Here is a 72,089-nt window from a genome sequence, read left to right on the forward strand (position 1 = left end):
GGGCAAGCACGTTCTATGAGTGGAGGGAAAAGCTTATTTTGAAATGGTCTGTTTTCTAGATCTTAGCAATAAGAGCACATATGGAAAGAGAAAAACCTGGCTTCAATTGTTTTATTTTCCTAAATAAATATTTATTTCAGAGCCTCTAAAATCCTGCTTTTTAGTCAGCTCTCTCCCTAAAGACCCTCACCGACCAATCAGGCCACAGGAGTATATAGGCTGGGTCACTGGAAAACTTGGACTTCACCTAAACAAGCAGCCACTACCCCCACCCACCTCCTTCCTTTCAGCTGGCCTCCCACTTCCTTTCTGGCAATGGACAGCAGTCATCGGAGGAGTCTTATTGAAAAAGAAAAAATAAATCAAAGAGGGTTTGGATGGGGTGTAAGATTTAGAGAGAACATTAAACACAGAGACAGAACAACTAGCTTTGCTACCCAGAATTTCACCTTCGGGTTCGTTTGGTTTTTTTGGTCTTTGACTCAGTTCTTGTGCGTAAGGTTGGGGCGGTGGTGGTGCTCTTTTTTTCTCTTCCTTAGGGTTGGGCGGGGGGGGGGGGGGGGGGGATGGAATGAAGCTGCAGAATACGGCTCTCTGGAGTTACATTTCTAAAGTATTTTTTTCTTTGCTTTTGTTGTTTTGTTTTAGTTTGTCTTTATTTGTCTAGTTTTTGGTGGTTGGTAGGTTTTTTGTACATTGTTCCTTGGTCCCCAGGAGATTCTGGTAAGTGTCTCTGGTCAAAAACAGTCCATTTCCCTACCCTTCCCGTCTCCCCCCACCCTCACCCCAAGAACCATCCTGCTCCTCAAAACCCCTTCTCCAGTCTCCTCTTTCCTTCCCCCCACTCCTCCTCCCCCAAGTGCTCCCCCTTCACCTCCACCCTACTCTCCCGCATACACACTGGGCACCCAGTCCTTTAGGCTGGGGAGGGTAAGGACGGGGAGAGCAGAGGGGAGGTGGAGAAGGAGCGCTCGAGGAGGGACTCCTCAAATGCAAGCAGGATAACGGCCGCTCTAAATCCGGGGGAGGCGGGGGGGGGCGGTGATGGTGGTAAGCAGGCTCGGGGAAGGCCCCCCCTCCCGGCGAAATGCCCCCAGCTCTGCCCCGCCCGGTCCCTCCCATCTCCCCCCTCAGTAAGTGGCGGAGAATTTCATCCGCTTCTGCTTCTGTCTCTGGTTGCAAAACCACACCCGCACCACGTTCTTTTTGAGGTCCAGTTTCTCGGCGATGGCGGCGATCTTCTCGGATGAGGGCCGGGGCTGCACGGCGAAGTAGGCCTCAAGGGAGCGCTTCTCGGGCGCGGCGATGGAAGTCCGCTTGCGCTTCTTCTCGCCGCCGTTGAAGAGCTCGGGCTTGTTCATTTTCTCGCGCTGCGCGCCCTCGGCCTCCTCCAGCCACGCCTGCAGGATGGGCTTGAGCGCGATCATGTTGTTGTGCGAGAGCGTGAGAGACTCGAACCTGCAGATGGTGCTCTGGCTGAGTGAGCCCACGCCGGGGATCTTGAGGTTGGCCAACGCCGAGCCCACGTCGGCCTGCGTCACGCCCAGCTTGATACGCCGCTGCTTGAAGCGCTCGGCGAACGCCTCGAGCTCGCGCGGGTCCGTGTCCGAGTCGCAGATGGACGCCAGGCCCGCCGCGCCCACCACGGCAGCCGCCGCCGACGCCGCCGCCACCTGCCCGGCCGCTGCAGCCGCCGCCGCCGCCGCCGCGCCGTGGTGGGCCGCCGCCGCCACCAGCCCCGGGTGCGGCAGCCCCGACGGCATGTTCATGGCGGCCGCCGCCGCCGGGTGCGACAGGTGGCCCAGGCCGTGCATGTGCGGGTGCGGGTGCGCCGAGCCGCCCAGCAGCCCGCCGCCCGGGCCCCCGCCGCCGCCCCCCGGGCCGCCGCCGCCGCCGCCCCCGGGGCCGCCACCGCCGCCTCCAGGGCCACCGCCGCCGCCGCCCCCCGGGCCGCCGCCCCCCGGGCCGTCGTGGGCGCCGCCGCCCGCCGCGCTGGCGCCGCCCGCGCCGGCCATGAGCGCGAGCGAGGGCGAGGAGATGTGATCCAGCAGGTCGCTGGGCTCGAGCGCCTGGTGGTGGTGGTGGTGGTGGTGGTGGTGCGCGAGCGGCACGGTGGACGTGGACGTACAGGGCACGCTGTTCATCGTGTGGTACGTGGCGTCCGGCTTGAACGGGTGGCTCTTGCCTTGGGACACGGCGATGTCCACAGCCGCCAGCGCCTCGGCCCGCGCCAGCAGCGTTTCGTCTAGGCTGGCGAAGAGGTTGCTCTGCAGCTGCAGGCGACACAAACCAAACCAAAAAAAACAAAACAAAACACACACACACACAAAACAAACCAAAAAAAAAAAAAAAAAAAGCAAAAACACGAAACAAAACCACACAAGCCAGAAAGCACAGCGAGCCAAAGGCAACACACAAAGCAACCAAAATAATAACAACGGGAGTGGGGATAGTGGAGACCGGGAAAGACAGAATAGGGACACATTGGGGACGAGATAGGGGGTCAGATGAGAAGGGACAGGAGTGTGAGGAGAGGGGGGCAGATGCAGAGGAGAGAGGGACATGGGGACACATTCCGGGGACGGGCGTGAAAGACGAAAAAGGAGGGGGAAAGAAGAAGAAATGAAGATGTAACTCGCAGCCGGGGACCCGTGTCACGCACCCGAACACGAACAGAGACCGCCTTTCCAAGGCAAGAAATCAACAGAGAAAGTGGAGGGAAGTCGAGAGACCTGGCCCCAGCGCTCCCCACTCTGATCGCCGGCGCCCGACACGGAGGCGGAGGCGAGGGGAACCCGACATTAAGCGCCACGGTACAAAGCCTGCCTCGCAGCGGGATTCTTCTAAAAATCCCCGCCCGCGCATCCCCGCACTGGGATCTGTGCACACATCAGCACCCGACATGCAGCGTCTCGGAGACGGGAAGGGGGCGGGCGCGCGGGCCGGGTCCGCGGGCTTGGGGCGCTTACCGGCGGCGTGGGCAGGCAGGCCCGCCGGATGGCCTCGGAGCTGGAGTGCAGCGACGGGTACTTGTGCTCAGGGAGCGTGGGGTGCATGGCAAAGTGAGGCTGCTTGCTGTTCATGGACATCATCTTGATGGCTTAGCATGTAAATCCACAAACACTCCGAAAGTCCGCGGGAAAGTGCGCACGCCGGCTCCCCCGGCCTCCCTTCGGAGGCTGCAGCCGCGGCGACTGGCGGCGCGGAGGCGGCGCAAGCGCCGGGGGGCCGCTGATGCTTCTGCCGCCGCCGCTCTCGCCCTGCGCTCCTTTTGACCGCGCAGATCGCTGCGCGCCGGCCTCGCGATCCCACTTCTCCGCGAGCTCTAGCCCCGTGCGCCGACGGGATGCACTCCTCTTACACCTGAGCCCCAATTCTCGCGGCCGGTCCGGGGAGCTCTCGCGAGAGCTCGCGGGCCAGCCGCGCTGACAGGCATCAGCTGTCTCCGTCTGTCTGACGCGCGCTCTCCCTCTCGGCGGCGCCGTGCGTCTGCGCGCGCGCGCGCGCTCGCCGGGCCGCGACCGGCGCGTGGGAGCCGCTCTTATAGTGACCACCAGCTAGGACAGCGCAGGTGATGCACCTGTAGCTACCCGGACATGCGCACTGCACGCCTCACCTTTCCCATCGCGGGTCTGGAGAAGATCAAAAGGGCCAGCTATTGTCTGAGGGTAGGCACCTTTCAAGGCGGAGAAAGACAAGATGCTCGCTGGCCCCTAGGTGGTTTCCCTCCCTCCTCCACGCCCGGACCCAGATTGCTAGCCCTGAATATATGCGCATCACTCGGGAACACCTCCTCTCGGGGACGTCTAACAAGCTGTTATATAATGTATACAACTGAGCATTTGTATGTTAAATTATGCCCGCGCGTTCCTCTGTATACAGTATAAACAACACAGAAATGCAGAAGGTGCTGTCTTTTGCTGCAAGAACCTGTTTCTTTTCATGGTTTATAAATAGGTTCCTGGAGAATAATCGCGGTGACAGACATTTGTTTGAAGCAGTCAGCTGGTATTGATTTCCATATAATTTAATTTCCTCCGCACACTTCGTTGTTGTTGTTGCGAATATAACTGTATCAGGCACCGACAGTGACAGCCACTTAGGAGCCACAAGGAGCGTGTGCTTTCTACCAGGCAACGGCTGTTGAAATGAAATTGTGCATTTCTCTTATTATTTGTCTGCTTTAACCGTGTACAAACCCACATTTCAAACGAGCTCCGGGTGATCTGAGGCTTCTTGTAATCAAAAGGAAAAATAGTTTACAGGGTGTAGTTGGGATCCTTACCTCGCTTCAGCGTACACACACACACACTCACACACACACTTCATGTTGGAAACTCCAGGAAAAGGAAATTGCTTCAGAGAAAAGGGGATAAGGTATTGAAGAGAACTTTATTTTCCCTTACATCGTGTTGGATTGTTTGCCTCTTTCTCTATGCATCTATCTATAAATAGATGTATATACAAACACATTTTTTTTTTCTTCAATAGGAGACAGAATCAAGCCAGTTTATAGAAAAGCATGACTAAAAAATTAATTCAAATAACTTTAAAAGAACCGGACTCAAGCTCTGTTCCAACCTTTAATTATTTTTATTTTATTATTGTGAAATCAAAATGTAAGAGGAATAAATCAATTAGCCAACCTGCTATATGGCCCTTATGTGGCAGACAGATCAAGGGGCTCCCGGGGAACCCAGTTCAGGTGCCCGAGTCCCCAGGGACTCAGCGCTTGCCCTGGGTGATAATAACAGCCCAGATGTTATCGCATCTGCGGCGAGAGAGCTGGATAGTGGCAAGGGGCTGCTTGTGGGAGGCAGAGATCAGATAGATAATCTTTCCAGTCTGTCTCACACCAAGGAGATCTGTATTTCCACCAAAGATTAGATTCATTTCTATAAGCCTAATTTGCGTTCGCGTGGATCTCTTTGGATAAACGCGAGCGTGTTTAGCGGACCCATTCACTACTCACAACCCAAGAACAGCCCACAGGCGTCACCAGGGCTTTTTTCCTCTCTTTCTTTTCTTTTCCCTCTACCTTTCCCTCTCCCCAACCCCCTTGCAGCTCGAGAGGGGAGTAAGAAGGATGCTCTCTTGCTAGTGTGAGAAAGAACCTTGTTTTCATCCATTACCCGGTCCCCTGGGACTGCTAAATGCAACTTTATCTCTACCGGGAATGGACGGCGAGCAGGACATCGCTGGAGGGAGCGAGTGAGTCTACGGTAGTCGTCGCACCGGGTGTCCAGGCTTAACTTAATCCTTCCTGACACCTACGGCGGCGGTTCCCTGAGCTATCCTTCGGGGGTGGGGGCGGGAAGGTGGGGTGGAGGAAGGGCCTCGCAGAAGAGGAGCGCCTAGATCCTGTCTCCCCACCCCCCAACCCCCACACCGCCCCCCCCCCGCCCCCCGCCCAGGGAAACAGTGGCTTTTAGGGACCCCGAAGAGTGCAGGGGAAACAGAAATTCAAATAGCACTGGTTTGGGGCTACGTGACATGGATCCTGCGTTGGTGGAGGGGAGGGGCAGTGGTGGCACCTGAGTCCCCCGAAGCCCATCTCAGTTTACCTTCCAACTCTTGAGAGGGTACCAACTAACCCACTAGTAAGTCCCTGGCCTGAGGGCAAGAGTTCACCATCTTGTTGAGACTCTGTTCCTAGTTCACTTGAGTGAACTGGCCCAGTTGGGGGTGGGGGGCAGATCTTTGCCCAGAGTATCTCACTTTTCTCCAGGGTTGGGTACAATTACCAACTCACTACCCACCCCTCCCAGTAACGGATTGGAAGCCCATTTAGAGCACATCTGTGTGTACCCTGGCACTTAGGAAAATACCCCATAGAACAATACATGTCTGTAAGAAGGAAGAGAAGGCAGATGGGAAGGGCCAGGAGCAAAAGGGAGTTCAGCAAGCCAGGGTCATTGGGGTGGGGGGCGGTGAGGAGGGGGGCCAAAGGGAAGATCACTGAAGGGGTCTCCTCTCTACCTAAAAAGGAATGCAGATTCGAACAGAAGGGCCTGTTGTCCTCAGGTAGAGCTGGATATCTTGATTCCAGACAGCTGTTTCTCTGAAATCATTTATTTCATCCCTCCCTCATTTACTTTCTACCCTACCTTCCTTCCTCAAATACTTGCTGAGTACCCATCTTGGCCAGGGCAAGACATTGGAGATTAAATGAAGTACAATATTCAGGTATCTGCCCTCTAGGCAGCCTATGAGAGTGGGGTAGCCACAGGTGAATGGAGTGTTTTTTGTGGTCCAGGGCAAGACCAAGGTGCAAAGACAGGGAGCTGGTGGGGGATGATGCTTGGGAGAATTAACCTGCCACCTCCCTGCCGGGCCTCAGTTCCAGGCTAGAGAGTGGGAGATGGTGGTGGATCTGCAGGCAGTTCCTTGGATCTTATCAAGCTTTTCCCTACTTTCCCCAGGGCAGTGAAAAGAAAGGGTGGCCACCTGGGGCTCAGTCCATCCACGTCACTGCTTTGTTTTCCAGGTTTGGCGAGTGCAGTAACTGGATGGCCGGTGCCTGAACTAGTGATATCCACATGGGGTCAGAGCCCTGACATAGAATTCTGGGCAGGGTTTTTTTTTTTTTTTTTCCTGTTTAATGACCAGCACAGATTCCCTCCTCCCCCATCTCATAGCTTTGCATTTTATCAAGAGGGAGGTAATGAATGCACAGCTATTGATTTCCAAGGAATTTCTGCCCCCAGGGACAGGGAGTCTATCATCTGGATCAGAGACACATTTCTTTCCCTCATTAATTAATTTTCTCCTCCTTCTTTGGCAGGCCCCACTTCACGTTTCCTTTGGCAGCGCCTCTTTCTCCAGCTCAGGGAGCAGACGTTGGTAGGTGGGAGTGAAGACCGGCGGGAGAGAAGCAGCGCAACGGGCCGGGGGGTGAATGCCCCCCGCCTTTGACCACCCCCTCCCCACACACTCCACAGCTGCCACCTGCGGGGCAGCCTTTCTCTCTCCAGAGGAGCGCGGGGACAATCTGCCCCTACCTCCCCCCACCTCCCCCCCGCCCCCCGCCCCGGGGTTGAACCCGATTTATTAATCCACGTCCAGGGACGGGGATGGGGGTGGGGGCGGTCCTGAGGGATGTCCACTGGAGTGGAGATTGTGTGTGTACAAGGGGAGGAGGTCGGACCCCACGTTCTTGCCCAAACCCGGGGAGCTGGGCCAACCTGCAAGCCCGGGCGCCCCCAGAGGGAGCTCTGCTCCTCGCAGATCAGGGGCGCCCCGTTTCCGCTGGGCTCCTGCCCAGAAACTCGGCCCATTCACCGCGCAGCCAGCGCCCTGCGCGGGGGGAAGTCGCCAGAACCCGGAGTTGGCCGGCTTCCGAGGCCTCCTGGCTTGTCTTCAGCGATGAGGCTGAACTGGTCAGCAGGGAAGTGGCAGGCCTAGAACTGGGGGGTCGGGATCGGTCCTTGGAGGAGGGAATGCACTTGGGCCTCAGACCCCCTCCCCCTCCGACACCGTCTGTTCGAAGGGTGGGACAGAGGAGGGACTCTTGCCGGACTTTTGCTTCCCCTCCGGGCGGCGGTGCGAGCGCCAAGCCTGGGCTGCTCTGACCCAGGGCCTCTCTACCCCTCGCGCATCCCGGCCCAGCCTTCTGGCCCGCCCGGCCCGCTCTGCCAGCCAGGCGATCCTGGGCGGTTGCCCAGTCCTGTGCCACCCCCGAGGCCCAGCCCAGCTCAAGGCGCAAGTCCATAGCCAGGCTCTCGTTGCGAGAGCATGTAGATTTCCCGAAGGCCTCTTCCTTCCTTTTCTACCTCCTCTCCCACCTGCACCCAGGCCGCTTGTCTCGCTCGGTCCCAAAAGGCCGTGGGTGAGTTATTGAGGCCCGTGATGATCAACTCCTGTAAAGCTCCGGGCTAGGACCCGCGGCGGAGGTTCTCGAGGAAGCCGATGGATAACCCACTGCTTTCATTCCTCTGGCCGTTTAATTCAAAGGCAACGTCCGTTGGGAACATTGCGACCACCCCACTCTCTTGATACACTTGCGACCTGGGTGATGAGGCAGTAAAGTTCACTGCTGGTCATTATTACTCTTAGCCGTTACATTTGTAGATATCCATGTATATATACCTCCACCCTAACCCCTCGGTGGACTTAAACCCACCTACCTTGTGAAAGCCCTAAGGATGATGCATGACCGCGTCTCCGTCCTGACAGGGGCCGGCCTTCCCCTCCCGCTAGTTGCCAGAACCAGTTTCGCTCTCCGAGTGACAAGGGTGGGACCACTAAGCTTGGTCACAGGGCCCCTAGGGTTTAGGTCCCAAGGGAAGCAGACCTCCCCCGCCCCGGCCCCTTCCGAAAAGGGAGATCGCGCTGGTCAGAGAAGGGGCTTCGAGGTCTCCTGGTTAAGAACAGCAACGAACCCATCAACTCTACAGTAGACACCCGCTTCCCTGACCCCACGCGACGAGATGGAAGTTGTGTCGCCTTCCTGTCCCCGGAGAGCCGCCGGCGCAGCGCTCCTACCCGAACGCGCGCTCGCGCGAGCTAAAGAAAACCGGAGGACCCCAGCCCCCGGCGAGTGCAGTTCCGGGGACGGAGAGACGAGCGCCCATCGCACTCCGCAGGCTCGGCTCTGATTGCAGGAGCGGGATTCCCAGGAGGGTCCCAACGCCGCGGAGCAAAGCGCTAAGCCGAGTGCGCACGCCGAGGTGCAGAGCTGGGTCCTGCCGCCCGGCTCCAACGCTCGCCCGCGCCGTCGTCAGCCGCCCCTCCTCCCCGCTGCCTGCACAAATCAAAGCCCCTTGCGAGGGACTGGGAAATAGTTGCCTTGTCATGTAACACATTGCCCTGATTTATTATAAAATTTTAACGAAATCATGCATATTTTAACAGTCTTTAATCACTGCATGAAAATTTAATTCATGGACTGTAGCGCGTTTAAATAAATGAAGTGTTAATTCATTAGGATTAATTAATTTGTTAAAGGATTGTGTGCAAGGTTAAGGTGGAAAGAAAACTCTTTGTTGGTTTCGCGTCTTAATCGCCAGGTTTCGCGAGTAGTAATAAAATGAAAGGAATCCTCAGCGCGTGTCCCTTCTTTGGGTGGATCCTGAACGGGAGCCTCTGAGAGCGCCCTCGAGAGCGCGGGAAACTCGAGCTGGAGGGGCGCGGGCAGGTCTGTAGTCCCGAGAACCTGGGGGAGGTGGGGGAGCGTCACTGGCTTCGAGAATCCGGGAAGGAGGGGTTCGCCGGAACCAGAGGAAAGAAAGCGGGATCGCAGCCCAGACAGACGGGCCAGACCTCACCTCCCCACCCCCAGCACAAAGATGACCCGGTGAGTGAAGCGAGGTCGCGCCTTGCGGCCCTCGGAGCGCCAAGCCTCGGCTTAATGGACAGATGATGGCCCAGCCCTGCCACCTCCTGAGCCTTCCAGTGCCCAGGGAGTCACAGTCTCGCCGGCAGGCCGCCGGTTCTGGCGGCGAGGGCGAGCCTGGAGTCCCAGGGGACGCGCAGAGGAGGCGGACCAAAGCCAAACTTGACAGCGCAGGCTGAAGCAATCGGGAAGCCTTTGTCCATCAGGAGCCCTATTAGGGTTTCTTCAGCACCTCTTTTGAGACGTCTGAGAAATAGGCGCCCACTTGCAGGATAGCGGATACACACGCAGAAGTAGATGTTCTCTTCTGCATCAAACTCTCATCCATCCTTAAAAGACCCAATACAAACAGCACTTCGGAAGCCACCAGGTTTCCTCTCTGCTCCAGGCTATCCCCGGCGCAGACACTTTTGTACTCACCAATGTTATATAAGAATTAGAGTAAGCCAGACCTAGGTTCTCTTTGGTATATTCCTATGTGAAATCCTTTCCTTGGGGTATTGGATCTTTACATCCTCAAATTATGTGTCACACTAGGCGCACACTTCTACACATTTGGGTAATCCAACTAACATTAGAGAGGATCTACTTCCTGTTACGGAGAAGGCAATGGCAACCCACTCCAGTACTCTTGCCTGGAAAATCCCATGGATGGAGGGGCCTGGTAGGCTGCAGTCCATGGGGTCGCTAGGAGTCGGATATGCCTGAGCGACTTCACTTTCACTTTTCACTTTCGTGCATTGGAGAAGGAAATGGCAACCCACTCCAGTGTTCTTGCCTGGAGAATCCCAGGGACGGGGAGCCTGGTGAGCTGCCGTCTGTGGGGTCGCACAGAGTCGGATACAACTGAAGTGACTTAGCAGCAGCAGCAGCAACTCCCTGTTAAGACAAAGCAGACCTAGGAATGTACTTAGTTTCAAGAAGTGGAGCTTCAAAGGCATTCTAGACTGCCTCTGTCACAGCAGACTGATCAACCAAGCCTAAGCTTCAGATGGGTTCTTAAAAGAAAACTGCAACTTAATAGATGCTTCCTCTCTGAGTGGGGTTCCGAGAATTAGGCAATAAATGTTCACTATGCACTCTGAGATCATTGCTTAAAAGGTTTTCTCTCTGCCAAGTATTATTAAAAGGATCGGGTTACATCATGATAGGCAAAGACTGTGGTAGGACTCCCTGGAATAGGAACAGAGACCTTCTTATGAGGCCTCAGGAAACCCTTCTAATCTAAAAGGCCAAACTCCATGAAATAAAACTGTTCTGTACTTACGTCATTCACAGGTACAAAAATGAGGGGGGAAAATTCTAGTGCATGAATTACACTTTGAATAATTGAATACCATTCAAGTATATAGAAACAAGTTCCTGAAACAGCTTAAGAATCAAGACCAAATTTCTTCCCTTGTTCAGCGGTACCATTAGAGGTTTCAAACCAGTGTAAATATGAGTTTATAAGAACACACAGCAGATTTGATATTAAGGGGCTATATATCTTAATGTCTGCCATTTTAGGTCTCAGTTGATCCATTAAAACAGGAAAAAGACATATAATTTTGGATGGGATGGAGATTTTAAAAATTAAAAGATAAACACTAAAGGTCATGTCAAAAAAATACCTAGCATCTTGCCACATTTGCTTAGCCATAGCATTTTAAAGAGATGAGCAGTCAAAAGGTACTGTTTTTATAAGGACATGAAGTGATGTGTCTTTTCCCTTTACCACTTGCACATCTTTTTCAAACCTAGCCTTAGTGCTATTTTGAAATTCATCTAAATGTCAGAGTTAATGTGAATCTTTATAAACTTAAAAGTGGCACACACACAATCCCCATCACTGAGCTTCCATTTAGGAGCAGCCTTAGATCCAGGGCACAGGCAGGAATTAAATGCTACTTGAAAAGAAACATGCTAATACTTCCAAAATACTACTTTAAAAAGAATCCTTGGAAATTTCAAATCCACTCATCCTTTGGCCTGCAAATGTGAGCTCCCGTGCATCTGATGCTTGAGGGATGAAGACTATAAGCTCTGGAGTCTGAGGCCCAGCTCCAGGACAGGGTTCTAAGCCCATTCTAGCTGTGTGATCACTAATTCTCAATTCACTTATTGGTAAACTGGAGAAAATTCTTGGCTCACAGAGTTTGAAAAGATTACAGAAGACAGAGGCTAGCAGAGTACTTGGTATCAGTAAAAGGTAGGTTTTGTTTGTTTTGAGTGTGTATATACAATAGATATATTTTAAAATGGGACTGGGCCTCCCTGGCGGCTCAGTGGTACAGAATCCGTCTGTCAACGCAGGAGGCTCGGGTTCAATCTGTGGGTCAGGAAGTTCCCTTGGAGAAGAAATGGCAACCCACTCCCGTATTCTTGCCTGAAAAATCCCATGGACAGAGGAGCCTGGTGGGCTACAGTCCATGGGGTTGTAAAAGAGTTGGACGTGACTGAGTGACTAAACAACAAAATGAGACTACCATATCTGTCATGACCTTTGAAATTATGGTAAAGAGGTTAGGAGTACAAAAGTGTCATTAAAATCAAATCCTTCCGATTATTTCCTTTAATTGAGTAATGTCAGGTTATTTTAATATGATACATGAGATAGTGTTTTGGAGAGGATGAAGCAGTGTTTCTGAAGCAGCTGGGAAACACTCCAGCCCAAGAGAGACACCCTCACCCCCATTAGGCATTAGTCAATTAGGCTACACACTCTGCATTTCCATGACACAGTGTCAGTTTGTATTAAAAACTAACACACTCATGGTGAAAAATAAAAAAATTACAGACAGAATTAGAGTGAGGTTTACCCCCAAGTTTACTCTATTCAGAAAGATTTTAGATTTCTACATTTAATATAATTTCAAATGCATATCCACATTGTCTAAGATATTTAAATGGCAGTATCTATGAAAGTTTATCCATTAACGTGAAGATTATCAGAAAGACAAAGTCATGCACAAATACTTATTAGAAAAAATATGATAGAACAAAAATTATACTTTACAGTAAGCCTTTTGTGTGTGGGGGGAGGGGCGGTTCTTATTACTTCTAAAAGCAGAGGTCATGATTTTCCAACTCATAAAAATGATTTTTTTATACTTCTATGGTTTCATTGAATCCTGAGTCAATTATAACAAAGGTCAGCAAATTTCTCTGTAAAAGGCCAAATAGTAAATATTTTAGGCTTTGTGGGCCATAAGGTCTCTGCTGCAACTATTCAGCTCTGCTCTACCAGTGCTAAAGCAGTCCTATCAGATAAAATGTAAAACGTGTAGCTGTGTTCTAACAAGACTTTGTCTAGAAATATTGAGATTTAAACCTCATATCATTTTCCTGTGTTATGAAATATTCTTTGGATTTTTTTTTATTTCCAAAGTTCTTTTATTTAAAAAAAAAAAAACATTAAAAATGTATAAAACATTTTTGGTTCACAGGCCTTTCACAAAAACAGGCACAGGCCAGAACTGGGACCACTGGCCACAGTTTGCCAACCCCTGTATAATAAGAGCAATACAATAAAAAATGCTAAGTTGTACTGGTCTTTGTAGGCTAATTCAACATGGGACAACATCAAGGATTACAGTGTTTATGACATCCTTTATTCAGTTCACATAGAAAAGCATGCAGTATTAATGTAAAACAGTACAGTATTAATGTAAAATGTTCAGTGCACATTAGATAAACAAGTCATTAACATACAAACCATTTTTAAAGGCCTATCCGGGCATACCAAACATGTTTAGAATATACCTTTTAAGAACCTAAATTAAAAATTGTGCTTAGCTCACCTATTCTCACCCTCCTCTCAACACTCTTCATGAAAAACCATCTTTTTTCTGTCCTACATAAAAGATAATCTTTTAGCCAACTGAAACTTCTTTTTCTTAAGTAAGTAAAACAGTGCAAGCAAGACTGCTACCATGCATACAGAGTTTCCATAAAGAACAGTAACATGCAAACAAGAACTTTACTACGCCAAAGAAAGCTCCCCTGGGACATAAGTGGATCAAGAACTTGGCAATGAGTGCTTTTGCACCTGTGTATCTGAAATAATGAAAAGCTACCATGTTTAATCTTCTCCAAACCCAACTGTTCCCTAACTTCTTGCTAAAGTAGGCAAATTTCTGACTTTCAACACACACAAAAAGATAAAAGAATGAAAGCTACCAGACATAAAACAAAATGCATTCTCTCTTACTAGCAACACATTTTCACAAAAACTGGACAAAACACATTGTTAAAAATGCAAACATTTATGTAAAACCTAAAAAAAAAAAAAAAGCCAGTGAGTACTGGACTAAGGTTTGAGTGCTGTTTCTCCATCGTGGCCTTGAACAGGGGTGCCATCGCCTTCTCCGTGAATAAAAGTTAGACTATCACTAAACATAAATAAAAAGGGGCAGGAAAAATAATTTCCACCCTAGGAAGCTTTAAAGAAAACTGTCTTATGAACAGTATTTAGACTGCACCAAAGCTTTTATTTAAGAAATCCAAATTCTGAAGATAACTGAGGCTTACTAATAGGTCACTGTATCCGAATAGATGAATCAAGATTCAAGAAAACAAAATATACCCAAACCAGACACAAAAGGAACCCTCTCCCTAACTTCTCTGGTCAAAAAGATCCCTAAATGAAAATGAAAGACTAAACTCTTCAAAATGAACAAAAGTATCCAGGGTACAGGCTAATCCACCATTCTGACTTGACACCTGACTAAAGATTATCAATTCAAAATTGTACAGAGCTTTTATGAGGGGGAAAAAAAGTAACTTTAAAACCTTATATTCCTCTCAGGACAAAAACATAAATGACATTGTCAACTTTTAGTTGCTTTTGATGGGCTGGCATTGGAAAGGCTGCTCTGGATTTTTCTTTTTGCTGATTGATTCACATTTTTATTCCTTTTTTCAGGCACAAAAGAAGTAGACCAAGGAGATTGAAGGTGGGTATGAAGACCAGGCATCTCTGAGGACATCTTAAACAAAGATGACCCAAACCTCTGATCTTCAAATAGCCGGTTTGTACTGCTTAACAAAACACCCTGGGAAAACTCAGTTTGAAACAAACAACTTGGTGGTTTGATTTCATTGGTTCCTGGGTTCGAACTGGAATGGAGTGAAAAATCTTCATTCATTTCTTGGTCAGATGGAGAGAGGAGAAAAAAAGAACTGGGTTTCCATTCATTTCCATTTTCCAACTGATCAGTAGTTAGAGAACCTTTAGAAAGGTTTGGTTTAGTTCTTTCTTCCAACTTATCTGTTTCCTCAAGGAATTCACTGCACTGAGATGACTTTGATAACCCATCCAAGTCCAGCGACTTAAAACCGTTATTACAGGGGCTCTTGCTGTTGTCTGACTCTGACATCATTGAATCCAGCTCCGAGATTTTGTCAAGGTAAGCTGCATCCATTGATGCTTCGCTGGATGTTCTTGTCCGATTCATTTCAAAAGAGCGGAGGGAATTCAACCTCTTGGATAAACACGAACCTGGTTTCTCACTCAATTTTGAAGAAATTTCTCCAACACAATTTGCTATTGTGTTCTCCTCTGAGTTTTCAAAGTCCAAGCTGGGGGCATAGCTTGTGGAACAACAATCCCAAAACCCTGTCTTCGGGGAAGTAAAACACTCTGATTTCTTTTCACTCTCACTTCTATCATCTTCTGAAGAATCTTTATTACACACATTTGGAGAATCACAGAACTCATCAAACATCAATTTTCTGAGATGGTTTGACTGCTTTTTAGAACCTCCTGCTTTGACTACAGAGCTCTCTCTATTATCTGGCGTATTGAGCTGAAGACAGCTAAGGGACAAAGGAGCACAGGAAGCTGGTAGATCGTAGAGTTCTTCATCTTTGTAGGGCATGCAGTCACTTGGCTTATTTCCCCATTCTCTTTCCAGATAGGTATCCATACTTGTATCTGTCACAGTGAGCATTGTTTCCACTCGCTTCTGATACAGGTCTTGGTTCTTAGAACAATTTGGTTCTGTTTTGCTGGTGCCTTCCTGCCTGACAGAACTGCTAGAAGGTTTTGCCAGGTGAGAACTCGAAGTGGCTGAGCCAAGCTGCTTTCTGGCACCATCACCTTGGTTCTTGGATGCCATATCCTCCTCGGTGCCTTTGCTCCCCTTGCCGTCTGTAGAAAGTGCTCTCTGACAAATGGCATTCATCGCTTCCTTCTCGTCACTTGAATTCTTCAGCTGTGTAATTTGAGACTCCAGTTCCTCTATATATTTATCGCTTCGTTCCAGCGCTTTCTTGAGACGATTGGTTTCACGTTCATACTGCTCTACTTTGGACTGCAGAGCAGCTACTGTAAACCTTCCAAACCTGCAAGGAATGGAAGGATAGTTAACTTTACAGCTTAAGCTTTCTTCTTTCTAAAGTTTAAGAATGCAAACTGTCCCCACCCATCCTAATTTCATGTAACAGTGACATTTCAGACTGCTCAATGAAGAGGATAAGAGCAAGGACAGATATAGTATCTTCAAAAGAGGGTTCCCCCATTGATGTAATTACAAGCATATTATAATAACAGGAAAGACCTAATAGGATACTTCTGTGGTCAAATCACGCTAGTGCTGACAGTGAGGCGGAAACTTGCTGATGATTTCCCTCCCCAAGTGTTGGCACTGTCAATTCAGCTCATATATGCATGAAGAGTTATACCCTAAAACAATGGCAAAGATTTATGATAACATTTGAACAGTGGTCCACATCTTGAAATATTTACATTCAATCATTTTCCTATCGTACAGCAGTGTTTTACAATACATTTCTTATACAATGTCACCTTGTCAAACATAAAATACCAATTTGAAATTCAGAAATCTTAGCAGTTCCAGCAGGGAGTGGTTTTAAATACTTATTTGGACCCTTTCAATTACATCTACCCTTGATCTGAAGTTTTCACTTGGCCTTTCTGAATACTGGGCTTTAACTCATTTCAGCTCTACTTATTTTTGGCATTTTACAACCGTGTGGGACATCAATCTCATTTCTTCTAACTTTGAGATACAAAGTCAGTGCTTGAGGTTCCAATGTAATACACAATAAACATTTTCAGATTTTCTGAAAAGTATAAGAAAAAGAACACAACAATAATTCACTCCTCTCACTTGGGATTATCTTGTGTTCACTATTTCCTTAAGAATGAGTACTGGGTTTGGCTCAGAAAGCAGTTTTTGAGTACCAAATGTATGGCTGGTGGTATATTTGGAGCTGATGATAAAATCATTGGTAGGACTGTCCAGCTCCAAGGGACATAAAATATCTACCATAAATTCTATCTGATCTGGCCACCAAGGAAAATCCCATCTTTCAGGAAACTGCTTCATAGGAGTCAATAAACATAGGTTTTATATTCTAATCCCATGAAAAATAACTTCTCTCCACAAAAGCGTTTTAAAAGGCTTTTTATTAATCATTTTTTCCAACGACTTAAATAGAGATACATCTTAAAGAATTCAGGGATTGTCTGTTTGGAGCAAGGTACTTGAGAAGGTGATTTTTAAAACTTGTTTTAATCTATGGGTTTATATTTTTCTTTCTTTTTTTCCCTAATTACAAAAATAATTAAAATTAATACAATGTACTAAGTATTAAAAAAAAAAAAAAGGAGAGGGAGTCAACAGTAACTGAGCGACTTCACTTTCACTTTTCACTTTCCTGCATTGGAGAAGGAAATGGCAACCCACTCCAGTGTTCTTGCCTGGAGAATCCCAGGGACGGGGGAGCCTGGTGGGCTGCCGTGTATGGGGTCGCACAGAGTCGGACACGACTGAAGTGACTTAGCAGCAGCAGCAGCAGTACCTCTTTGAGTCAACCACTGTATGTTCTATGACTCCCACTCAGCACCCATCAACTCCTCCTAAACTAAAGCCCAATTCATTCCCCAATTCTCCCCTAACATGATTCCTGCTCTTATACTAAGGGATAAGAATAAGGGCAAAGGTAAATATAGACTCATAAAATCTCAGGATTAGAAAGGGCTTTAAAAGACAGGTTGCTGAATATTCATCTATTCCCTGCAATTAACTGAACTCCTAAAAAAGAGCATACTCCCTTCAACTTCTAAAAATCAAGCAGGCACCATAACAAAAATAAAAGCAACTACAATAAGTAGCCTCCTTGTTTTAAAGACAAAGTTTACGATTACGAGTATTTGGTTAAATCAATGATGGGTGGTTTTCCTTCTTAGCCAAAGAAAAATAATTTTGGTTTGTAAAGGTGGTATTTGACAGAGCAGCAGTTTCTGTAAGAGAATTTTAAAAGGTGAATAAAGATCTTTAAGTTCATTCAGCAAAAATATTTGTGGGGTTTGGGGACTTGCCTGGTTGTCTAGTGGTTAATTAAGACTATACTTTCAATGCAGAAGGTATGGGTTCAATCCCTGGTCAGGGTCCAAATACCCTGCACAGCTTAGTCAAAGAGCTAAAAAAACAAAACAAAACTGTGAGTTCCTGACTGTAACTACTCTGGCATAATCAAACCCACGTATTTTTTAACAGATAAACTGTGCAGCATGTTTAGTTAATGCAAACAGCAAAAGTGACAGTCTTAAATTTGCTTACCAAGATAAAACTTCTTTTTTCTTATGCAACTTTAATAATAAAACTATCCTCAGATGAAATATCAATAACCTCAGACATGCAGATGACACCACACTTACAGCAGAAAGCGAAGAACTAAAGAGCCTCTTGATGAAAGTGAAACAGGAGAGTAAAAAAGTTGGCTTAAAACTCAACATTCAGAAAACTAAGATCATGGCATCCAGTCCCATCACTTCATGGCAAATAGACATGGAAACAGTGACGGACTTTATTTTTGGGGGCTCCAAAATCACTGCAGCCATGAAACTAAAGGATGCTTGCTCCTTGAAAGGAAAGTTATGCCCAACCTAGAAAGCATGTTAAGAAGCAGAGACATAACTTTGCCAACAAAGGTCCATGTAGTCAAAGGTATGGTTTTTCCAACAGTCATGTATGGATCTGAGAGTTGGACTATAAAGAAAGCTGAGTGCTGAAGAATTGATGCTTTTGAACCATGGTGTTGGAGAAGACTCTTGAAAGTCCCTTGGACAGTAAGGAGATCCAACCAGTTCATCCTAAAGGAAATTAGTGCTGAATATTCATTGGAAGGACTGAAGCTGAAACTCCAATACTTTGGCCACCTGATGCAAAGAACTGAGTCATTTGAAAAGACCTTGATGCTGGGAAAGAATGAAGGTGGGAGGAGAAGGGGACAATAGAGGATGAGATGGTTGGATGGCATCACTGACTCAATGGACATGAGTTTGAGTAAGCTCCAAGAGTTGGTGATGGACAGGGAAGCCTGGTGTGCTGCAGTCCATGGGGTCACATTGGACACAACTGAGCAACTGAACTGATCCTCAGATAAGGAAAAAAAATCAAATCAAAATTATTTGATTTTAAATCATTATTTGATTTAAAATCAAATAATTTTACTAGATAGTAAATCAGCTATTCCCATAGGATGTCCTTGGGGACTCAGTAGTGACAAATAAGGAATGTTTCCCAAAATATTAGCAGCTTCTTATTCTAACTTCGGGAGTTGGTGAGGGACAGGGAGGCCTGGCGTGCTGCGATTCATGGGGTCGCAAAGAGTCGGACACGACTGAGTGACTGATCTGATCTGATCTGATTCTAGGTTTTAGCCTGAAATTCAGATATAATGTCATTTTATGATGCTATATTTGATGATGCCCCTCATTTGTTATTATTATGTTTTTTTAAAAAGTTAGTTAACAAATGTTCTGAGTTGAAGTCAAAATGATAGCCTAAGTGTATTTTTTGTATTACTTTGGAGAGAAAGCCAAAGTGCATGAGAACTAACAACAGAGGCCAGCAACAAAGCACATCTGAGAGGGACAAGCAACCAGGAGTCACTGATGGAGCTGCTGTTTTCTAAAAGGTCACTGCCCTCAATTCTCCAAAGTTCTACTTCAATACTTCATAATACTTTGAATAGTCAGACCTTTTTTCCATGTTAATAAAGACCCTGGGCTGGTGGGCAAACCAAAAGATTTAAGTCAATGAACTGATCAACTAAATTAATTGATCCATGTAGTTTATCTGTTTTCTGTCTCTCTTTCTCATTAGAATATAAGCCCCAGGAAAGCAGGAATCATGGTTAGCTCCCTAGAACACTCCTTGGTCACAGTAGTTTCTCATTAAATATTTCTTGAATAAATGTTATTTTCTTACTTTAAGATACATTAATGCTTTACATCAAGACAGAGCCAACACCATAGGTCCTTGGGCCTCTTTTACATGTATTGTGAGTCACTGTATTAGTAAACTAAATGTTCCATATATCTGACTGTTTATTTCCTTTTTTTTCTACTGACACCAAGAAAAGCAAGAGAATGAAATACCAGTAGGGTTCTTATTATACAGGCTTGCTGTTCTATACTCCATTTAAAATAACTTTCCACTTTCACCTTAGGAAGAGAATGAAAACACATGAGACTTCTCACATATTTTTAGCTTACCCTGCTGCTGCTGCTGCTGCTGCTAAGTTGCTTCAGTCGTGTCCGACTCTGTGCGACCCCACAGATGGCAGCCCACCAGGCTCCCCTGTCCCTGGGATTCTCCAGGCAAGAACACTGGAGTGGGGTGCCATCGCCTTCTCCTTAGCTTACCCTAGATACTGATATTAAATTTGGCAAAAGACAGTTTACTTGCTCATACAGAATAACAATTAGAGATGCATAACTGATGCTATACTTCCATGGAAGAAAACAATGAGGATAAGAGCTTATTTAACTTGGGTTTTAATACTTCCTTATTCTCTAATTCCAGATATTTCCAGAGTACATAACATTAAATGAATCAATGCCAAGGCAAGCTAGAGGGATTTCTAAAAGGGATTTCTAAAATCATTTACCATACTTCCTTTTCCTGAGCAAATTTCAAAATAGAGTATTTTTATAAACATTCCATTAGAGACCAAAGGCTTTGATTTTCAAAGCAGCGGTGATGGCCAAAGGCTTCATTACGTCAGAGAAAACAGAAAGCAGTTTGGGAGCTGCATCTGATATCAGAAGTATGTTTTGCTAGAATCTAAGTAGTTTAAGGGATTTTCCCTCTTGCAGCGTTAACTGATGTACACATTCTGGCTGAGGGCTCTCCTCTCCAAAAAACAACAGAGGTACAAGAGTGTTCCTGTCCCTACTAGAAGTAAGAGAAACGAAAGTCCTACTGGTTTGACCTCTGCGGTATTATAACTAGAATAAGGGCATCTCTAATAATGAAAAAGTCCCAAGACCAAATTTTCTCATAGCTCATCACAAAGGAGGAAAAGAATGTGTTTGAAGGGGTGAGAAGAAGTAAATATGGTAAAAGAATAAATGCCAGAACCAGGTGTGAAATGAATGAACCTCTAGAGCTCTGTGGCCATTAACGAGCTGTGAAACTTGAGTGAGTGACTTTGCCTCTCTAGTTCTCCATGGTAGTCTGAACAAAACGGATTAATGCAGCAAGCCCAGTAGGTTGCCAAGACCACCAAATTTCAGAAACATCTTCTTGAGGAACAAGAGAGGCTCTGGGGAAGTGAGCCCCTCTGCCTCAGGTACCTTTGATTTTATATCTTTTCCTAACTTGGCACCTGAGCTAAGAGTGAAACAAAGTAAAAGCAATCTTTGGATCTGGGCCAGCGTTTGTGATCCAGCCAATCTGTGACCAATCGGGTCATTTCTCTCCAAGTTTGAAAGTGACTGTGCACGTGTTACCCACTTCACACACAGACAATAAAACAGAGCTGTGCTGTGACATGACATTTTTACAGAAATGGAAACTCAAAACACAAAACTGGCCAACAAAGATGAGATGTAGCAAACAAATCGTAAAGTGATTAATGCTAGTAGTCAGTCAGTCAGTCAATTGAGCTGCTCAGCTGTGTCTGACTCTTTGCGACCCCATGGACTTCAGCACACCAGGCTTCCCTGTCCATCACCAACTCCTGGAACTTGCTCAAACTCATGCCCATTGAGTTGGTGATGCTAGTAGTAAAGTTAGAATCAAACGGAAATATAGAGAAGAATAGCTGACCGTAGGAATGCTGAAACTGTTGCTATTGAAGAAAACCTAGGTAAGCCAGAGGAACTGGGAAAGGCGAACTTACTGACGCAAACTTAGGAATATGACAATTTGTTTAAGTGTCAGAAAAATTACTGCCTTTATTATCATAAGCTATATGATAAGAAGGCAAGCACAATTCAAATTATTGTCCATAAGTTTTCAATAAAGAAATGAGATTCCAATTCTCAATGCTTCTATATATAATTCATTGTACTATATAAATATTAAGTACTAAATAGATATCAGTTTTACTATTTTTTCATCTTTATATACATTTATAGAGATTCAATGTTTTGATAAAAGTATTAAAGTTTATAGAACAATGTGATTTTTCTCACTGATTATTAAGATTGCTTTGCATGGTTTTAGGTTCAGTGGTCATTTTTATGGTTCTGTACAACATGGAAAGTGAGGATTACCTGTACTAAAGTAATGCTTGGTATGTGGGAAAACCAAGTAAACTTAAGTGAGTCTCAGCAATTGGTTTTTAGAGAACTATTACACATACCTAAGAAAAAATGACCCAGTCATAGAGCAAATTTTATTGTAGTGCTGCCTGGCTACATAGCTACAGTTGCATACCTTCTCATCCCCTGACTTGCAGAGATATCAGGCAAGTATCTTCTTCACTTTAAACATGGAGGAAAGGTAGAGCTTCAGGAGAACAAAACTTTCTATTGTTCCCTTCCCTCGGTATATTCTCATAAAGCATGATGTGTGAGCTGGAGATTCCTTAAGTCTGCAAATGCCTCTCTTTGATTCAGTTCAGTTCAGTCGCTCAATCGTGTGACTCTTTGTGACTCCAAGGACTGCAGCATACCAGACTTCCCTGTCCATCACCAACTCCTGGAGCTTACTCAAACTCATGTCCGTCCATAGAGTTGGTAATGGCATCCAACTATCTCATCCTCTGTCGTCCCCTTCTCCTTCTGCCTTCAATCTTTCCCAGCATCGGGGTGTTTTACAATGAGACAGTTCTTCACATCAGGTGGCCAAAATATTGGAGTTTCTCTTTGATTAGATGTAACTTAAGTGAGTAGTGTGTAATAGGAGCTCCTTGGGACCTGAGTTTGGCTAGAAGCAGGAAGGAAAGGAGAGGTCCCAGCATGTGCTTTGCCATGCGCATGTGTGGAGAGGATGGGGAGGGGTGTATTCCAGGGAAGGCGCACAGGGAGGGCCAGCACTGAGGCAGCTCCAGACTGTATCTGCTGGTGGGGGCCTTTCTCTCACCCGCTCCCAAAGACCTGTCTGTGTGTGATCCACATCTATTCTCATCCTTCTGGGTGTAACGGCAGGACTGGGGAGAGTGTTCTGTCTTTAAACTACAAGAGAAGCTTTGGGAAGTGCCCTAGACATTTTCAGCCACTGCTGAACCCAATGACTTGCCAGGGTTTCCTCAAGAGAGTTTTCTCTGTTTAAAATGAAAGACTCAGTTATGAAAATGCTACATTCCTTGAGACTTTGGTAATCATAAAAGTTACTATCTGTGGCCAATCCTGTCACAATAGTTGAGTCCACAAAAATTTATTAAGCCACATGAAGCCTACTAAGAGAGAACTGGGAAAAAACCTTCCCTCCTGAGGACTCCAAACAATGTTTCTATTCCCTGGCCCAACATCCAAATAAATAAATACAAGTGAACTCTGGGGATGGACATTACCAAAAGTGTAACAGGTAAATCTACAGTAGTGTAAGTGACGATTAATGACAACGATGGTGACAGTAACAGCAGCAGTCACAATTTACTAAAGTTTACTTGTGTCAAGTACATTGCTATATACTTGATATATATTGTCATGTCACCTTTATGAAGCAAGATCTATGTTTCTTATTTTAAGGATGAAAAAACGAGACACTTAAAGCACTCGTCTCTTGTCCCAGGTAATACAGAAAGGAAGCAGCAGGAAGCCAAGTCTTTCGAAGTCCAAATACCATGTATGAAGCCACGAGATGCCTGAACGTGAGATCCCTGCTTAAGTAATATCAGCACCTCTTTATACTATGAGGTAGTAAAAATGCTAGCATGTCTACTGAGTGCCAAGTCTAGCTCTGTTGTAATATTTATTAATACATACATTTGCTAATAGAAATATGGAGAGGAAATAACAAGATGTAGGAAGACATTCAGATCTGAATGCACAAAGCCAATAAACATTTATCAAACATCTATCATGTTCTAGACATAAGTTCAAGAGAATTTTCAAGCTGCCAAAGATCCTTTATTAAAATGGCCTTCCAGGAAACTGTAGCACAGATCAACCTGGCAAATGCCAACCCAAAAAGGGTGACTATTTTAACCAGAGATATATAAACTAAATCTGAACTAGAATCATAAACTGGAAGCTCCATCTTTAATTGTTCTATGTATAAAAAACATACATGATCTTCTTGTCTACCTCATGCACAATCAGCAGGCATTTTCAACTACAAAGAAACAAAGCTACCGATGAAATGAGCAACATTGTAAATGCAAAAATTTTAGGACCTAAACATCACATAGTACTTACTTACACAGGGGTATAATAGGAATAAAAAACATAAGCTATGCTATACTGCATCTTAGTTTTATCCCCAAACAGAATGTGCTCCAATATTTGCAAGAACTAAAAAAAAAAAAAAAAGCCACAGTTCCTCCCTAAAGACAGAGGTCAGCCCTTGCAGCCATTCCTTTTTCCTCCACCTCTCAAAAAATAAAGGCAGTGTCTGGATTTGCAAGTTTTCAAACACAGAACCGAATTTAAAATAATAGCTCATATTACTAACACGACTTTAAAGAAAGCTTTTTTGTGTATGTTTATTAAACTAATCATGCATCCACCACTTCAATTCTACCTAGAAATTCTTAATAGAGAACACGCAAGTGTTGGGCAGTATATGCAAATTGAAAAGGAATAAGTTCCTTTTGTGGTAAGTCTCTAAAAAGGGCCATCCCACATCCGTATTTGCTGCCTGTGAAGATGGACTACTCTTTTTACTGTGAAATAAATTCCGTTCTATTTGATAAATGTATTTCAGTTCCATACAGGAATGCCCTAATTTTCCATCCTCTAAGAGCAGCCTTGAAGTTGACATGACATAAATGGCGATCCTAATCTTTCATGGAAGGAGAGAATCTTGAAACATGCTATTTCATATCTTTTTACAGTCCTCAGAGGAATAAAGGATTTCATACCTTTCCCCAAAGTATACTAACCTTAACAACAATAAAATCTCAATAGTATAAAAGAATACAACTGTGGTTGGGGGAAAAAAGCATACTTAAAAATCTCTGGACTAATACGATCTATACATTTGTCACTACAGTTAAATCAATCTTTCTCTCTCAGCATGAGGAATAATATGAAACAAAATAAAACAAAAAACTGTGATCCAGCCACTCTGTAATTATTACTCAGATGACAGTTACTGAAGACTAATATATGCTGAGGGGCGATGAGGAAGAAAACAAAAGGACATTATCCTTGTTCTCAAGCAGTTCGTAATCTTTCTGACAACCTTACCGCTTAGTCATTAGCATGCACTGCAGGCTCCTAAAGTATCTTATCAATACAATAAAGACATGGTGACAGAAAACTGCAGTAACTGTCCACCCCCAATTAGCTGAATATCCAGAGAAGGGCCCCTCAGGCGGCTGAGGGGCCTGAGCACACCCAGCTGTCACAGTCTGGCCCCAGGGTATCATCAGGCTCCCCTGACAGTCTACAAGTTCCCCTTCCGGGAAAACCAAAGGGCACAGCAGAATCAGTCAGCGGATCAGGCTGGGGTCAAATACCAGGAATCATTGTGTTTGTCAGAGCAGAATCATGAGAAACAAAAAAGGCCAGAAAAGGTCAGGAAGAGAGAACAGCCGAGGCTAGCAAGAGCAGAGGTGTTGCTGAGGAAGCTGAAAGCCAGGCCTGGTACTGGTGGTAGGTCTTGAGACACAGTTGAGGAGGAGTTTAGACCTGTGAACTAGGAAGGGGCGCAGCTCACAGTCAGCATGGAGATGGGTAAGGGCAGGAAAACCTGTTCAACTGAGGAGACTCAGACTCAAAATACAAGCCCTGACACTGTCTCCTCTTTTCCTCTTTCAAACTCTCAACCTCTAGGATGATTTTGGAAGACTTCAGGGAATCCCTTTGCTCTCCTCATTTAGAGAATGCCAGGAAACTTTCTCTGCCTTCTTAAACCCTATATACCTTAAGCTTCAAGAAAGCTCAAGTCTTAATTCCCGGTCAGTTCCCTCCAAACAGCAGTGTAAAGCATTAGAGTGTGAGAATGCTATGTCCTTTTGCTATGTCCCAGAGGGAAAATACACACACACACACACACTTTATATAGATACACACTGAGTTCATCACACACACAAAAAGAGTCTTGGGAATTCCCTGGCAGTCCAGTGGTTAGAACTCTGTACTTCCATTGCAGGGGCATGGGTTCCATCCCTGGCCAGGGAATTAACATCCTGCAAGCCATGTGACATGGTCAGAAAAAAAGTCTTAATTCCAAGGAGTTGGAAGATTAACTGAGCATGACAGTCATGTAACTGATAATCCTTAAAACAATACAATAAAAGAACAATAGGAAATCTTAAGAGAGTCTCATAGACAAAATGACAACTGGGCTCAGTCTCAAAGGATGGGTAGGGATTCATCAAGCTGAATAAAAAATGAAAGGCTAATGGAGAGGACCAGGGGCAAAGGAAAAGACATGAGCAAAGGTACATGTCACCACATGCAAATCCAGGCCCAGTGAGAAATTCATCAGGGCCACGGCAGCGTACATGAAGAGGAAGGTTTGAGAGGAGCTAAGAAGGCTAAGCTAAAGTCCTATTAGTAAAGAGGCTCATGTACTATACTAAGAAATCCAGCCTTCAATTTGTGAAAAATAGAAAATCACCCAAGGTTATTAACAAGAGTGAGATGATCACATTTATATTCTAGAATTCAGGCAACATACAGCAAATTCTCCAGAGCTGTGACAGGACAAGAGCAATGAGGCAGAGGGCTATTAAAATTGGCTAAGCATGAAATCACGTGGATCGAAACTAGTGGGAACAAGAAGAGGCATTACACAGGAATTTAATAGATAGGATAGAATATACTGGACAATAAGGAATGGGATGAGAAGAAGCGGTGGAAAACGCAGGAAAGGAAGACTGAGGTTTTTATCTTGGGCAACCAGATAAGTAGTAAAGCCATTAACGAGGACAGAAACAAAGCGAGAGGATAAACAGTCTCTAGCGTGGGATGGATAATGGATCCAGTTATTTAGACGCAAACATCCACCAGTTCTCTGTGCTACGTGGTGTGCCAAGGACATACAATTATTTCATCTTCAAAGTGGTACATTAGGCACATTTTACATTAAAAAGTAATGGCTCCAACAGGTCAAGTAATTTATCGAACGTTATTTATCTGTTTATTTAATTACTCAACAAGTATGTATCAGGTGCCTTTCAGGTGCTGGGGTTCTGCAAGTGAAGGAGATGGGCAACAAGGCTAGAATCAACTCATATAGGCTTCATTCAGATGTCATGTCACCTGAAGAGTTATTAGAGAACAAGCCTTCTGTACTTCAAGTTAGTTCATTTGAAATATTTAAGAATTGCTAACAATGTATTTCGGAGAAGGCAATGGCACCCCACTCCAGTACTCTTGCCTGGAAAATCCCATGGATGGAGGAACCTGGTAGACTGCAGTTCATGGGGTCACTAAGAGTCGAACACAACTGAGCGACTTCACTTTCACTTTTCACTTTCATGCATTGGAGAAGGAAATGGCAACCCACTCCAGTGTTCTTGCCTGGAGAATCCCAGGGACGGGGAAGCCTGGTGGGCTGCTGTCTATGGGGTCCTACAGAGTCGTACAGAGTCGGACTACTGAAGCTACTTAGCAGCAACAATGTATTTGCAAACATTAGTGTAGAGTAAATTAAATTTCCTGTTGAATATTTTCAAGCATTCACCTCATAAAGCCACCGTTAAATGTTAAAGAAAGGGAAGGAACGAAGGGAGGGAAGAAGGGAGGGGAAGCTAGGAAGGAAGCGGCCCTCTGCTTCTGCACCTTCTACTTCCTGACTCAGTCTTAACTGCAGTGATAAAATCATGGCATGGTGAAGCAATACAGCATAAGATTATTAGCAGACTCTGGAGCCAGACTCTCCAGAACTGAACTCTGGCTTTGTCTACCTTCTAGCATTGTGATTTGGGGGAAGATATTTAAACTTTCTGTACTTCAGTGTTTATCTTGTGAAATGGAGCTAGTAGTGGTACCTATCTAGTAGGTGGGTGAGGTTAAATGAGTTAAAGCTTGAGATGTACTTATAATAGAGCCCATAGTTAATGCACAACCAATGTTACAGTATTACCTGTCTTCTTAGCCCTTATTACTGTCTGAAATTACTTGTTTGTTTAGTTGCTTGACCTCTTGTTCTGTCTTCTCCATTCTAAACTCCACAAAGAAAGGTCATGGGGACAACTTCAGAGGACTGCTTTAGATGGAATGATCAGGAAAAGCCTCTCTGAATCTGATAATGGGAGACAGCCATATAAAGATGTGGACATTCTAAGAGAGGGAAAAAATTCTAGCATGTTTTAGAAACAGAAGGCAGCCAGTATGGCTAGAGCAGGATAAGCTGTGGGGATGAGATGGAATAGGCAAGCATCGTGACTAGCTGGCAAAGTGTCCGGATTGTATTTTAGGAAAACACTGGACAGTTTCAGATAAGAGATTTAATAGCGTGATTTACACTTCATAAAAAACCATTTTGAGTATAGCAAAAATTGAATTGGGTAGGGGAAGGAGAGAGTAGAAGAAGAGAAACTTCAATCCAGGTAGTCTGTCTCCAGAATTAGGCATTTATTTCACTCTTGTGCTTTGCAGTGAATTTAAGGTACAGGATCTTGAGTGAAAGTATAAAATAGACAGATGGAAACATGAACCTACAGTTTCGGAGAAAAGGCAAGGCCAATTATTTAGATTTTATTTTGTAATCGTTGACATATTAAGAAAATGATTATTAAAGCCATGGGAGCTGATGAGACGGCTCAAAGAACACACAAACACAGCAAGAGGGGAAGAACGTACAGCTTATGATTTATGAAGTCTATTCTGTCCTCCTAAGAACACTTCTTTTTGTGTCCTAATAGAATACTGATCACCACCCAGGAGTATCTGGAGCATTCATCTTCCTCCAGAAGTTGCTGCTACCTGCTACCTGCTAAGTGGCTTCAGTCGTGTCCAACTCTGTGCGACCCCATAAACAGCAGCCCACCAGGCTCCTCTGTCCCCGGGATTCTCCAGGCAAGAACACTGGAGTGGGTTGCCATTTCCTTCTCCAATGCATGAAAGTGGAAAGTGAAAGGGAAGCTGCTGAGGCATGGGTAAAAACTGGTCCATAATGATAAGTCTTAGGGTTGCTGGGCAGTAAAAATGATGCTTGCAGGGAAACACTATCAAACCCACAGGTCTCACTAAAGATACAATAACATTACCAAATACATAATTATAGAATGGAAAGCCATTATTAATCCAATTATAACCAAGTTTGATTCAAATGACCTATGCAATTCTATGTATACAAAATTTTGTATATATACATATATATTTCATACCCTACACTATTAACATAAGTTAGAAGCTAAGGGCATGGGCCAGCTGCTGTTTAAGCCTCAAAATAGGTGGCAACATGGCACAAACTCTGCCAGTGAGACTAGAGCAAAAAGAATGGCACAACTGAACAGAGCAACCTCGGAGACAGGGCGTAATACTTTCAAATGCTTTACAAGTCATTAATAAGCTTCATAATATTTGAAGCTAAAAAATCACTAGGAACTCCTAACTCTATCAAGGACAAATATATCCAGACTTCAGGGCACAGTTTAGGAATATGAGAAACGCAGTTCTACCTTCCTTCAGCTTCTTATTTTTGTTTCTTACTATGTGGAGGTGTGACACTCTTGGGATCCCCCATTAAATGGGAGATGGAGAAGAGGAAGAGGAAAAATGACTAAATTTCTTCATTAAATCTTTGGCAAAATAGAAGGGGAATTCTCTCAGGAGCTACATTTTTATTCATTTACTCAACAGATACATACTAGGAGCAGAACTCTATAAAATGCACGGCTATAATAGTGAATAAAACTATAGCCCTCACTCAGAAAAATATGAAATAAGTAATAGTTGTTGTTCAGTCACTAAATCATGTCTGACTCTTTGCAACCCCATGGACTGCAGCACTCCAGTTTCCCCGTCCTTTACTATCTCCTTGAGTTTGCTCAGATTCATGTCTATTAAGTTGGTGATGCTATCTAACCATCTCATTCTCTGTCACCCACTTCTCCTCCTGCCCTCAAATCTTTCCCAGCATCAGGGTCTTTTCTAATGAGTCAGCTCTTCACATCAGATGGCCAAAGTATTGGAGCTTCAGCTTCAGTCCCTCAAATGAATATTCAGGGTTGAATTCACTGGAATAGTTACATACCACTTTAATATTCATCGAAGTAATTACACAAAACACTAATTATTAGTAATTGTGATTATGTGCTAACAAGGGAAAGTACAAGATAGTAAGGGGAACCTAACCAACTTTAAGGGTCAGAAACAGAATGTGCATGGTTCAAAGCATCTAGGATACTGTCAACAAGTAAACATTCAGTATTTCTGGGCTGGCTGGGAGAATGGCTTTTCTTCACATACCAGTCTTGCAAACTAAAAGACATTATCACCCCCTCTTGAGTTCCAAATATCAAATCTGATTCTCTTAGAAGTCCATGTTAGAGAAAACTGAAAGGGCAGGCAGATGGTTTTCTTCAGGTTAAAACAAATTAGAAGGGAGAGACTAATTCAGGAAGTGGCTACATCAAGTCAAAGAAAAAGTTGCATTTTTCTGGACCACCAGTTTAGCTATCAGGACAATGAAGTTTTGACAAAGAACAGAATGGATATTATTGAAATCCAGAAGAGTATGCTTAGTGAGATAGCTGCCACACTGCACAAAAGGGTTTCCAAGCTAAAGTTGAAAAAGGAAAAATATCCAGGTACACATTGAGATTAAATACAATGGAGGGTAAAAGACTAGAAACACAATAGCAGAGGAGATAAATGATAATCCAGATTTCATTTTAAAGATTATACCACTGTTTTTAAAAATCATAAAATACATTACTTTTATACAATACTATTTACTTGAAATCAGTGTAAATGTCTAAGTCCCCTTTGTTCACACTAGACTGTAGTCTAGTTTTGGGGCAACAGCATGATATTTGCTTGAGTGCTAAAAGGGGGACTTCTCAGGTGGCGTAGTGATAAAGAACCCGCCTGCCAATGCGGGAGACACGGAGGTGCGGGTTCAATCCCTGGGTCAGGAAGATCCCCTATAGGAGGAAATGGCAATCTGCTCCAGTATTCTTGCCTGAGAATCTCCATAAACAGAGGAGCCTGGTGGGCTACAGTTCATGGGGTCAGAGAGAGTTGGACACAACTAAGCAACAGAGCACCCCGCAAGTCCTTAAAAGAAATACCTTCTGCCATGGACGGAACTGTATTCCCATTCTCCCCCACCCCCCCCCACCAAACTCATTTGTTGAAGCCCTAACCCTCAGCATGACTATATTTAGAGACAGGGTCTTTAGGAGGTAATTAAAGTTAAATGAGACCATAAAGAGGAGGCCTCAATCTAACAGAACTGCTGCCTCACAAGAAGAGAGACCAGAGTACACACTCTCTCTCTGACATGCAAAGACATAGTGAGAAGGCGGCTGTCTGCAAGTCAAAAAGAGAGCCCTTGCCAGAAACCCAAACTGCTGAACCTTGACCTGGGATTTCTAGTTTCCAGAACTATAAGCAAACAAATTTGCAATGTTTAAGCCACCCTGTCTATGTATTTGTTATGGCAGCCCAAGCTAACAAATACACCTTCCTAATTTTTTTCCCTTTCTAGTATCTAAATTTTAAAGCTCTCTCTTCTGCCTGATTCATAGAGTATGTCTGAACAACCTGAAAGATACATTAGACACTCAGGCCACGTATATAAAAAGTACACCTTGACAACTAACCGAGTAGAGGAGAAAAGTAATTGGTCAAGGCACTTCCTAATCAAGGAAATGAAATGGAATGGATGGCTTCTGTTTGCTTGCATTTACTTTTGAACTCTCGAAATTTCGTACTGTTTTCAATACAAACAGGAGTGCTCAAGTGAACCAGATTTGGGTATTTTCAGCTGTGGTCAGCTTCTCTCTGCCTCCCACTAGGGCTTGGTGATGCAGAGGTAAACAAGGCTATAAATCAAATGCCATACTTTTAATACCTCAACGCACTGCACATTGATCTGGAACAGGGGTCAGTTCAAATCGTTTTTTAAGTGAACCTGTTCCCTTTCCCCTGAAGGGAAGCAATGGAAGCTAAAGACAGTGAATCACAAAGTTATATGAGATTCAGAAGTGTGACTGCTTGTGAAAACAGACAGAGGTGAGGTTTCTTTAGGTGGGATTCTTCAGTTGCTTATCAGGTAGGAATCAAGGATATTTAAAAACACACATCCTGGTGGCTAGTGCTAAATCTGAAATCTGGTGGGCAACTTTTCAAGAAATAAAAGCTACGAACAAAATGGCTTTAGTTCCATTCAGCCTGCTGTGGGAAATGGCTAATGGATAAACATTATTATGACTGGCAAGGCGAGCTGCCAATAAATAAGAAGAGCAGAGATTCAAACCACCATATATTAACGGCAACACTTCCTAAGCTTATTTCACTAATTCATCAAAGTAGGACATTATCTGAAGTGAAAAGAAAAATGAGGTTGGAGAGCACAGGGGAAGGAACTATTTAAAAGTAAAAGCTATGCTTCTTTCTCTATTGGTTAGTTATCTCTGCTTTGAGTAATTATGGTTTACTTCTACCATTTCCTGATACCACAGTTGGTTTTACTGAAGGCAATATTTTCTCCTTTTCAAATGACAAGCAGAGAACTACTTCTGGTAGGATAAATTTCCAATGTTTGTTTATGCCTTTCTTGTCTTTTTCCATTAGGAGAAAATGGCTGGACAGGAAGAAAGTGTGGAGTTCTGATATGCCACTCCTCAGAGGGATGGGGGGTCACATTTTCTTTTCACTTGTCATTTTTTTTTTCCCCTAGAACAATAACAACCTCAAGAGCTCTCTCTCATCTTTTCTTAATCTTCAAATCTTAATTCTCAACTGTTTCTTAGCATTTTAAACTAACTGTTCAAAATTTTGCAATCTTGTATCTTTTGGAATGGAGTGAAAATAACCCCATCATAAAAGAATTCATTTAATTGTACAGTTCAAATCAGTACAAAATTCAACAAATGAAGCCTTAAATTCTATTTCAGATAGGCTTTTTAGGGTAATGGGTAGTGTAACAGCTTTCAGTGTAATGTAACAGAGCACAGCTCTGGGGCTGGACTACCTGGGTTCGAATCCTATTTCCACCACTTACTAGCTGTGAAGATTTAGAAAAATTAATTTGATCTCTATTCCTCCATTTTATCATCTGTAAATGGAGAATAGTAGTTCTATGTCACAGGTTGTTGTACATGGTAAAGACAAAGCAATGGATGAATTTTAACTATCATTAAGATTATTTCAAAAAATATCCAAAAGGCATCATGTTAGTCTCCCTACTCTTTGTTAGGATCATTAAACAGTTATATGTAAAACCAAGTGGAGGCTCACCAGTCTTAGGTCACATAAAACAAACCTCTTGATAATTAGGTGAGGAAAAAGGATAAGAAGGAAATCCTTTCTTCCGACATTAGCATTAACTGAGACTAAGATTTTACCAATAACCTAAGTATACACTTGACATTTACAGGTAAGACACTCTACTTAATCTTCCATGTTTCAACAAAGAATCCAATGAAAAACATAATGTAACAGCAGCTTATTCTAAAACATTGACATAACCTGAAACATTGCACTATGAGCAAAATACATACTTCTGAGGTGATCTGTTATCAACTTCAGCTTTCAGTCGCAAATTCTCCCTCACCAGGCCACCATTTTCCAATTTCAATTTTTTATTTGCCTTAAAAAAAAAGTGTTGAAAATAATTAAGCATATGTTAAAAACAAATGTGTAAAAATTATGACATGAGCCATCTGTATTTTTTAGAGCAACAGTATGAGAAAACTGAATACTAGAGCATGTCTTCAGAAACTTAAAACCACCATTGGGAATGACTTGGGAAACTAAACATGATCACACATTTTAATCCAAATTCCCCAAGCACTTTGCAAATCTTCTATCCAGGGAAATAAACAGAGCTATGTTAGTTAGCTTAGAGTCGTTAAGGGACTAAACTAATGGCAAATTTTTTTTTTCCTTTTTCATATAACTGAATACTCTAAGCATGGTAACAATATACCACATGCAATTATTCACAAAACTAATGGTTAAGTATCTTGCATTATGAGATTGATTTTAAAAGTTTTTAGTGATAACATATCTAATATCATTAAACTACTTGCCTGCTTTCTTCAAAATGGTTTTCCCAAATGCTCTGGCTCACAACTTCTTGGATCAATATTTTCTAATAAGTATGGATTCTCTTTTGATTTTTTTTTAATCGCAAGTATGATTTCCTTCTTTGAGTTGCATGATACCTAAAAACTGCCTGACAAAATATTTATTGCTAGAAAATCTAGAGGGTCAATATTGATCCTGGGTAGCCCCAAAGTAGAGTGTCTGTTGTAGAATCTTCTTAGAAGTGACTTCTTTTAAATCTGCTAGTCACCGTGCTTCTGAATTCCAACAAAAAATAAGACTCCCTAGGCTAGGAACCAATCTCACTAACCTAGCAAGAGAAATTCATTGTCTGACTATTAACATTCAAAGTGTCAGAACAATTGTCAACAAAAAGGTTTAAAGTAAGAAAATCTGAAAACAGATTTTAAAAATTGGACCATTAATTTCTAGAATTCTTGACTGTATTACTTGTCCATCCACACACAAATGCCCCAAAAGGGTGACAAGAGAAGCAGGACGGAGGACACTCTTTTCAACACTCAACCTCACTCTCTCAGATGTATCCAGGTTTCTTTTGGAGCCTGAGTACCTGCTTATCTTCATGGATGCAAACCAACCAGGACTGTGGAGAGTTAATTCTTTAAGTGACTGATAAACACCATTACTGCCCCTCTGAAGACATAGGAAAGGTAATATACTTCCTCATACACACACATGCGCGTGTGCACAGGCGCACACACACACACACACACACACACAATGAATTAAGCCCTCAAGCATAGCACTGTAAGAGGAGGCACTTAGTGAATGCTTTTTGATGATGAATGACAAGCTTAAATTAGAACCTCATTTGATTTCTTTTCCCCATCCCCCTTGACAAGGTCTCTCACCAGTCCTGAGGCTTTCTAAGATGCTCTTTATGGGCTGGCTAACCCTCAATTATCAGAGATATTTTCAAGTTCAGGAGAACTGGATGGGTAAAGTTACAAAGGGGAGAGTCCTGCCTATTTGTTGCACCTAAAAGAGTAGTAAAGACTTCAGCTAACTATTATACTTTGCAATCTCAACACTGGCTTCATAATGGTTCAAAACTTACTTGTCTTGGAAACATGAGGAAAAAAGTCCATTTCACTCAAACTAGGTAGTCCTTTATTCTGAATCTTCAGCATTCCTATATTTGTTTTATAATATGCTGTTATTTCGTATTTTGCATGCAAGTTTTGCCTCTTAAGTCCATTTTTTTTAGTTTATGTTCCAGTTTATTGCCTGCTGCTGCTAAGTCGCTTCAGTCGTGTCCGACTCTGTGCGACCCCATAGACGGCAGTCCACCAGGCTCCCCCGTCCCTGGGATTCTCCAGGCAAGAACACTGGAGTGGGTTGCCATTTCCTTCTCCAATGCATGAAAGTGAAAAGTGAAAGTGAAGTCGCTCAGTCGTGTCCGACTCTTAGCGACCCCATGGACTGCAGCCTACTAGGCTCCTCCATCCATGGGATTTTCCAGGCAAGAGTACTGGAGTGGGGTGCCATTGCCTTCTCCAAGTTTATTGCCTAGTTCTACCTAATTCCTTCACTAGGTATTCAAAATGGGCTTTTCAAGTATCCCAAATAATTGTGAGGTCTCAAGGTAACTTTGGGTATTGAATTTAACATATGATCTTTAAAAGAACAAAGAAAAACTGTATTTTATGTACTTTCCTTTTACATACATCCCTTATACCACTCTCTTTTTTTTATTATACCACTCTTATAAACTCAGAGTTTTCATACATATCTTCATGCTCTAAGAAGCATTTATTGCCAAATATTTTAATGAAATTCAATAATATAAAAGAAACCATACAGAACTTGCTGATAGTTCAAGAAGGACAGTTAATGAGGACATGGCTGATTGATAAACACTGACTTCTCAGCTACCTTTACTTTCCATGTCCTCTTCTTTTCTCAAACTAACACGGTAATGGTGGCCACTATAAACCAAAGGAACAACACACTTCCCCTAGACTTGTAGCAAACTCAGTGCAGTTACATCCATAGTTTCTTTTTCTCTTAAAGCACTATGTTCCCAACTTTGTCTCATCTTGGCCTTCCTGAGCCCAAATGGCATTTATTTTATACGTGGGTATGCAATTTGACTTAGTATTCACACTAAGTTGCAGATAATTCTCTGCTACTTAATCTTATTGAGGATCAGAGAGCTGGTATGTGGCAGCACATCTCTAAAATATGTAGAGCATTAATGATTTCAGGAGGTGGAATTCAGTAGTTCAGCACAGTAACAGTATTTTAAGAGAATGCAGATAGGTTGAATAGGGGGCTATGAACCTGGATACCACAAACCCATCTCTGTTCAGCACAACAGGCCTCCACTGTGGATAAACCTGAAGCCAAGACAAAAGGCTAGTCCCTCTGGCCAGCACAGCTCCACATCACTTCATTACCTCTAATGCTGATGCCATGGATTTCATCTCCTTTCCTAGACTGGCAAATCCTAGAGGTCTGCCCTTTTCACCTATGCTTTCTCTATCTTCTTGCATGGATGAAGAATAACTGAAAGAATTAAATTGTCTCTCAATATTCTTTTGCGGGAGTAGTCTAAAGCCATCACTCACAGTTCTCTTGGAATTAGTAAGTCTTTAACTATTTACAATATTAAAACTTCAGAGAAAGGGAGTGCTAGAAAAAAGATGGTCCAAACCTTCCATTTTATAGGTAGAGAAATGGACAGGTCTGTCTTTATGCATACATGGCAGTTACTGACATAAGCTTTTTAAAAAAAGGAAGCCAAATCACAAAGAGGGGGAAATAAGAAACATCCTTTAAACTGATGTCGTTCTTTCACAAGAAGATGTAAACTCATACAGAGGCACTACAAAGTCTCCAATTACAGTCACAAATAGAAGCACCTGATATTTCTTGGCAGCTAATAAGATTTAAGGAGAAAAAGTTTTCTTATTGTTTATAAATGCTCACCCAGGGATTTGTCCTTTCTCCCCAAATCATCTAAAGGATGACTCAAAATAGTATGGCTATTTATTCTTTTGAAGGTACTTAAAATACTACAGAATTTTAAACACAACCACAACTTACCTCTTTGAGCTTATCCACATCATCTTTCACTTTTTCATAGATTTCATTAGCTGTTCTAAGCCTTTTCTTCCACTCTGCTACAGTTTCTGGGTCAATTTTACTTGGATTATCTGCAACTGGAAGTTTATCTTCATTCTGGTTGCCCTGCATCAAGGTTAAAGGATCCAGAATAGTCTTGATCTGTGATTCCAAGCTGAGGTTTTTACTCTTAAGCTCGTCTACCTCTTTCTGCAGACAATCTATTTCATCCTGAAAAAGCATTGCACAGCCATCAGGTAGACATAGACACTAAATACATACACATGCTAGAGTGAAGTCAACGTGTTTTTAAAATTTACATAAAAAATCCTGTAGATACATAGATTCTTAATGCATCAGAATAACTTTGTAGACAGAAAGTCACATATAGCTGAAATTCTCAAAATGTATTTTGACTGATAAAAATTGGCACCTCTATTGCTTTTAATTCAATGATCATTCGTGATTTAAAAAAACAAAAATGTCAAATCTTTAATCCCATTTAAAATATTCAGTTAATTTACAATTTCAATAAAATGAAAAGTCACATGAATTCAACAAGGAAGTAGATTCCTCAGAAGAAAATTCTGAGGCATGTTTAATTCCTTTACTAAGGGGCATTTGGAGACTGCAATGGCAACCCACTCCAGTACTCTTGCCTGGAAAATCCCATGGACTGAAGAGCCTACTGGGCGAAGTCCATGGGGTCTCGAAGAGTCGGACACGACTGAGCGACTTCACTTTCACTTTTCACTTTCATGCATTGGAGAAGGAAATGGCAACCCACTCCAGTGTTCTTGCCTGAAGAATCCCAGGGATGGTGGAGTCTGGTGGGCTGCCGTTTATAGGGTCGCACAGAGTCGGACATGACTGAAGCGACTTAGCAGCAATAGCAGCAAGGTGCATTTAAAAATATAGTTTTCATCGAGGTAATCTGTAGTTTTGGCTGACATCTCTCTTTTGCTTCATATAGAAGTAAAATATATGCCATGTCCTTTCACCTTCCACGTCAGAATAATACCTGTAATTTTGAACTCTTCTACATTCTAGCTCTTTAACTACCACTGTGACTATTTCAAATATTAGTTTTCCCCATGTAGAACCACCTTGAATCCAGCAATGAAACATTTGGGGCTAGAACTCTCTTCTGTGATACCATTTATTCATCTATAATGAATATTTCACAATAAACTAAAATTGTTAGGAATTCTGTTCTCAGAAAATAACTTCAACATGCCAGCAATCTCCTAAAGCATTAATTTGATTAGTATCTAAGTGTGATAAATATTCATTACATAAATAAGAATACATTTTAGTTTTAACACAGATAGAACTATTTACTATTTTAAATTATAATATGTTTTGAGTTAAATGCATTATAAAATGAGAAAAGAGCTTTACTCGTTTGAATAAATTAATGAATAAATAAATATAAACAAGAAAAAACATATGAATGAACATTTACTCAGTCATTTATCTATGCCCTATTTTATTTCAAAAAAATTTTGAAGCAGCTGAACTGGTTTCCATTTATGTAGTGTAATTTAAAGATATTTTGTGTCAAAGGAAGAGAGCAATATTATCCCCCATTTAGTCAATATAAAATGACAGTTGGACTTAATGTTTATTCAAAAGTATATATATCCATTAGCATGAAGCTAATTTAGAAAAAATTCCATCACCATGTCAAATCACCTACATGTCAAATCACATGCAGAAAACAACTGCATGATCTCACATATATGTGGAATCTAAAGAGTCAAACACACAGAAGCAGAGTTAAACAGTGGTTACCAAGAATGGAAGGTGGGGGAAATGGGGAGGTGGGAGAAACAGGAAGATGGTTAAAGGGGTACAGAGTTGCAGCTAGAGATAGTCTAGAGACCTCCTGTATAGCATGATGACTATAGGTAATAATACTGTACTATCTACTGGACACTGCCGAGTAGACTTCAGGTGCCCTCACCACACACACACACAGAAAAAGTAACTATGTGAGGAGATGGCTATGCTAATTAGTTTGACTGAAGTCATCACTTCACCATGTATATCAAAACATGTTTTACACCTTAAATATACATAATTTTTTAAAAACACGTTTTAAAAATTCAACAAACATTTTAAAAATGTTTTTTAAAACATGCAAAAAAAACAAAAAAAAAAGAATTAAAGCAATAGCATATCTCAAACCAAAATCTCTTTGTCGGTAGCTGACATAAGTATATTTTCTTTACCAGAACTTATCAGACTTATAATTAGCAGTGAATTTACAGGTAGACACAAAGACAGAATGAAGGTTACAGTACTTGTTTGCATTCATAACGCCTCATGGGGTTGGAAGACTGACTTCTACATGAGAGTTTCCTTTATCTCCCAACTTCTTGAGGGAGCAACTTAAAAAATGATGTTTCTGTTGAGCACAAATTTAAAATTAAAAGCAAGAAAAAGAGGAAATGTTTCCATCTGTTTCCCTATTTGAAACAGGAAAGGAAAAAAGAATTTATCAAATAAGATATTTTTAAACTGGCATTTAACGTAAGATTTCACTGGATACTTACTCTAAGAAGTCCAGACTGATAGCTCAGTTTTACCTAGAATTTAATGCTATCATCATTTAACATTTACTTAGTATTTACCTCATATTCTTTGTGGAGTAATTCAAGTCTGGTTTTCCGAAGATGCTTCCTGACTGTATGGCTTAGCATAGGTTCACTTTCACTTGTTCCTCCTATAGGACAAAAAAAAAAAATCTAACCTTTCTATGTAGACTCTAGCTTAATTTCTATCCTTTTTCTTACATCCTCTTTGTGCTGCCATCCTTTTCTGTACTTCAATTCTGAGAAAAAATAAGTAAGTAACACCATCAGAAATACTTTCAGTAAAATATCATGTTATGTTTACTTATCTGTGTATCTTATTAAACTCAATGAAGGCAAAGGCTATATTTATTAACTCATTTGAACTACTGCAAATTTTGAATACCAGACAACTGTTAATAATAAAATCAGTGATTATATCTAACCAATAAGCTGTATAATTAAAATATTATTTGTTGTATAAATCAATATTATATAATTATCAAATATATTATCTTATATATCACATACATGATATACATATTATAATATATATTATTATAGCTAATGTATTCAAATATATATAGTTACTAGTAACACAACTGAAAAGATGAATGTGTCTTTTCACTGATTCTAACAACCCAGTTACGATGGATTATAAATCACAGCATTAATTGTATGCCCACAGTAACTCACATATACACACTCAAAATGTATTCTTTCTGAGAGCTCTTCACTTATCCTGTGGTTACTTTCTTTGTACTTCTTAGCATCATGATAACAAAGGCATTTACAAACGTTCTTTTTCACAGGACTCCATCCAAATGCAAGGATGGATAAACCATTTTACTTCAGAGAATTTATGAAATATCACTTATATACAAATGAATGAAGAAAGAAGGGATGTGAAAAGCAGCTGGGAAAAAAACATTTAAATTATTTTAATCAACAAAGCTCATAGTCTGCAAGGAAAGACCTGACTCCTAGTAAAGATCAGTGCAGATAAAAAAGCAGAGGCTGAGAGACTGACACTCCAGTTTGCAGCACAGCACAGAAATATTCCTCTATAAGACTTCACCCAGGTACCCAAGAGAGAAACCTTGGAGCCACCTCTGATTCCCTTTCAGATTGCTTAGTTTCAAAGTTCCAATGGTTCTTCTTTTGTTCTAGCATATATATCTTCCTTTCTATTATAAAAACATTATATAAGTCCATTTTCCCTAATTTTGGACTATTACAAAGACAAAAGATTTTTTTCCCAATGATTCACGCCATCATCAATTCACTTTCAATTTTTCCTAAAGCAGAAACAAATAAAAATCATTTTAGCAATCTAAAAGAAATAACACTATAAAAGCTCTTTAAATGTTTCATTTTCCAAGAATCTTCCAGTTCAAGTTTTATCCCTACCACCTTCCCCACCCCACTTTACCTACATGACTGTAGCACTGAATGTTCTTTTTCATACCCTTAATCCAGACTCACATTCTCCCTCACCTGGGCAAGAGTCTGACCTACTCATGTCCTGATTCTCCCCTGAAGCCCAAACTATGTATCATCACCTGAGTAATATTCCTAGTACACACTTTGGCTTATGCCATTCCCCTGCTCAAAACCATCATGCCCACTTACCCTTCTCACCCATACAGCAACTCCCTGATTCAGTCTGTCACTCGAGATGCTCTGCGCTGAAGTCTTAATTTACCTTTTCAGTCTTATTTCAACAGTCAGACCCAACTAGACTTTCCTGTTTCCCAACTGCAGTGAATGCTGCTCCCTCTACAAGAAATGGCCTCTCTCACCTTTACCAACTGAAAATTTATCTATCCTTAAATCTTAGAGGCCACTGCTTCATGAATCCCTTCTCCATGTTCCTAGCTGAGCTAGCTTGTTTGAACTCTGTGGGCCTTTTTGTTTGTCTGCTTTTTAAACTGTTGGCTGCAGTTAAGAACTGGTGCACCCATATAAATAAATAAATAAATATTAAAAAAAAAAAAAAAAAAAAACACTTCATCCATATGGACAGCCTCTACCAGAATCAAAGTTCCAGAAGGCTCTGTGATTTCTCACAGTGCTTCATGCTCCTCAGTTGCTCCACTTATATAGATTATGCCAAATGACCAATCCACCCAGTATGATACTGGCAAAATAACACCACCAAAAGTTGTCCATTTCAGTTTTCCTCCAGACAGACACTATTTAAACACTTTTAAATCAGTTTCTATGTGTTTTTACAATAGACCCTTACCAATAATTTCTTTGCAAGGATTTTCAGGAGTGATGGGGACTCTGCAGGCTGGACATTGGCTATTATTCTTCAACCACAAGTCGATACAAACCGAACAAAACACATGGTTGTTGATGCATATGACAGGCTGGCGTACCTTTGAAAAAGGAAACACTACTTTTAGTACAGGGCAACAGTCATAACCAGAATCTCAACAGGTTTAGCTTAGAGCAAACAAATCGCTGCTCTAGAGTACAGCAGCAGGTGCTTTAAGAAGCCATATCTAGTATTCATAAAAACTGCTTCTGCTACCACACTGTTTCTTACACACGTGTGACAGTTACTAGCTTACATATCTGGTCATAGAGATGGAAACTTTTGATACATTAAGAAATGGTTTTATTTTGTTCCAAATCACACTTACTGCCAAAGAGAAAATGCATTTTGTTCCACTAAGGCTGGGGCAATTTTTCTTCAACTGTTCTAGTCAAGGATTATAAAATGTCAGGTCTAGAAGGTTCTTTGAAGATTATTTAGTCCAGTCATCCATATAATGCTTGAAATCCTTCCCTCAATTCATTCCACTATATTACAGAGCAATAGCAATCAACAATTTAGCACTGACGTCTTACAAGAATGCCCTCAAAACCAGAGGCACGAAAGTTAAAACAACCCTAAAAGACAGGACATACACTCAAGTGGTTTATAATCTAAATAGCAAACAATGCTGACAGAAATACTGACGTACATCAAATAAATCAATCTTTGACTCAATGTAATCAAGTACAAATACTTTACATTTATATTGTCTTATATTTTACAATGAGTTTCCCATGCATATCCTCTCTCTCTAATCCTGAAAGATAAACAGTAAATATACTTTACAAATAAGGAAACCAAGGTGAAGAGATCAGGTGGCTTGCTCGGGGTTAACAATGTATGTGTTTTGTTTTGGCTGTGTGTAGCTGTTGTATCAGAGAGAAAATAGAAGAAGCTGATTTAGTTTTCTACCTGACTTTATACGTTAGTTTACATATTTCTTATAAATTTGTATTTATCTCCTCTTTTAGAATGGAAACTCTGGAAGAGCAATAACTTCCTTCATATCATTCACTTCTGAATCTCTGGTACCTAGGGACAGCCTAGTACACAGTAGGTACTCAATAAAGGTTTGTTGAATAAAGTAATTGCTATTAAGACACTATTTAAAATTCCACATATTGGGGAACTTGCCAGAGGGAATAATGACTGAATATTCTTCAAACAGCATAAATGTAACAAGATAAAACAAAAATAGAAAAGGACACAGAAGGCTTTCACTTTATTTATGTGGTATTTTTACCATGGGACTCAAAATACTTTATAGCCATTTTCAGTATTTTGTTCTAATAATAAAAACACTACCACTGTAGAGTCCTTCTGCATTAGGGACAAGAAGATCAAGGAAAAGTGGAATGAGTAGAGGGGGAATGAAAGGCAGAACCACCACAAACCACTTTTCACAAACATCGATGTTGCTCTATATCTGCCTCAGAAGGATACTGAGTATCTTGCTCACTAATTTGAAAGGGGTCCCAACTCTCAAAGAAATCACAAATGTACAACAATCCATGCCAGGCAGGCAGTCATTTTAAGTCTCCCTGCAAAGAGCTCTCTGGGTTTAGTTTGGCTTTCCAAACATTCAGATGCTCCCTTGATTATGAACACTAACAGAAGAAAACTAAACAGAGAAGAAAACTCTGCACAGATTTAGACTTCCTCTTGGAGAAATACCAATTCTAATTCATTGAGTTCAACTGATTTGATAGGGCTAATTAAAACACAGACACACAGACTTTCAAACACAGTAAGACCATGAAGCACAGCACTCCTTCCCAAGCGCTCCTACCAACAACAAGGAATGAGGGCTCATCTGGGAGGTACTCCTGGTCAGAGTCTCAAGAGGCAGACAAACCTGAACTCTCTTTGAAGGTTAGTTTTTTCTAAAAATTCATCTGTTTCTGAAGTCCAGACCATAATATATTCACGGGTGTTTTAATCTTATCCCTAAGTCAGAAAATGTTTTCAGAACAAAAAATTCTCAATGAAAGTACCAGGAAGATACTACTCTGCCTATCCGGTAGCTTCCCCAAACACAGGCACGCAGACACACACTCACAAGCACATACTCCATGTTCCTAGAAGGCTCCTGGCAGGATGTGTACCCCCAAATTAAGATGGCTGGTTAACAGTTATCTCCTTGGACTTTTAGGACAGTGAGTTTATTTCTGGTTTTAGTCATTAATTCATCTGAAAATGAATGAAAGTCAATGCTCAAAACATAAAACCGTGCATATTAAGGGGATTCAAAACACTCTTCCACTCCGTATAGGCTTCCCTCATTAGAAGCACACATCTAATTGGCATTTTCTAAGTAAATGCTCTCATAACAGCCGGGGCTGGACCCCGGCTAACAAAGATTAAATATCCAAACTAAAAACTTCCCTGGTAGCTCAGCTGGTAAAGAATCCACCTGTAATGCAGGAGACCCTGGTTTGATTCCTAGGTCGGGAAGATCTGTTGGAGAAGGGATAGGCTACCCACTCCAGTATTCTTAGGCTCCCCTGGTGGCTCAGCTGGTAAAGAATCCGCCTGCAGTGTGGGAGACTTGGGTTCAGTCCCTGGATTGGGAAGATCCCCTGGAGAAGGAAACAGCTACCCACTCCAGTATTCTGGCCTGGAAAATCCACGGACAGAGGAGCCTAGAAGGCTACAGTCCATGGGTCGCAAAGAGTCAAGACACCACTGAGCAACTTTCACTGCAAAAAAGAAGGCCTCACACGTGGTGGAAATCAAGAATTCTGCTTTGGTCTATTAAGTTTGTGACACCAACCTGGCTTTTAAATGGACAAGGCAAGGTCTGAGGATCACTGGCATAAAAGATGGCATTTAAAGTCACAGGACTGGAGAAGATCCCCTGCATGGGCAGAACAGTATACATTCCAGCACACAGAGGAAGAGGAGGAGCAACTGGCAAAGGGAAATGAGGAGGAGGGACTGTGCTGGAGGACGGGAGAACATGGTGTTACACAGGAAGTTTTTCAAGAGTGGTCACTCATGTCAAATGTTGAAGAGAGACTGAATTTGATGTGGACAGAGAAGTGACTACAAGATTTAACTGCATGGAAGTCACTGTGGTCTGTAATTGACAAGCACTGTTTCCAGTGAATATTGGCACTGAGATGGAAACTTGATTCGAGAGTGCAAGACAAGGAAAAGTGAAGAAATGAAGACAGAGACTACAGGTAGGTCATCTTTCATGTTTTGCTGTAAAGGAGAGAGCATAACATGTGGCCACGGAAAGGAATGATAATGCGAATGGTATGGTAAAAAAGCAGATATTAGTTAATGATAGAGGAAGACAGGGAGGGATCAGAGCCATAGATAGCAACGTTGCTAAGCAGTCAAGAGGGGAATGAGATCCAAAGCACAAGCAGGCAGATTGTGGCTCATATGGAGTGAGGAGCTATCTTCCAATTTAACAAAAGGGAAGAAAACCAAGGCTATAAGAACAAACACAGAGGATGGAAGATTTGTTGATAGAAAGATGGGAGAACTCATGTTCCAACTACTTTTATTTTGTCTATCAAATAGGAGGTGAGATTACCAGCTGTAAGTCGGAAGCAGGGAGGAATATCAACTGGAGAAAATAGATTAAAGCAATTATTTTGAAAGATAAGAAAGTACATTTACTAGGGTCATGTATGGAGCAGGATGGTCAAACACTGTTGAGTCTGTGAGTGGCAACGATGACATGAAAAGGCTAAAGTAACACTGGAGGAGTCGGTGTGATAAGAAGAGGAGCGGAAAGTGAGACGCTCACAATCAGATTACAGGAGGTGGCATAGCTGCTTTCCCTAAAGTTTTGTCCTGGGATACCTTATCTGACAAAGTTCTATTTTCTCTCAATCTCATGTATTACATAGTGTTAACATCTTTTCTACAGTAATAGTTCCTGAGAAGCCTCTGTAACTGGATCTCAGTAAGTGGCAGAGCTTAGGCTTCAAAAGAAACCTGGGGCAGACTCCAGCTCTACTACCTATTGAGCTGTTTGACTTTGGATTAGCCCGTTAGTTAAACAATGGCATCAGTTTCCGGTTCTGAGATATATGGTTTAACCTAGTACACTTTTCATTCAGCTGTTGTTTAAGATTTAATAATATAAAGATGTAAGCACAGAGACTTCCACTTAGCAATTCCTCAAGAGAAAAGAAAGAAAAGGAAAAGAAAAGAAAAAAGGGTGGGGGCAGGGAGAAAAGGACTATATTCACATGCCCAGGAGCCAACTGCATGTTGGGATCTTAAAGCTGCCCCAACCATAGTATGCCCAAAGATAAGCCCAGCCTCCACACATTCACCCCGCTCCTGTACTCTCTCTTGTCTAAGTTAATGGCATCTCCACCTCATCCCTTGGTCTAGAATACTCAGAGTTCTCTGACTCACCCTTTTTACTCACCTTCACCATCCAATCTGGCACCAAATTCTGTTATCATGTATCAGTTTAAAAAGCCAGGGATTTTAAGATATATCCATATCTTCTGTATCACCAGGAAAAAAGGATGAAAAATTTAAGACACTGGAGTGGGTAGCCTTTCCCTTCTCCAGGGGATCTTCCCAAAACAGGGATCAAACCCAGGTCTCCCACATCACAAACAGATTCTTTACCAGCTGAGCCACACAGGAAGCCCTGTAAGATGCCATGGCTTATAAAATACAACAAGACTCCAGGGATGGTATAATGTGGGGGAAAAAAGTATATCCCCAAATAGTCGAAATGTGGCAAACCTACCACTAAATGTTCTTTTACTTACCATCTATCCCTTCTTTTTCTATCTTCAACTCAGTGAGTTCAGGTTCCCCTTCTCTTACCCCAGCTACTGCAATGACCTCTTCCAAGCATCCTTGCTGTCACATGTTCACTCCTGTCCACCTTTCACACTGATGCCAGAGCCACCCAGCTACAATACGGAGCACTGCTCTCCTGCAAAACAACTTTTTCCCCCTACTCACAGTTTTGAGTACAGCATCCAAAGAATAATGCAATCTGCTTCTTAAATGGCCATTTCCTTTAATCCATTTCAATACTGGACAAAACCAATACTTCAACCACATAGATATACACCTGATGTTCATCAAAAAGAATATGAAGAACACAGACTTATTATTTACTGGGCTCTCATTTTTTAGCTTGATATGTTCTGCTGGCCTGCAACTTACCCAATCAAAATAAAATCCTTCCCATCTTTTGAGATGAAAATCAAAGTTTACCTCTTCTGTAAGACCTTCAGTAATCTTTTTTTTAGAATTAATTGGATCTTTATTGAATTCTCATAAGCGCATTTCTTATGCAATGATTTAATGTTCACTGGACTTGGAAAATTATCTATATCCTGCTTTCCCTATTTGATTTTAGGCTCCCAGGGGGCACGGGCACTGTCCTGCTCATCTTTGTCTCCACCACCAACAACTTATACAATGCACACTCTAATATTAACATAAGTGAATTTTGATGTATTAAAATGAAAGGCTGAGATAATGCTCCTAAAAACATCCAAGAAGCAAAAGGTCAATGGCCACTGCCAAATTTTGAAAAAGTGTAAGTTTAACCTTTTCATTTAATTTGCCAAAATGATACCGAAGAACAACTGCAGGCAGACTACTTGGCTGTCAGCTGAAAGCCGCTGGCAGTGTCACCCAAAGGAGACTCGTCGGCACTGTTAATACCTGGTATTATGGCCACCGTTGTGCTGGATTTTGAAACAGCTCACTACTTCATTTCTTTGGACCATGTACTTATCAGATGAAGACTTCTAGACAATGGTTTAAATTTACTTAGGAGAACAGGAACTGATAAATGAGAAGGAACTCCTAGAACAAATTACTTGTTATTTATTTGACCATAAACTACAGAAACAAAATACAAAGAATGTAGCCCTCCCTCAACTCCTGTCCACCCATCTCCTCTACTCAGATCCTGCTATATGTAACAGCAAAACACACACACAAATAATTTTCTTTAATAAGATCTTCTCAAGATATGAAATAGTCATAATTTGCCTATATTATTAGACTTTTTATTCTATTTACTCTCAAATGAGATCTGTGGCATTAACATAGTAAGCACCCTTATGAAAAAAACATGCAAGGCAACAATGGCAAAGATAAGTGGCATGTACAATTCCAAACTCATCTGGAGTAAGCATGCTGAAGTGATATCCCAGGGTAATGCCCAGTGAAGCTGGAGGAGGAGGAAGAAGAGAAAGAGAAGATGAAGGAATGTGTGAAAAGAAGGCTCTTCTCTCACTGGAATGGGCCTGAGGAGGCAGTCCTAGGTACAAGAAATATTAGCCCAATAATATATAATTCTACTACATAGTGTCTTTTATCTGAAGATGTTTCAGTTTTGAGAGACTTTACCACCAAAAATCCCTTTCTTAAAAAGCAAATATCTGGAAGGAGTCAGACCTAAAGGTGCTGTCCATTACTATCTATCCTGTGCTTAGTCACTCAGTTGTGTCTGGCTCTTTGTGCCTCCGTGGACTGTGGTCCACAAGGCTCCCTGTCCATGTGATTCTCCAGCTAAGAACACTGGAGTGGGTTGCCATGCCCTCCTCCAGGTCATATTCCCGACCGGCAGACTGAACCCAGGCCTTCTGCACTGCAGGCAGATTCTTCACTGTCTGAGCCACCGGGGAAGTCCAAAATCTATCCTAGACTTCCCTAACAGGAGTTACACAAGGGTTTAGGGCAGGGTTTGTCAATTTTGGCACTACTGACATTTTGGAACAAAAATTTTTGTGTTGTAGAAGGCTGTCCTATATATTATGGAATGTTTAGCTAGAAGCACCCTGAGGCTCTGTCTACTAGATGTGAGTAGCACTGCTCTGAAGACAATCAGAAATATCTCTCAGTTCACTTCAGTTCAGTCACTCAGTTGTGTCCAACTCTTTGCGACCCCATGAATCACAGCATGCCAGGCCTCCCTGTCCATCACCAACTCCCGGAGTTCACCCAAACTCCTGTGCATCGAGTCAGTGATGCCATCCAGCCATCTCATCCTCAGTCGCCCCCTTCTCCTCCTGCCCTCAATCCCTCCCATCATCAGGGTCTTTTCCAATGAGTCAACTCTTTGCATGAGGTGGCCAAAGTATTGGAGTTTCAGCCTTAGCATCAGTCCTTCCAAAGAACACCCAGGACTGGTCTCCTTTAGGATGGACTGGTTGGATCTCCTTGCAGTCCAAGGGACTCTCAAGAGTCTCTTCCAACACCACAGTTCAAAAGCATCAATTCTTTGGTGCTCAGCTTTCTTCACAGTCCAACTCTCACATCCATACATGACCACAGGAAAAACCATAGCCTTGACTAGACGGACCTTTGTTGGCAAAGTAATATCTCTACTTTTCAATACGCTATCTAGGTTGGTCATAACTCTCCTTCCAAGGAGTAAGTGTCTTTTAATTTCATGGCTACAATCACCATCTGCAGTGATTTTGGAGCCCCCCAAAATAAAGTCTGACACTGTTTCCACTGTTTCCCCATCTATTTGTCATGAAGTGATGGGACCAGATGCCATGATCTTCGTTTTCTGAATGTTGAGCTTTAAGCCAACATTTTTTACTCTCCTCTTTCACTTTTATCAAGAGGCTTTTTAGTTCCTCTTCACTTTCTGCCATAAGGGTGGTGTCATCTGCATATCTGAGGTTATTGATACTTCTCCCGGCAATCTTGATTCCAGCTTGTGTTTCTTCCACCCCAGCGTTTCTCATGATGTACTCTGCTATGTAAGTTAAATAAACAGGGTGACAATATACAGCCTTGACAAACTCCTTTTCCTATTTGGAACCAGTCTGTTGTTCCATGTCCAGTTCTAACTGTTGCTTCCTGACCTGCATACAGGTTTCTCAAGAGGCAGGTCAAGTGGTCTGAGATTCCCATCTCTTTCAGAATTTTCCACAGTTTATTGTGATCCACACAACAAAATGCACTTCCATCCTATTGAGAACTGCTGGTCTGGGAAATGTACACGAATTTCCCTAACAATCTAATGGGGTTGACAGTATCAAATTAATTTGCAGCCAGTGGAAACTGAGACTCAAGGAAATAAATACGTGTTCTAAGTGGCAGAGCCAGCATTCGACCACCATTAAACATGCAAATTGAGTGCTCTTTCAATTAAGAAACAGATCTTTCTTCCTGAGAGCAAGTTTAGTAAACAATAATCAGGGAGTAAGAAATAGAGGAAATACACCTGAAAGAATCAAGACACTGGGATCAGCAGGGATTGCAGAAAAGAGATACTGTATTAATGGAGGTGATGCAAGGGAAAAGGCTGTAGATAAACTTTACCAACTGGTCTGGCAAATACATTTAAAATCAATTTCTCTGCTCTTCAGTCACCTTTACTGGAGACTAGAGCTAACCTTTCTTTTCCCTTCTCTTGCACCAATATCAAAACTTCACGGGTTTCACTAGAGGAGGCCTACTACAGAAAGACTGAAGAACAAAGCTGAGGGATAAATGACTGTAGGAAGAGCCTACCTTCTCAACCTTACAAATTTGGCAATTTTAAAAAACAAAATTCCTGGATTGCTCTTGCTATGTTGCAAGAAATCTTTGGCTCTGGGCCAGAATTTAGGACTAGAACTTTAAAACTGTGTGATCCTGAGAACTAAGCTACTTAATGCCTATTGGTCTGGGTCTCCAATTCTGTCTGGGTTAGAAAGAAAGCTAATACACCTCCCCTCTCCCACCTTTATCCCTACCTAGAAGGCTTTCAGGATAAACTGGAATCTTATTTGTGAAGTAAATTATATGCCAGCTATTATATGCCAAACTTGAAAATTACCAGAATATATCAACACTTTTTTGAATTAATTTTTATTATACTCTATGTGAAAACACACTGTTGTTATACTTTTCTGAAAGTGTCTGCATTCTTGAAGCTTATTTTAATCTAGATAAGGGAGAAAAAGCAAAACTTTTACTCCACATGGCTTTTTTTCAAAGCAAATTCTTGTGATGATTATGTACAAGGCTGGTTCTTAAATCCACTCTTGGGAACTGAGGGGCAATCAAGACTCAAACATGGATTCAATGTCCTGAGGAGGATGGCTCTCTGGCCAATCGACAGCCCTTGATGAGCACTGATTAATGAATTTAGTCAACCGAGAGTTAGGACGCTAGGTTGCTAAGGTGTTACCTCTGGCCCTAGAGGTTAACACCTAGCCCTACCTCTTTTCAACCTTTTAAATCAATGATGTGTGTAGAAAGCAAAGCAAGAAGTCCTCCCTGAAAGAAGGGTTCTTTCCCATAGTATTCCCAGTGGAAAACAGTCTATCCTACGACTGGACACATTGTAAGAAAGCTAATTTCATTTCTGATTATTTCAGCCAGAAAGTTTCCATTTATATTAAGTATAAATCTTAATATTGTAGAGCTACACAAAGTTTGATTCCCTTCCAAATGGAAATACTTTTAATTATTTAATGAGTTGCTATCATGTCTGTTCACTCCAACACTATTCTGTTCCATCTATATTCCAATCTCAATTTCAAATCCTTTCCAAATGATTTCAAATACTTCAGTTTATGTATATTTATCTTAAAGGGTGGTACCCGAATTTGGATTCATTCTCAAGTGAGAAATAACTGGATATGCTATATCTGTTAAACGGTATTAGAAGTCTAGTCGCTTGCCACTTCTCTTGAGAATCTCCTTTGTCCTTTGATTAAAACCAACTGCATTCCACATTTGGCTGTCACTCATGGCAAAACGCAGAGTTGGTCAATAAAACTATTACGTGCAACAGTTTCTTTTCACAGCTTGAATCCTAATTGAAGAGATAAAAGCCTGGAATTACCTAGAGATAAACTGGTCTGTAGAATTCTGGCAGCAGTACCAAAATGTCACTTAAATATCCTGGGCTGGGTCATTTCAGCTTGCTGGCCTACTAGCCCACGGCACGGGAAAAAATTACAGTGGAATAGGCCAGAAAGTGTTATATATGAACTGTCTCACAGGGTGTGCACTTCACCTCTCCAGGTGACACAGAGCTCTTACAATATTGGCAACGCTGCTAAACACTGAACAGAGATAATCCACCTTTAAGACTGAGGTACAGTTGGGGGTGGCAAATGCAAAATGTTTAAACTTTTCAATTTTAAGTACATTTGTATTGAAAAGACAAAGCATTAACCACATACATATTTGGGCTATCTCGACTACTGCTCCCCACCATTCTTCACCTTCACCCCCATTCCAAGCAGCAACTATCTCTTCAAATTCAAAGTCTCTCCCACCCCTAATTTCCTTAAGTAATATGCATCTTTTTTTTTTTTTTTAACAGTAACTCTTCGGGATAATGGCCCCTGATTCTGTTGAAAAATAAAAAATGAAGACCTGTTAACTCTGTAAGGGACAAATGGCGAGAGCAGCAAAAGATGAGGCCTAGCCAGGAAGGGCTTGAAGGCAGACTCCAGAGGTGGCCAGAAATGTGTGCGTCAGGGAGATGAAAGACTGTCTCCAGCACCCCATAAATACTGGTGTGGAGGGGAGGCCGAGTAGCACTGGCAGATCAGATTTGCTTTAACTACACAAAAGGCAAAAGAGTATGGAACCAACAAAAAATCACTGGATGTACTGTGGCAACTTCCAGAACAAACAGGTCCTACTCTTCTGGAAATGTAAATCTTCATCAATTGAGTGTACTGGCCTCAGGAAGCAACTGGGAGGAGCAGTGACTGAAAAAGTTGGTTTCCTCATTTTTGAGGGTTTGTCTGCCTCAGTGCCTGTAACAAAGGTTAACATTTCTTAAATGATAAGTGTCAAGATTCACACTATGTCTGTATGTGCTTAGTCACTCAATCATGTTAGACTCTCTGCGACCCCATGGACTGCAGCCTGCCAGGCTCCTCTGTCCATGGAGATTCTCCAGGCAAGAATACTGGTTGTTATGCCCTTCTTCAGGGGATCTTTCCAACTCAGGGACTGAACCCAGGTCTTCTGCATTGCAGGTGGATTCTTTACTGTCTGAGCCACCAGGGAAGCCCTAATACTATTATCATTCCCACTGTACAGATAAGGAAACTGCTCTTAGGGACATTAAGTAACTTGTATAAGTTAAGTAACTTGTATAGAATTAGTTAAGTGGAAGACCTGGATTAGAACTTAGTCTGAATACAGTACTCGGGGCTGTCAACCAATTGTGCCTTTTTGTCTCCAAAGTAGACATGAGAAAATGTCTATTTACAAATCATTAACCTTTTGCAATATTGCATAGGAACCTGGAATGTCAGGTCCATGAATCAAGGCAAATTGGAAGTGGTCAAACAAGAGATGGCAAGAGTGAATGTCGACATTCTAGGAATCAGCGAACTGAAATGGACTGGAATGGGTGAATTTAACTCAGATGACCATAATATCTACTACTGTGGGCAGGAATCCCTCAGAAGAAATGGAGTAGCCATCATGATCAACAAAAGAGTCCGAAATGCAGTACTTGGATGCAATCTCAAAAACAACAGAATGATCTCTGTTCGTTTCCAAGGCAAACCATTCACTATCACAGTAATCCAAGTCTATGGCCCAACCAGTAATGCTTAAGAAGCTGAGGTTGAACGGTTCTATGAAGATCTACAAGACTGTTTAGAACTAACACCCAAAAAAGATGTCCTTTTCATTATAAGGGACTGGAATGCAAAAGTAGGAAGTCAAGAAACACCTGGAGTAACAGGCAAATTTGGCCTTGGAATACGGAATGAAGCAGGGCAAAGACTAATAGAGTTTTGCCAAGAAAATGCACTGGTCATAACAAACACCCTCTTCCAACAACACAAGAGAAGACTCTATACATGGACATCACCAGATGGTCAACACCAAAATCAGACTGATTATATTCTTTGCAGCCAAAGATGGAGAAGCTCTATACAGTCAGCAAAAACAAGACCAGGAGCTGACTGTGGCTCAGACCATGAACTCCTTATTGCCAAATTCAGACTTAAATTGAAGAAAGTAGGGAAAACCACTAGACCATTCAGGTATGACCTAAATCAAATCCCTTATGATTATACAGTGGAAGTGAGATTTAAGGGCCTAGATCTGATAGACAGAGTGCCTGATGAACTATGGAATGAGGTTCGTGACATTGTTCAGGAGATAGGGATCAAGACCATCCCCATGGAAAAGAAATGCAAAAAAGCAAAATGGCTGTCTGGGAGGCCTTACAAATAGCTGTGAAAACAAGAGAAGCAAAAAGCAAAGGAGAAAAGGAAAGATATAAACATCTGAATGCAGAGTTCCAAAGAATAGCAAGAAGAGATAAGAAAGCCTTCTTCAGCGATCAGTGCAAAGAAATAGAGGAAAACAACAGAATGGGAAAGACTAGAGATCTCTTCAAGAAAATCAGAGATACCAAAGGAACATTTCATGCAAAGTTGGGCTCGATAAAGGACAGAAATGGTATGGACCTAAAAGAAGCAGATGATATTAAGAAGAGATGGCAAGAATACACAGAAGAACTATACAAAAAAGATCTTCACGACCAAGATAATCACAATGGTGTGATCACTGACCTAGAGCCAGACATCCTGGAATGTGAAGTCAAGTGGGCCTTAGAAAGCATCACTATGAACAAAGCTAGTGAAGGTGACAGAATTCCAGTTGAGCTATTCCAAATCCTGAAAGATGATGCTGTGAAAGTGCTGCACTCAATATGCCAGCAAATTTGGAAAACTCAGCAGTGGCCACAGGACTGGAAAAGGGCAGTTTTCATTCCAATTCCAAAGAAAGGCAATGCCAAAGAATGCTCAAACTATCGCACAATTGCACTCATCTCACACGCTAGTAAAGTAACGCTCAAAATTCTTCAAGCCAGGCTTCAGCAATATGTGAACCATGAACTTCCTGATGTTCAAGCTGGTTTTAGAAAAGGCAGAGGAAGCAGAGATCAAATTGCCAACATCTGCTGGATCATGGAAAAAGCAAGAGAGTTCCAGAAAAACATCGATTTCTGCTTTATTGACTATGCCAAAGCCTTTGACTGTGTGGATCACAATAAACTGTGGAAAATTCTGAAAGAGATGGGAATCCCAGACCACCTGACCTGCCTCTTGAGAAACCTGTATGCAGGTCAGGAAACAACAGTTAGAACTGGACATGGAACAACAGACTGGTTCCAAATAGGAAAAGGAGTTTGTCAAGGCTGTATATTGTCACCCTGTTTATTTAACTTATATGCAGAGTACATCATGAGAAACGCTGGGGTGGAAGAAACACAAGCTGGAATCAAGATTGCCGGGAGAAATATCAATAACCTCAGATATGCAGATGACACCACCCTTATGGCAGAAAGTGAAGAGGAACTAAAAAGCCTCTTGATGAAAGTGAAAGAGGAGAGTGAAAAAGTTGGCTTAAAGCTCAACATTCAGAAAACGAAGATCATGGCATCCGGTCCCACCACTTCATGAGAAATAGATGGGGAAACAGTGGAAACAGTGTCAGACTTTATTTTTCTGGGCTCCAAAATCACTAAAGGTGGTGACTGCAGCCATGAAATTAAAAGACGCTTACTCCTTGGAAGGAAAGTTATGACCAACCTAGATAGCATTTTCAAAAGCAGAGACATTACTTTGCCAACAAAGGTTCATCTAGTCAAGGCTATGGTTTTTCCTGTGGTCATGTATGGATGTGAGAGTTGGACTGTGAGGAAGGCTGAGCGCCGAAGAATTGATGCTTTTGAACTGTGGTGTTGGAGAAGACTCTTGCGAGTCCCTTGGACTGCAAGGAGATCCAACCAGTCCTTCCTGAAGGAGATCAGCCCTGGGATTTCTTTGGAAGGAATGATGCTAAAGCTGAGACTCCAGTACTTTGGCTACCTCATGCGAAGAGTTGACTCAATGGAAAAGACTCTGATGCAGGGAGGGATTGGGGGCAAGAGGAGAAGGGGACGACAGAGGATGGGATGGCTGGATGGCATCACTGACTCGATGGACATGAGTCTGAGTGAACTCCGGGAGTTGGTGATGGACAGGGAGGCCTGGCGTGCTGTGATTCAGGGGGTCGCAAAGAGTCGGACACGACTGAGCGACCGATCTGATCTGATCTGATCTAAACCTTTTGTTATTAGATGTAATTCTAGAATACAGCTAACCAGTATAGGAGGGAAAAATTCACCAGAAGTGTCTGCTGTTATGAATGAGTTCATCTGAGATTTTGGATGTAACTTATTGAAGACACAAATGCAAACAACAGAGGTTCAAATGCTGGAGATTCTACGCCTTAGTTTCCTTATCTGAAAAATGGGGAAACCAGCCCTACCTATCTCACAGCACTGATAAGAGTGGTAAATGAAATAATAAAATGCATACAAAAGCATTTTGTAATCTGCAAATCACTATATTCTATTAGTTATCATTTTTGTTAAAACACAGAAAGCATAGGTATGGAAAATCAACCGGGCAGAAGACATCTTCAACACAGCCCATTAACTAATGGAAACTAGATATAATGTGCACAACTACAACCAAGTGAAAATTATTTTCCAAGGATATTTTATCAGCCTTTTAACAGGCCACTGTTGGGAGTAAATTCACTCAGAAGTTACCTTGTGGAACTTCAAGTCAGGAGCCAAATGTAGACTGCAGCAAACAGAATCATCTTCTCCTCCTCCCAGCTACAAAGGTAGGCAGTACTAGCAAGTACCAAGCTCAAATAACCACCCTGCAAAGGCCATTCTTAAGCTCTCCCATCAGAATTGATCAAGCCATCTCTATATCCTCTCACAGTATCTTTGCTATTTCCTTGGCATTTCATTCTGGTGTATATCAAGAGCTATCAGTTTCTCCCAAGCCTGACTTCCTACTACTTTCTGAACTCAGAAAATTCACATAGACTTAGAGGATTAGACGATCATACTGACTGGCACTCAAATGCTTTCCCCATGAAGTCTGCATTTCTTAACGCTATGCTTGTGGTTGCAGTTTCAGTGTAGGGCATAAACACATCACATTTATCCATTCCCCACAAACGTAAAACAATTCACCGTGGGGGGTGGGGTAAGTTTCTTCTGGACCTACATAGTAAAACAATATATTCTTTTAAAAACCGAACGGGAGGCACAAATGGAAATGAAAGAGGAGACAAACGCATGAGAACCTTCAAAACTCCGTTTCTAATTCAGAACTCTTACAACTTTCTCCACCTGGTTTCATAAACACGGTAGACACCTCTTGCATCACAAGAGAGAGGGTATTCTACCTCGAGGCTGATCCGTTCTTGGAATTAAATACCACATCTCCCATTCTAAAAGTCATTCAGGGGTACGTACTATTTACTTTTTCAAATTTTGAACCCAGAGCAAAGGCCACTCTCAAGGCCGAGTGAAGTTAAGAAAATTATCTTGAAAATGGAAAAGCCTCCCCAGCCAGCACCGAAGGCCCAAGAACAAAACACTCTTAATTCGTGCAGGGGACGATGGAACCGTCGCGAGGCTCCCAGAAAACGTGATTTCAGCCGCAATGGGGTGGCACCGGGGGGGCGTGAATTGCAGGGATTCATTTCTGACCAGGCCTCCTTCGACGCCGGGAGTCACCCGGCTGAGGCCACCTTACTTCCCCACCCCACGCCGCTGTCATCCTCTTCCGAAAGGCGCACAGATGACTCCGTGAGTCCCGACTCGTCCCCTCTGTCCCCCGGGGACGCGGCCTCCCTGGCCAGAGGAGAACACAGGGTCGGCGTCCTCACCTAGCCCGGCGCCTCGCGCCGCGTCCCCGCCGCACACCCAGCCAGCCCTGGGCTCCGGAGGGCCCCTGCACACCCAACCCCGTTTAGGAGCCGTGTCAGGCATCACCTATTACCTTCCCCAAGCAGATGTGACACGTGATGGGCAGAGTGAGCGACAATGTAACGTTCTGCACGGTCTGAGCCATGGCAGCGTTCAGAATCCCGCCAACACGGAAGTCCCGCCGACCGCGGCTTCTCCCAGCGACTGAGGCCGCGCGAGGCCGGCTACGGCGGCCGGGCAGGGCCACGACGCGCCGGCCGCGGAAACGAAAACGCGCTTTCCCGACGCGCGGCGGCTGGCGTCTGGTCCCTTCCTCCTTTCCTTCCTTTTTAGTTCGAAAACAAACTTTCCTCGGTTAGGGAGCTGCAAGGATTCCTGAGAACGGGAAGGAAGCCGGGTTACTACGGGCGTCGAGGATCTTGAAAGTTTAAATGAAAGTTTGGTAGCGAGAGGAGAGGAAGGATGCGGAAAGGCGATTTGAAATCCCAGGATCTTGCCCGGAAGATGGGCATTTGGGGGAGAGTTTTCCACCTAAAGATTAAACCTGACAGTCTGCAAAGGCGGCGCAGTCAAAAACGGAAGAGGAAAGACACTGTCTCTACGTTTAAATTTTTCCAAGCAACTTTGTGCGTTCAGCTCTCTTTACATTCTTAAATGATGTAATATCACCTTAAAAACGACACGCGGTGGTTTCAGAAACGTTGGGTGCAATAATCGCTGCTCTCCGTGAAGACATGCTTTCACTGTTGGTTCTCCTGTAGTTTCTATCTGAAAGAGACTTAACGATCAGACCCGTGGACTGTGATTTACACCCACATGTGAGAAGCTTCTAATAGTGTGAACCATCCACACTCGCCTACAGCAGTCGCACAAGCGTTTAATTCTTCATTTCAGGCGCCTGGCTGGGAATGAAATGTACCCCTAGGCTGTTAAGCTCTGAGGAAGAATGTGAGGCTATAAGTTAGCACTTCCTACCAATGGAAAAAAAACAAAAAAACAAAAAACAGTGAATCAAGTATAAATAACAGATTTGGAGTTTAACTTCAATTTAAGTAAGGAAGAGCCAGTGTGATCAATTTATGTAAACAAATGCAATCTGTGAATAAGATTTAGAAACAAAACTGTAACTATTTTTAGTACTCTTCTTGCAGGGGAGAGCAGTATAATTACAAGAAGCAATCTCATGGTTAAAGGGATTCTGCACCTGGACTGCAAGGTAGAAATCCCAGCCTGAACAAATTCCTGGCTCTACTGGCTTTTATTTGTTTAACTGTCGTTTAACCCCTCTGCTTCTTAGCTTCCTCATTGGTAAAGCGTGTGTGTGTGTGTGTGTGTGTGTGTGTGTGTGTGGTGAATGAGGTCAGTGTGTGTTTACTATCACCTCTATAAAAAGAACAGATAATGAGATTGGCACAGCCAGCAATTCACTTGAAGCAGCCAGTTCCAGTTCAAAATCGACTAATAAGTGACAATGAGAATTCTTCCATACAGCTCAGTAACTTAATTTCCTAAGAATTGGAGACCATCCCTGAGCTTGGAATTGGAGATCTGGGCAAAATAGTCACATTGTTTGTCTGTTTAACAGCCACTTTTCCAGAAAGCCTGGGCTAAAAGTCATCTGGTTTGGCTATTTTCTGGCTATTTGAAGTCATATTCAATGGGGTCTAGGCTTCACATGTTTTGCTAAAGCATCTTTTGTATTCCTGGCTATAGGTTAAGGCTTAAGAATGAGAAAGATCCAGGTCATTACCTACTGTCATTCAAGGTTTGCCTTTTCCCATCTTACTGTGTTCTTCCTTGTTCTTGTCACCTTGTTTAAACCTATCATGGTGTTTTTGTACCCGTCATCCCCACAATCTTGAATGGGATAAAGGGCTGAGAATATTCTGTCTCTCCCACAGATCCCTGGAGACTATGCAATAGGAAGATATGTTGAAGATAATCTGGAAAAAAAAAAAGACTTTTCCAAAGCTACTAGGGAAAGTTCATTTATTAATTATCCTGATGATTGGTGTTAATACTGTCACAAAAAATATATTTAGAAAATAAAAACCTGCATTTTAAGTAGAATGATTAAAGTGAAAGTGTTTGTCACTCAGTCTTGTCCAACTCTTTGCAACCACATGAACTGTAGCACACCAGGCTTCTCTGTCAATGGAATTCTTCAGACAAGAATACTGGAGTGGGTAGCCATTCCCTTCTCCATGGAATCTTCCTAATCCAGGGACTGAACTTGGGTCTCCCACATTGCAGGCAGATTCTTTACCATGTGAGCCAGGGAAGCCCCAGAATATTTAAACCTAGACCATTTCCAACAGCCCTCCCCACGTTAGCTATCATCATCATAGCTTCTGAATGCTCTTCTAGTGCTCTGACCATGTAGCTGTTTCTGTGCTAAGCTAACTTTGTTACATTTTATTATAGTTGTTTATGTGCTTGCCTCCACAACAGTTTCCTGAAGTCTGGGATTGTATTCAATTTATCTCATATCTAGTACTGAGTGACTAGTCCACAAACCATAATATTTTCATTAGCCACAAACTAACTTTATGAGCAAAGAGTTGGACACGGCTGAGCAACTGAACTGAACTGAACTGAACTTTATGAGAGACCCGGCTACCTTAAGCATTGTGTTTACCTGTTATTCACTTCAAAATGGAAAACTGTTTTACATTGTGCTAATTATAACCATAATAAGAATCATCTTGAAAATGATGCCATTTGCACATATATAAAATAATAAGCAAAAGTTCCCCTAGCCTTACGCTTCACTTCTAGATCCTGTGTGGTAATCACTATTAACATTCTGTAGTATATCTTTACATTTTCATTCATGTATTACTGTGTGCATAAGCACAGATAGGCTCATACCATAACATACCTGCTCTGCTCACTAATGCTTCGTAGATAAGTAACACATACACACACATTTCTGAGTAATACTGTTAGCAATATAGGCTAATTAGGACTTTGTCTAGGTCCAGATTGATTCTAGGTCAATTCCCAGGCTTTGCTTTAAATAATGCAAATGCTTTAAGGCCAGGAACTCATTCTTCCCTCTGCCCCATGAAAGGCATTTCTCTTTTTTGACAAATCATATTCTAAACGGACATTGTATGGCCCAAATCATTAAATAGTATTGCTATTATGTTAATAGGCAAGAATACATGGCTCATTAACTTTCTGCTCAATTTCTTTCTCAACTTCTTCATAGCCCCATGAAGCATCCTGTGACCTGAGCAGTTTGATCAGATACAGCACCTGGAATGGGCTAAAGCCCCTCTGCTGCTGCTGCTGCTGCTAAGTCGCTTCAGTCTTGTCCGACTCTGTGCGACCCCATAGACGGCGGCCCACCAGGCTCCCCCGTCCCTGGGATTCTCCAGGCAAGAACACTGGAGTGGGTTGCCATTTCCTTCTCCAATGCATGAAAGGGAAAAGTGAAAGTGAAGTCACTCAGTCGTGTCCGACCCTCAGCGACCCCATGGACTGCAGCCCACCAGGCTCCTCTGTCCATGAGATTTTCCAGGCAAGAGTACTAGAGTGGGGTGCCATTGCCTTCTCCAAAGCCCCTCAGATCCTTAGAATTATAAATTTTTAGAACTTGGAAGGATCTTTAGGGGTTTATATTCAGGCCTTTCCTTTTTGCAAATGGGGAAATCAAGACCTAGATAAAATAAATCACCAGGTAACGGTAGAAGAAAAACTAAGTCCTAGATTGCACTTAAACTCTTTGAGATTGTTGGCTAAATGCCTTAGTGTAAGTGCAAGATGTATTATTATTAATAAAGTAGTTCAGTAATAAAAAGTCAGTCATAATAGAATTTCTTTGCTAAGAAAACCATCAAATAGCCATGGAACACCTTTTACCCCTTGTTTAAATCAGATTCATTTTTATGATAAATTATTTAAAAGAAAGTTTAAAAAAATATAAAATCTTAAGTGCTATTAAAAATTGATTAGGAATGCATTATTTTTCATTGACCCAGTTCAGATTGTTTTTTAATTTTTTTTGGTCAAAGCTAATAAATTTGAGTAGATGTTTCAGACAGACGTTTTGTAATCATTTGGTCATCAGTCAATTAATCACAACTTCATAAATATTGATTTCAGATTATGTTTATTTTTCATTCCTGAAGAAGAGTTTTTTTTCCCCTTGGTTTTAAATTTATACACCCCCACTTGGATTGTGGTTAACACTGAGAAAACTCATAAAAGTTGGATTAAAAATTAATCAGAGGCGCTGGCCCAATTGTGTGGATGTCAAGCATGGTGCCATCTTCTCACAGACTGGAAATTCTGAGCTAAAATGTCTCAGGATGGTGTCATGAAAGATGCTTGTTACTACAACAGACAGAGGAACTTAGGCTTTCCTTCCACAGTGGTTTTTTGTTGTTGTCTTCTTGCCATTTTTCTTTTTAGAATAGATGTTGGAAGTTAGCATTCATTCATTTAATGTATTTTTACTTAAAACATTTCAGAAGACGAACTCAAAGTTCATCTCATGGAGCTTACATTCTAGTAGGAAAGTTGCAGTTATACTGCATTGGCTTAGAACCAAATCCTGGCCTCTTGAGTAGCATTTGAGGTTTTAATAGTGAATTTTCTCATCAAATTTGTATGTAATCACAATATAAATGATCACAGAATAAATAAACAAATGTAATTAGTTGTTATTCCACCAACATTTAAATATTTTTTATGTGCCAGGCACTGATGTAAGAGTGGATAGACAGCTGTAAATCAGACAGTGTCTCTGCCTGTATTTATTCATTCAACAAATTATTGATTATCAGTGACGTGCCAGCCCCTGTACTATTAATGAGTCACTTTATAAATGGGAGGACTGAGTCCAAGTCTTCTATTCCACTGTAAAAATGTCTATTTCGACAGTGATTTCTCTTTTGGGTGTTCTTATGGTTGGTTAGCCCCTGGCATTATGATGTAACAAGTTATAACTTTTAATATTTTTAAATGTTGCAAATTGGGTGGTTGTTTTAAATCAGGTAATTTTTAAAAGAATATTTTAGTTCCATTCTGAAGGAGATCAGCCCTGGGATTTCTTTGGAAGGAATGATGCTAAAGCTGAAACTCCAGTACTTTGGCCACCTCATGCGAGAGTTGACTCATTGGAAAGGACTCTGACGCTGGGAGGGATTGGGGGCAGGAGGAGAAGGGGACGACAGAGGATGAGATGGCTGGATGGCATCACTGACTGGATGGACATGAGTCTGAGTGAACTCCGGGAGTTGGTGATAGACAGGGAGGCCTGGCGTGCTGCAACTCATGGGGTCACAAAGAGTCCGACATGACTGAGTGACTGAACTGAACTGAAGGCTAAGAGGTACTTCACAAATGTTTGTTGAATAATGAAGAATAAATGTAAGAAATATTACCTCCAGGAATATTATAGCAGGAATCACAAGACAGAGAGGTTGTAGGACTTGCCAGAGTAGCAGAATAGGAACCCCAGCTCTAAGATTCTGGCTGGTTTGTCTTTAAGGTGCCCCACAGGGACTCCCCTGGCAGCCCAATGGTTAAGATTCCATGCTTCTGTTACCAAAAGAATGTGGAGTCCAACTGCTTGCCACTCAAAAGCCAATAAACAGTCCAAATCGGTGGAAAGGAAAGTTTATTTTATTTCAGATGCTGGGAGCTGGTGTTGGGGGATGATGAACACCTGTCCAAAGGCTGACTTCCCCCACTGACAGTTAGAGGGGAAGAGCTTTTATAGATGGAAGGAGGGGGCTACATGCAGAAACAGTATAGTTACCTCTGACAGCTTCAGATTGATCATCAGTGGTCTGACCAGCAGCATCTTGTTTTAGGTACAGTTAATCTTCATTTCCAGGGTCGGTTTATTTCCATTTCTTTGAGGCCAGTTCTCAGAATTGTGGCTGTTTATGTCATGGGTATCAGAGAAGGCAATGGCACCCCACTCCAGTACTCTTGCCTGGAAAATCCCATGGACGGAGGAGCCTGGTGGGCTGCAGTCCATGGGGTCGCTGAGGGTTGGACGTGACTGAGTGACTTCACTTTCACTTTTCCCTTTCATGCATTGGAGAAGGAAATGGCAACCCACTCCAGTGTTCTTGCCTGGAGAATCCCAGAGACGGGGGAGCCTGGTAGGCTGCCGTCCATGGGGTCACACAGAGTCAGACATGACTGAAGCAACTTAGCTAGCTAGCTAGCTATGTCATGGGTATAGTTTGATCATCACATAGTTAACTTCTTCCACCTGGCATTTCAGTAGCTATAAGATAGTCCATAGTATATGGCTCAGAATATTATCTATAGCCCTTGAGAAGGAACTTAAAGATCCTTGACTATGCTTAATGACCACATTATCATTATTTGGTCTCCTTTGACTGTTTTCTTTTGTTTCTGCATTTCTCATTCCTCTGATTAAATTTATTCTTTGACTGAAGTTTTCCACAGATAAAAGGCAGGCAAAGGATATGGTGGGGTGGAGGTGGGGGGTGGGGCAAGGACTATAGGGTCCTGCTCTGTTTCACTTGCACTGCAGGGGGCACGGATTCCATCCCTGGTCAGGGAACTAAGATCCCACACCGCCATATGGTATGGCCGAAAAATAAATACTTTTAAAAGAGAAATTTAAAAAAATACTTAAAAAAAAACTATTAAAAAAAGATGCCTGACAGATAACAATCCTGTTCTTCTTGCCCTTAGTTTAGATGTGAGCAGTCTTTCCAAGATGAGAGTCTCCCATAGGAACTCAAAGCTAGGACGCTGTTCATCCTGTTTACTGAAGCCCTGCAATTAACTGCATTCCACCTCTGAGTACCTCTCTAACAAATGCACCCTGCACTTGGCCATAGAGCCCTCAGCAGCTGGCTGGTGTCTTGCTGAGTGGCTTTACCTCTTTTAGGTAAACCCTCTTTACACACTCAACATTCCCAGTCATTGGATTTAGCATTTGAATTTATTTAGCAGTTGAATCATTACAAATGTTATTTAAAATATAGCTTCATTTCCCCACATTGCCACCCTCAATTCTTTGATCTATGACTTCTCTTTCTTTTCCCCCTCACTCCATTCATGGAGCTGACCAACTCCATGACCAAGTCTTAAGTCTCACCTCTTTCATGATGCTTCTTCTGTCTGTTTCAGCCTCCTTATAATCCTCTTGCCTTTCACATGCTTGATCACTTGTGATCTATATCCACCAGTTTTTGTACTGCATGCATTTATTCTGCCAACTATTATTTCACACCTATAGTCGATCACTTGGAGGGGGACATGGCAACCCACTCCAGTATTATTGCCTGGAGAATCCCCATGAACAGAAGAGCCTGCCAGGCTACTGTCCATGGGGTTGCAAAGCGTTGGACATGACTGAGTGACTAAGCACACAGCACAGCGGATCAGGCACCACCATGACAGATGCTAAAGCTAAAAAGCTGAAAGACAAGACCAACCCCATCCTGGTGAAAGTTACTTTCTAAATGCAGGAAGTTGTCAATTATACACTGAGTTAATTCCTACAGGAGATGAGAGGGAGAGCACCCAGCTGAGCCCTGTGCAGAGGCAGACACACCTCTGTGGGGCTCTACATGTTTGGAAAAACCTCTTTATAACTAAACTGGAGGCCCCTAAGCAAGAGGAATCCTGCATTATCCATATGTGACACAACGCGCAGTGGGTCTCAGCAAATAATGGTTTAGTGACTGGCTGTCTATCCCCTTTTATGCTCTGTGTTTCTCTATATATTTATATATCACCATTTTTAAAATGTGTATTAATTTATTTGAGCTGTTGTTCTCAGGATTAGAAAGAACAATTGTATGTGTGTGTTTGTGTGTGTATGTATTCTTACTCAAGAAGGGTGTTTTCAAATCGTCATTCAAATTAAACAGTGAGATCTGTCTGGAAAGGCAAGTATCTGGGCAGGATAGCTGTGCAGTAAAGTAGTCCAACAGCCTCTTCTGTTACCCAGCATGTAAATTCAATTTAGAGGAAAAGGTGCAGCCACATCACAGAATGGGCTTCCCGGGTGGCTCAGTGGGTGAAGAATCTGCCGACAATGCGGGAGATGCAAATAGCTGTGAATTCGATCCCCTGGAGGAAGAAATGGCAACCCACTTCAGTGTTCTTGCCTGGAGAATCCCATGGACAGAAGGGCTACGGTCCATAGTGTCAGAAAGAGTTGGACATGACTGAAGTGACTGAGCACGCGTGCACATCACAGAATAGGTGATACATGATATTTTCTCACGAACAGCTGGGGGGATCATGGCATAAAAGTGCCTTTTTTCACTCCTACTTCAACAACTGCTTCCACGGTCTTCGTTACCCTCCCTTAGACAGTGCTGTCCTCTGCTTTCAGAAGCTTGACATGGCCTCCAGAGGGACAGTAGACTCCTTCCTAGTAGCTAGTTTGATGACCATTCAAAGAAAGCATGAAATTTTATGATCCCTTTAGAACTATCACATACACAAAACAGTTTTGAAATTGTGGTCTTTTTTCGCGCATCTGTTCGGTCAGTACTTACCAGACTCACCTTAATCAAATTCATGGACACTGAAACAAGAAGAATGCAAAGTCATGAAAAATACAGAGGCAAAGCCCTTTCCGATGACTTGTCTCTTTCATATAGTGATGGTTGTTTCAGGAGAATGAAGAGTCTGGGGGGACCTTGTTCCCAGCTATGGAATCCTGGAGAGAGAGTTACCAGAAAACTCTCCTTTAAAAAAAAAAAAAGCTTTTTTAATTGGAGGAGAATTGCTTTACAATGTTGTATTGGTTTCTGCTGTATAACAACTTGAATCAGCCATAATTATACATTTATATATCCTCTCCTGAAAACTTTTCTCTGATCTTTGGAATCAGAGGCTCTCTTTACTGGACCGGGTTGGATACACAGATACCGCTGATGAGTCTCTGCACCTTGGAGTCTTGGCACTGCTGTCCTCCTTTAGTGACTTCTTTGTCCTGTTGATGTGCCATTACTACTGATTAGCTGCAGCCAACCTCTGCTTCCATTCACCTCTGAGGCCCTCTGCCTACTGCAAGTGGATATGTCAGAGGCGCACATTTAACTTTCAGAGGGTGGCCTGGTCTTTGGGACAGATAACTTATCACCCACAGGTATAAGTACCTTTTAGAGGTCAAGCAGCTGGACCACTGAACTTTTTGTCTTTTATTTATTTTTAAGATTCCTCAGTATATTAAAAAATGAAAAAAAAAAAAACTCCAAAGTAGTTATCATAAATACTGTCATGTATTTTGAATATTGACATTTAACAGATTAGTTCCTTTAGTATTGTTGTTGTTCAATCACTAAGTTGTGTCCAACTCTTTGTGACCCCATGGACTGCAGCATGCCAGGCTTCCCTGTCCTTCACCATCTCCTGGAGTTTGCTCAAACTCATGTCCAATGAGTCAGTGATGCCATCCAACCATCACATCCTCTGTCTACCCTTCTCTTGCCCTCAGTCTTTCCCAACACCAGGGTCTTTTCCAATGAGTCAGCTCTTCATATCAGGTAGCCAAAATATTGGAGCTTCAGCTTTAGCACCACTCCTTCCAATGAATATTCAGGGTTTATTTCCTTTAGGATTGATCTTTTTGCAGTCCAAAGGACTCTCAAAAGTCTTCTCCAGCACCACAGTTTGAAAGCATTGTTTGTTCATCCTCTGGCATCAATTGTTCATCCTTTAGAATGAAATATACTAAAAAAAAAAATGAAATATACCAAGTCCTTCATGGCAAAATAAAATACAGTATAATTACTTTCACATTGACCAAAATAACTAGAAGATTCATCCTATAATCTTAATTCTTGGCACTAAAGGCAGTGTTAACTTGTAAAAGTTTGATTTGTTTTTGTCTTCAATCCATGGGTTGCATCCCCATGAAATCAATCAGTGAGTGAAAAGCAGGGAAACCAAGGTATAAAAATCTCCTTTACCCTCTTTCCTTCAAACCAGGATGAATTGGCTAAAATTTTTTACCTGAAATTTGTGTTTGTCCCATTTCTAGACCACAAGCCCTTGGTAATTTATACTGATTTTCTTCCCTTTTCCCATTCCGTCACCTTCACCACCATCTGTCTTAGTTGCAGCCAGCACACTGAGAAACTTTTAATAGAAGAGAACAGAATATAAACATACAAAGCTTTGCCTGTGGTGATGGTATTATTTTGTGCTGGGTTGTGATGCAAAGTAGATAGTTCTAACTGTGGTTTATACTAAAAATGTTAAGAGACAACTATTGGTATACAAATTTAGGCTGAATGATGGATGTTTCTTTTTAATATCATCAGTGTGTCTAGGATGAAGTTTTTAGATTCTGAGATAACACTGCAAGTCAAAATTTGAGTCATCTGATAAATGAATCTTCTCATCCTTGGCCTGCTAAGCAAGAAGGTTATTTGCAATCCAAAGGGGCTTTGATGGAAACTTTCTTTCCCTGTTCCCATTCCCTCCTCCTCTTGCTGCTGCTGCTGCTAAGTGGCTTTAGTCATGGCCAACTCTGTGAGACCCCATAGATGGCAGCCCACCAGGCTCCCCTGTCCCTGGGATTCTCCAGGCAAGAACACTGGAGTGGGTTGCCATTTTCTTCTCCAATGCATGAAAGTGAAAAGTGAAAGTGAAAAAAATCACTCAGTCGTGTCCAACTCCTAGTGACCCCATGGACTGCAGCTTCCCAGGCTCCTCCGTCCATGGGATTTTCTAGGCAAGAGTACTCCTCTTACCCCTCCTCCACATCTCTAAATAAATAAGAAATCATCTCAATTGCATTGCTTTAACTTTGCAGAAACTAAGGAGGAGCAAAAGGAAAAGGTCTGACTTTCACCATCATTTCCTTCACAAACATGTAACTCTGACAGAGCTGCAAAAGGTAACCCAGTGAGAATGGTGGTCCAGCCCAACAGACACTTCTGGAAAGTGTCCAGTGTGTTCCTTACAACCATGATAGACAGCCCTCCATTCTTCCTGCTTTATAGCTAGAAAGTTAAGGTTCAGAGAGGTAGCAAAACTACACAGCTGTTAAATGCTGTAAGTAGTTTTTCTGTCTCATGTTTCAGTGGCTGTTCATTTAACGATCATTTGTCAAGGATGTCCAGTGTTCCAGATAACACGTCTTATACTTGGAGGATATTAAATTGAATGAGACATGGGATCTACCCTCTAGGAGCTTGAATCACCCTGGGGTTAAAGATACGTTTAAAACTTGATCAAATGTAGTTGGATAAGACAGCCGTAATAGCCAGAATAATGGCCCACTTATTCTGAGTCCAGTGGGAGGTCACACCCCTGTGGGGACCTTGAGGAGAAAGTCTTTTCAGCGTAGGGATCAGGGAAGTTTTTCCATCGCCAGGAAAGGACACTTAGAATATCTAGCAGTCATAGGGAACAGCAAGGCCCCTCAGAACAATGGGAACCATGAGTGCAGAGAAATTCTCAGTAAGAGAGAGCCTTCTTGTTAACAAGATGTGGGGAAGAGGGCAGCACGGTGCAACCTATCAGAACCCAAGGGGGCCTTCCCTGTCCACATCCTCTGCTGTAGCTCCTCTCTGAAGTACCCAGATAAAAGTATCTCTTGCATATTTCATGAGTTTTTCAGATGCTAAAGGACAACCGCCAAATGGAGGAAATCAACTACGTGACAATCAGGAGCACGTAGCCCTCAGACCTTCTGGCACTTCCCATTGTTACTATTACTATGACTTCTGTGACAGCACCGTGTGACCTCATGCATGTTTGCATGGTCAGTCGTATCCCATTCTTTGCAACCCCAGGACTGTAGTCTGCCAGGCTTCTCTGTGCATGGGACTTCCCAGGCAAGAACACTGGGATGGGTTGCCATTTTCTCCTCCAGGGGATCTTCCCAACCCAGGGATCGAACCGGTATCCCCTGCATTGGCTAGCTGATTCTTCACCCCTGAGCCACCTGGGAGCCTGTGGCCTTATAATCAACCAATCAGAGAATTGACCAGGAGCTGATTACGTACCCCACACCACCCGCTCCTTATTTGGCCTTTGAAGATGATTTACTGAAACCCCTGGAGGAGTCTCAGGGGGTTTTTTGAGCATAAGTCCTGCGTTCTTCTCAGATGGCCCTGTGATAAACTTTTCTCTGTTCCAAACTCCAACATCTCAGTTTGCTTGGCTTCACTGTTCAGTGGGCTCAGGAACTTGTCTTCAGCAACAAGGACTGTACCAGAATTTCTAGCTTGCACAACAAGGTAAGGAGTGGAATATGGGCTATGACTGAATTTTATAATTTACTCAATTTTCAGCATTGTGGTCCTCGGTATTCTCTGCCTGGAAGAATGAACACTTTCCAAACTACCAGGTTTGTGTGCGTGCTAAGTAAGTCACTTCAGTCATGTCTGACTCTTTGTGACCCCATGGACTGTAGCCTGCCAAGCTCCTCTGTCCATGCTATTCTCCAGGCAAGAATACTGGAGTGGGTTGCTATTTCCTCCTCCAGAGGATCTTCCCAACCCAGGGATCCAACCTACGTCTCTTACATCTCCTGCTTTTGGCCACTAATGTTGTCATAAATAAATCAGTTGTGGGCAAAGTTGATGTAATGAAAATCAGGTTTTTAAAAAATTGTTGCAGGAATTTATTTTAGAAAAACAGAATATAACTTGGGACACTTCAATATGCAAACCTCCCCGTGAAGGAGTCTTATGTCTTGATTTCAAATCTATACATAAAGGATTAAAAACCGGATTAGTGAACTAGGACAGTTCAGTTTAGAAAGTTTATATAGATATGAGAAACTAATGCAGTCGGTGGATAGTGGACAGGTCTTCACCGGAAGATCCAGTTTTATTGAATGATAGCAGGATACTGTTAAAAATAAAATTTAAATGTATCCAAGTTTCAAGGGATATGTCATTATTTTGGCAGTTCTACCATTATTTGGATAGAGGTGCAAGAGGTGAAATACCATCGTACTCTTTAAAGTACAAAAGCACAAGTCTTCGGGAGTCAAAGCACGTGCTAAGTGGAAAAATTTTAAATTATTGCCTAAAGCCTTTTTTTAAGCTGGTGAAAATGTTTTATTAGAATAGTCCATGCTTTTTAGGGGAACGTGGAGGCAGTGTTCTAGAAGAAGAAAGCAAAGCCGGAAGGAAATGTATACATTCTATATTCATACTGTGTGTGTGTGCTATATACACACCCTACCTCATACACACCTCCCTTCACATACCTATATAATGACATCTCTCATAGTGAGTTCAAACAACCAGAAAGCTCAGATAATCAGTGTCAATACTACACAATTATAATTGAAATTCTTTATGATGATTCCGTGACTCTGAAGAATCCTGAGATGCCTCTGGGATCCTCCAGGGTATATTAAATTATGTCAAGGTCAATATTCTTGTTAATTATATTTTATTATATTATTTAAATATTGATTATCCTTCCATGTTATACATGTTGCTTTTATTTGACCTAAATAGTTAATTAACTATGTTTTAATTTGTGTGTGTGAATATTTGTGAAAAAAAGGTGCTAACATGCACATTTAATTTCATAACTGGTCTTCAATGGTAGCTGCAAATGTGATGCTTAGTAAAACACACCTTTAGTATAAAAAGACTATAACCTAGATACCATACTACTGCCTTATTTATATGCTTGCTTCTACGTTAAATTTTTGAGACATTTGGTTGGAAAAAAGGGTTTCATTGGTTTATGAAAAAAATTGACAATGAGCTCTTTTTGTCCTCTACTTTAGGGCTTAGTTCCCAAGTTTTTGTTCGCTCACTCCGTTTGTCTGTATTTGTTCCAAGTTCTGATCTTCAGTGATAATGCTTGGTTTGAAAGAGGCATCTCTGGCAATCAACATTTGCCAGAATGTGCTCCCTAATTCTCTCTAGATTTGCTATTCAGAGTAAGCGAGATTGGGTATTCAGGTTAGGGCACCCATCCTTTTGAAGCCCTCTCTTCATCCTCAGCCCCAATCGGTAGGGATGATTTTTAGGATGGTAATGATGGTCAGCTTACAGGATTCCACTTACTGGATTCCAGTCACTGTTAAGAGCGTTAAGTGCTTCTGTTCATTTAATTCTGGGGACAACCCTATGAGATTGTTACTATTTCACTTTTGAAAAAACTGAAGTGCATTCATTTGTTTAAAAACTGAACATTGAAGTCAGACTGTGGACCAGGAGCTCATCCAGGTTTGGGTCCATAGCAATGAATACAATAGACACAAAATCTCTACCTTCTCAGAGATTACACTCTGGCAGAGGCTCAGAGAGATTTGGAAACCCTGCTTAAGGTAGGATAGTTACTATGGGACATAGAGCATGTGCTCTAACCCCTGCTTCAATATTGTTTTCTCAGCCTTGTAAGTTCCACAGGAAACCTCAGTCTATGGTGACTTTGGACTTTAAGTCAACTTGTCACAGAATTGAGACTTCCCTGGGAGTCTAGTGGTTAAGAACCCACCTGGCAATTGCAAGAGATGCAGGTTT

At 42.2% G+C, this 72,089-nt stretch overlaps 2 protein-coding genes across 2 annotated transcripts in view; both read right to left on the reverse strand.

Annotated features, from left to right (window-relative positions):
* POU4F1 (POU class 4 homeobox 1) overlaps positions 1-3,779 on the reverse strand; it is a 5,692-nt gene extending 1,913 nt beyond the window's left edge. The window contains exon 1 of the mRNA XM_061435169.1: positions 1-3,779. This exon is cut by the window's left edge and continues 1,913 nt beyond it. Within this exon, the coding sequence (XP_061291153.1) occupies positions 1,131-2,564 (1,434 nt within the window). The 5' untranslated portion in view covers positions 2,565-3,779 and the 3' untranslated portion in view covers positions 1-1,130.
* A 9,126-nt stretch (positions 3,780-12,905) lies between these two features.
* Positions 12,906-58,859, reverse strand: OBI1 (ORC ubiquitin ligase 1). The gene is made up of 6 exons (XM_061435171.1): positions 57,698-58,859; positions 41,829-41,964; positions 39,641-39,732; positions 36,987-37,235; positions 33,371-33,459; positions 12,906-15,661 (listed from the first exon to the last, which is right to left on the reverse strand). The coding sequence occupies exons 1-6, from the start codon at positions 57,767-57,769 to the stop codon at positions 14,146-14,148; spliced, it is 2,154 nt and encodes a 717-aa protein (XP_061291155.1). The 5' UTR covers positions 57,770-58,859; the 3' UTR covers positions 12,906-14,145.
* Between the last annotated feature and the right edge of the window lie 13,230 nt (positions 58,860-72,089).

This window comes from Bos javanicus, chromosome 12 (assembly GCF_032452875.1).
Source record: "Bos javanicus breed banteng chromosome 12, ARS-OSU_banteng_1.0, whole genome shotgun sequence".
NCBI lineage: Eukaryota > Metazoa > Chordata > Mammalia > Artiodactyla > Bovidae > Bos > Bos javanicus.

Bases quoted from the DNA above. Each gene is read 5' to 3' on its own strand.
- OBI1 (XM_061435171.1), bottom strand. From the start codon at position 57,769: ATGGCTCAGACCGTGCAGAACGTTACATTGTCGCTCACTCTGCCCATC. The intron at 39,733-41,828 runs GTAAGGGTCTAT...TTTGTCCTATAG, and splicing joins TCCTTGCAAAGAAATTATTG to GAGGAACAAGTGAAAGTGAA. The intron at 15,662-33,370 runs GTATGTATTTTG...CATTCCTTGCAG, and splicing joins GATAACAGATCACCTCAGAA to GTTTGGAAGGTTTACAGTAG.